Raw genomic sequence first — 72089 nt, 5'->3', positions numbered from 1 at the left:
AATCAAGATTATTAATTAACTAAGCTAATTACCCATACCCGGATTTTTACCAATGTTAACGCTTGACTACCCTCACGAGGGATTGCCTACGGAATAGTCTACAAGCTTGTTTCTAAGGCTTCGAGTTTGCCCTTTTTATGCTACTTGTCATGCTTAAAATTTCTGAACCTTAACTCCCATTGTAACGCCCTGCGTTTTCAAACATCCTACATTTAGAAACCTTACGTGAAATTCTATCTTTGGAAATCTTGTGTTCTTATAACCATTCTTTCATCGTAATCGTTGTAAAATACGGAACTTGCTTCGTAAATAAAACTTGTACATTACACTTTTTACCTAGTTAAATCATGTTTTATTTCATATTTCACCTTGTTACAAGTTAGGGGAAACATTGTTGCATATTATTACACAACTTAACTAACAAAATTACTCATTATAATGTTTTAAAAAAATAAAAAAATAAAGAAATATGGCAGCCCAAATTCAGCCAAATTCAGCCCCATATAGTTGGGTTTTGTGGGGCTAGTTTCAAGGTGTAACCCCTTCTAAACACTTCCAAAGCCCAACCCATTGAAACCCTAATCCTTCCCCCTATAAATACCACTTATAACCAGCCTCCCTACCACTTTTGCAACCCTAAAAACTCACAAAACATCCACCAAACCGTAGCTGAAAGCAAGGGTTCGAGTAGATTGACACCCCTTCACGAAAATGAGCATAACTCACTCAATTCTTATCCGATTCACTCGATTCTTTTTCCTACTTGCTTGTATAATCATGGGGTTCGATTCCTAGACTTCTCCTTGGAGAAATCAGACCTGGAAATGCCCCGAAATAGTCCATAAACTTTCTGTTTGTTTTTATGTTCATCAAAAACTTGTTTAAACCTATGTAACTTGTGTTCAACACATCTCATACCTATGTCCTAATGCTTACAACTTATCCCATGGTTGGTTAAGCTTAAAAACAAGGTTGAGACATTTAAAATCAGAGGATTAAACCTCATAAACTTGGTGTTTTGTTTAGGGTTTTTAACCCACAAGTCATGTCAAACTTTGTCTTTGATACATGAGTGATTATGGAACAACTTGGGTTGTCCAAACATACAATCCTCACATGATTTGATGATTTCTCTTAGTTAGTGTGTATATTTCTTATTCTTTATTGTATGTTCATGACCCTCCTTGGTTGTTTTTTTTACATCAAGTGTAGTGGTGAACACATAGAGGTGCCTAAATGGAAGACTTGATCTTCCTACCTCCTACATGACTTCTATGACATTTAGAGGTACCAAAATGAAGATTTTAATCTTCTACCTCATGCTTGAACTATTGGACATATATTATATAACCTAAATATATTATTCGAATAATCGAATCTTTGATGATGAACTAGTGTTCATATGTCGGGGTACTAGATTACATCATCCTAGACTATGATAACTTGTCACGATTCTAATGGAACCTTGTTCCATGAAAACATCTAAACTCCTTCGAGTTTCCTAGTGTCAAGAACAAGCATCATATGTACTAAATGATTATTTTCCATGTTATTCTCATATCTTATTTTATGTTGTTTTAAACACCGAATCTCGACTCTAAACATACTTGAACCTTAACCCTTATACATTCGGACTCTAAATCTCTACTCGTCAACAATTGGATAATCGGAAAACATATGCAAACTTTGTGAGTATACTCGTACTTTTCCCCTTTTTACTTTTACTACTTTTGGGGTGTAACATGTTTACCTATTGAAACTTACACATGAACTTTTGTCTAAACACATGAACATTCCTATAACATGCTTGTATATGTGATGACTTGATACTTTAAATTTGGGTGATTCTTATGTGTTGAATTTATCATTAACTTCGTACGAGCCAAACCTTGACATATGTAGCGCTATAGGATTAACGACCCGCCTCTACTGAAACTTTGGTTATGTCATGAGCAAGTTGCGTTTTCTTGGTTTGATATGTTAGACACATGCCATATTTAATGTTTATCTTGAATCGCATGCTTGCTATGAGGGATTGTTCACACTTTTATCTTATGCTATGTATGTACCAAACTTGTATACTCGCCTTTGCTTTTGCATTGAATAGTATTTTTAAACATGTTACAGGTTGATGATGATGAAATGAAAGAGGTAGCACGATGCCTAGATACACACTTTAGACGTTAGATTTAAATATGTTGTATCGAATTTTGGTTATGTTGGTTTGTTATTTTGATTAAACTTGTTGTTATTTGGGATCTTGTATTGATGACTACTTGAAGTTTGGAAATGAAATTTGGATTATTAAATTATTGTCACAAATAGCGTTATGATGTCTCGAGCAATCTTCACACTTCGTCTCATCCCGATGTTTCCGCCATTGGTTGGGGTGTGACAGATTGGTATCAGAGCCATAACTATAGGGAATTAGGAAAAGTAGGAATGCTTTAGCCTAGTCTATAGTTTTAGAACCTTATTCGTATGCTTTGCTTGGACTACTACATGATACTTTATTTGTTACTTATTTAAGCTCTTTTAAACATGTATGTTACTCATGTGTAATATTCGACATGTTATTCTTACGCATTAATGCTTGTTTTATTATGTGTTAACACTTGTTTCGTTGTTCGATTCTTTATGTGTTATTCTTGACATATTTCTCTATGTGTTAATACTTGTTTTATTTCATTATTTAAGTATCATCCTTGATATGCTTTCTTATGTGTTTATACTTGTTTGTGTATCTCCTTCGACATACACTTCCCTCATGCATTTTACTCGATTATTCTAAATCCGACAACACTCATATTGTACAAATGAGACGAATTCACCAAAATAGGCGTGAAACCCACAATTTAGTGAACGACTCTCAATCTATCTATTCTTCTTTTTACACGAGATATCGCCATTGAGCTAGGAGTGAAATCCACATCTAAATGGCAAATCTCAAATTTCAAATTCTAGTGGACCCTCGTCAACATGTCGAAATTTAAATTTTGACCCGACGAGTACCAACCACACTTAGGATACGAAATCGTCAAGATAGGGGTGAAACCCGCACCTTGTCGACTAGTTCCACTCCTTGATTTTTTTCATAAATCCCGCCAAGTCTCGAAATTTCGATTGATTTGGGACATGTAGTAACCGGAAGGGTAAATACCGTTAACCGACTTGTCGGCGAGAGTATTTTACCTATTAGGCCAAAGCATGCTCCTCAAATTCAAAAGACTTTTCGACCACTTTGGTTAGTCAAAGTTCCGTTTGGAACACTCCAAACTTTGGTCAAACATGTGTTTCTATTGTTCATTTTATACGATGCAATCTTTCAACCTCGAGTTTACCTTTGATTTCTCTTTTCACACGCACAACCTATCGAACCTTTTCGATACATTTATATATGCATGATTTTCATATAATTTAAATTCATATTCCTTGTAACAACTAGTGGAGAGGTATCATCGAGATTGGAGTGACTTCCTTACCTTGACGATTGACTCCACCCCTCTTCCCTTAAAACGACCTCACCAACGAGTTAGGGGTGATTCCCTTACTTAGGTGACCGTTACCCAAAACTTCTCTTTCAAAATATTTTATTATGCAAACCCGATCATGTTTTATACCTAAATCATTTATCATTATTCAAAATACCTACTTATACCGATTTCAAAATACATTGTTTATCAAACGTACTTCTTATTCTACCATCCATTTTCACTCAAATCATATACACGAGATTCTTAATCATGTCTTTACCGTTTTACTACACGAATTTCCAAACCTTACGAAATGCTACCTATTAATTTAATCGGTCTAATGAATCTCTTGCCCATGAACTTCACATCTGATTTATTAACTGAAACACGTTCACATTATATCATCATACTAGAGACTTCCACTCTTAATCGAAATCAAACTAACCTTTCTCAATTACTTATAAGACCTCATAGATGTTATATGACCGTTTACCAAATACTCTTTCCAACATCAATAAATCCTTTGTTAAAATTATTTTTAAACAATCACTAAGTTCTTTTACTAAATTTCTTTTCTAAGGGTCGACGTTTTCACAAGAACTTTCAAAGTCCAAAATTTTCATGTTTTGATGCAAATGAAACAAACCCGTTATTAAAAAAAAAAAAAAAAAAAAAAACCTTCTCTACAACGCTTAACTCGTCATCCAAATTTCAAAACACGTGGGCTAGAAGACTTTATGGGGACCGACAGCATGACCAATGAGTACTTTATGTTCCTTTACATATACAAACTATATTCTACCTTTCAAACCAAGCTCAATCTAATTTTGATTCGACAAACTCAACGTTTTGTTTAAACAACTATACATGCACATCATCATACACATTTTAGTCGATATCTCGCGATAACATCATTTATATCGTTCGTATCTACATACTTAACCTTTTTTTTTCTCCGCAATGTCTCAACGTACACCATATACGCAATGTTTATTTTTCATACCTACACCTATGTTCATACGTTTTATGCTTGTACTCATACACATACTACTTATACGTTTTACGCTTTTGCTTGTACACATACTACTTACACGTTTTATGTTTATGCTCATACATACATGCGTATTCATACTTAAACTTATGCTCATACTTTCATCCTTACTCATGATTCGTACATTCGTACCTATACGCGAGCGTAATCCGCGGGATTCGCTTACGTGGGTCCCATACATGCTTAAACGTAAACATGCTTACATACGACATTCTTCTATGTACACATTCTTATTTTCAAATTCATGTATACCTTGATTCATACATAACTAGTACAAGCTATGTGGATCATGCGACAATCAGTATAATCGCGGGTGCACACGGGATTATAGTGATAGGCGTATGAGAACCATAGAGTGTACTACTGTGTATGGTAAGACACGGAACGTAACATGACCCCGAGTAACGAAACGGACGTAATGTGGTTAAAACATGGTGGATACGCCGCTGGTACTTCCTATATATAAGTGTTTTCACCATGTTACCAAACTTTCGTAAAACGTGCCATGAGAAATTCAGTGTGTTGCAGACCTTTTGGACCTAATACAACTTCACGCAACTCACAAACGCATTATATCCGATTATTCATGACGAGACTTCATCCTTAACACACTACGTTCATCTATCCAACACTTATGCTATTCACATACTTGTACTCTTTAAGAGTCATTCGTTCATTCTATACTCGTATTATTTTATACAAAACTCGTTCGCAATCCAGCTTGTTTAAACATTTGAGTCCTAACTTACCTCGTTACCTATAAAATAGCCTCCCTATTCTTGATTCTTGTGTAACTATACTTAGTATCTCTCTATTGCTTTATTTAAAGTAACAAACCTTTTCGTCCCTCTCAATAAACAGGTTTTACGAAAGTATGATTTTTTTATACTATCCTTAAAAACTTCCCCTTGCAAATCTACCTTGATGTTCTCCAAAATTTGGTACTTTTCAAAACTTTCAAACTTCCCAAGTTTCAATTCTTAATGATCACCTTTATGCCAAAAACTCTTTCAAGCCTTCCTCTTGAATAAATTTCGGGACGAAATTTCCTAAAGGAGGGGAGACTGTAACGCCCTGCGTTTTCAAACATCCTACATTTAGAAACCTTACGTGAAATTCTATCTTTGGAAATCTTGTGTTCTTATAACCATTCTTTCATCGTAATCGTTGTAAAATACGGAACTTGCTTCGTAAATAAAACTTGTACATTACACTTTTTACCTAGTTAAATCATGTTTTATTTCATATTTCACCTTGTTACAAGTTAGGGGAAACATTGTTGCATATTATTACACAACTTAACTAACAAAATTACTCATTATAATGTTTTAAAAAAATAAAAAAATAAAGAAATATGGCAGCCCAAATTCAGCCAAATTCAGCCCCATATAGTTGGGTTTTGTGGGCTAGTTTCAAGGTGTAACCCCTTCTAAACACTTCCAAAGCCCAACCCATTGAAACCCTAATCCTTCCCCCTATAAATACCACTTATAACCAGCCTCCCTACCACTTTTGCAACCCTAAAAACTCACAAAACATCCACCAAACCGTAGCTGAAAGCAAGGGTTCGAGTAGATTGACACCCCTTCACGAAAATGAGCATAACTCACTCAATTCTTATCCGATTCACTCGATTCTTTTTCCTACTTGCTTGTATAATCATGGGGTTCGATTCCTAGACTTCTCCTTGGAGAAATCAGACCTGGAAATGCCCCGAAATAGTCCATAAACTTTCTGTTTGTTTTTATGTTCATCAAAAACTTGTTTAAACCTATGTAACTTGTGTTCAACACATCTCATACCTATGTCCTAATGCTTACAACTTATCCCATGGTTGGTTAAGCTTAAAAACAAGGTTGAGACATTTAAAATCAGAGGATTAAACCTCATAAACTTGGTGTTTTGTTTAGGGTTTTTAACCCACAAGTCATGTCAAACTTTGTCTTTGATACATGAGTGATTATGGAACAACTTGGGTTGTCCAAACATACAATCCTCACATGATTTGATGATTTCTCTTAGTTAGTGTGTATATTTCTTATTCTTTATTGTATGTTCATGACCCTCCTTGGTTGTTTTTTTTACATCAAGTGTAGTGGTGAACACATAGAGGTGCCTAAATGGAAGACTTGATCTTCCTACCTCCTACATGACTTCTATGACATTTAGAGGTACCAAAATGAAGATTTTAATCTTCTACCTCATGCTTGAACTATTGGACATATATTATATAACCTAAATATATTATTCGAATAATCGAATCTTTGATGATGAACTAGTGTTCATATGTCGGGGTACTAGATTACATCATCCTAGACTATGATAACTTGTCACGATTCTAATGGAACCTTGTTCCATGAAAACATCTAAACTCCTTCGAGTTTCCTAGTGTCAAGAACAAGCATCATATGTACTAAATGATTATTTTCCATGTTATTCTCATATCTTATTTTATGTTGTTTTAAACACCGAATCTCGACTCTAAACATACTTGAACCTTAACCCTTATACATTCGGACTCTAAATCTCTACTCGTCAACAATTGGATAATCGGAAAACATATGCAAACTTTGTGAGTATACTCGTACTTTTCCCCTTTTTACTTTTACTACTTTTGGGGTGTAACATGTTTACCTATTGAAACTTACACATGAACTTTTGTCTAAACACATGAACATTCCTATAACATGCTTGTATATGTGATGACTTGATACTTTAAATTTGGGTGATTCTTATGTGTTGAATTTATCATTAACTTCGTACGAGCCAAACCTTGACATATGTAGCGCTATAGGATTAACGACCCGCCTCTACTGAAACTTTGGTTATGTCATGAGCAAGTTGCGTTTTCTTGGTTTGATATGTTAGACACATGCCATATTTAATGTTTATCTTGAATCGCATGCTTGCTATGAGGGATTGTTCACACTTTTATCTTATGCTATGTATGTACCAAACTTGTATACTCGCCTTTGCTTTTGCATTGAATAGTATTTTTAAACATGTTACAGGTTGATGATGATGAAATGAAAGAGGTAGCACGATGCCTAGATACACACTTTAGACGTTAGATTTAAATATGTTGTATCGAATTTTGGTTATGTTGGTTTGTTATTTTGATTAAACTTGTTGTTATTTGGGATCTTGTATTGATGACTACTTGAAGTTTGGAAATGAAATTTGGATTATTAAATTATTGTCACAAATAGCGTTATGATGTCTCGAGCAATCTTCACACTTCGTCTCATCCCGATGTTTCCGCCATTGGTTGGGGTGTGACACCCATATTAAGAGTTAAGTTTCTCAACTAGCTTAGCGTGTCCGCTACACGGCTTACGCTTGGCTTATAACCATTCATCATATTTACTCTTAACTTGTTTTGACCCGTTTGGATGCCGGAATTTAGGCACCAATCAAGGTATTTCAAGAATCCATTTTCTATCACTTGTTTTGACCCGTTTTTACTTGTTTAAGACGCAAAGTCACTTTCGTGACGTATTGGTCTATCTTGTTTACCATGTTTCAAAATTACCACATAAAACTAATAAATAATCTTAATGTAACGAAACGGTAATTTCGTACCTTTAGAGCACACTTTTCCCACGCGTATTCCCTCCGGCTTGTCCGCTTGACGATCCGGACTCCTTGCCTAGAGATTTCAAATTTATAATTTGTTTAGAACTCTTTTCATGAGTATTAACGCATCATTATGAACAATAATCAAATCTGCGTTTTCATCCTATTTTTAACATCTAAATCCGCACTTAGGCATTTCAACAAACACCTAGCGGGTCAGATTTTCTCGTAACTATTACCAAGTTCGTGACTTGTAATTATCATCTAATTTCACTTCAATTAATCAACTTTGCACATATCTTAGCATCAATATTTCAGAAATTACTTCCTATGATCAAAATATACTAGAATTATCATTCCAAACCCTAGTGTTCATCATCATCTTGTAAAACCCATAACCTACCTTCAATGGGTTCATGGAATTTCCTGAATTTGGACATGAATTCACATGTAGTTGTCTAGGTTTTACTCCTAGACACTATATCATCACTAATCTAACCAAATCACAAACATGCATCAACAAATTTCAGATTTCCTAAATTCATGAGAATTTCAAGTAGAGAATTCTCATCAAATTTTACATACCTTTTAATCCTCTTGCGATGAGGATCACAATTCTAAGCTCGGATTTCGTTTTGGGCCAGATTTGCACATTCAATTTATGAGATTTATGGATGTTAGGGTTTGAGAGTGGGGGTGTCGCCCCTGCTTGTTCTTGATCGACCAAAACCCCAAATGGGGTGTTTGGTTTTTGTTTTTGTTTTTGTTTTTGTTACATCTAGTAACTTAAGTTTCAATTTTGACATTATTGGCCCCTCCACTTTTGTTTAACATATAGTTTTAGTTATTTAACCCTATTTCAAGTTATTTTTAGACTTGTAATTAACTAGGTTATAATTTTCCTAGTTAGTAAGTTCTTGTTTATTTACGCTTTATAATTCTAATATAAATTTTTATATTTTCAGGGTGTTACACGAATCCACATGGCAACTTAGTTTATACAAGATAAACCTAACATGGCATGCAATATTTCTAGCCAATCCTCTGTTTACGCAAGAAAGTTTAGTTAATTCGACATGACCACAAGTTTAAGGGGGGGGGGGGGCGGTGCATTACTCCTATAGCGCTATACATGTCAAATGGAGGCTCGTGAAAGCTAATGACTAAAACATATCACATAAGTATGGTCCACGTAAGCATCAAGTATCACAACATAGTATTCATCTATAAGGATTGTTTTTGTGCATTGCATAAAGAATAAGTTTAAGTGTGTTTTAATAAGGTAACATGTTACACCCCAAAAAGTGGTAAACATAAAAAGGGGGTTGCGAGTATACTCACAAAATTTGTATATGCTTTCCGATTATCCAATGTGACGAAGTTGATGAGGTTAGAAGGTTAAATATGTTCGTGTAGGGATTTAGGAAGTTAAAACACAAGAATATAGGTATTCGAAAGTAATCATCCTTTAACACCAAGTACTTGTTCTTGACACTATGAAACCTCAAGGGTTGATGTTTTTATGAGTAATATACGCATTAGAATCGTAACAAGTTTATGTCTTAGATGATGTTATTCTAATATCTTGACGAATGAACACGAGTCCATCATCAAGGGTTCGAATAGTATATATATGTATAAGTATTATATGTATTATTTAGTCCATTAGTCAAGCATGAGGTAGAAGATAAATCTTCATTTAGGAACCTCTTTAGTGTCATAGAAGTCATGTAGGAGGTAGGAAGAACAAGTCTACCATTTAGGTACCTCTAGGTGTTCACCACTACACTTTATGTTATGAACATTCAATAAGAAAGGAAATAAGACAACTAATCTATAGAAAAACATCAAGCAATGTGTGGATTCTCAAGTAGGATAGCCCAAGCTAATCCTAAATCACACAATCATCAAACTCTAGGCTTGAACATCACTTGTGGGTTAAACCCTTGAACAAAACAGAAAGTTTGTGAGGTTTACACCTCTGATTTTACATGTCTCAACCTTGTTTTTAAGCCTAACTAACCATAGATGTGGTTATAAGCATAAGGACATGGGTTTGAGATGAGTTTCCTCAAGTTTAATCAAGTTTATCAATGTTTAAATCAAGAACAGAAAAATCAGTCAACTTTGGAGCCCTTTTGGCGACGTTCCAGGCTCTGATTTTCCAGGGAAAACCCATGGAAACGTAGCTAAGGTCAATACAAAGAAGTAGGAAAAAGAATCGAGTGAATCGGATAAGAATTGAGTGAGTTATGCTCATTTTCGTAAGAGGTGCTGAATCTGCTCGAACTCTTGCTTTCAGCTACGGTTTAGAGGATGTTTTGAGAGTTTTTAGTGTTGCAAAAGTGGTAGGGAGGCTAGTTATAAGTGGTATTTATAGGGGGAAGGATTAGGGTTAAGTTGGGTGAGCATTTAATACAATTAGGTGAGAGTTTAAGCAATAAAAAAAAGAATAATTCAGCCATAGTTGGCTGATTGCAAGGGCTGTTTGGTAGCTTTTATTATTATTTTTTTTGTTGTTTAAATGATGTAAAATGTATAAATAAGAGGTATTATATATGATTAAGATGCTACATAAAGCCTAATGTGCATTTAACATGTTATCAAGGCCTAAAAGGGATTAAGAGACATGTTTTAATTACACCAACTTGCGATATATTAAGTGTGTCATATGAAACAAGTATGAATGATTTACATTTAGATATTAATCAAGCGAAAAGCATATAACTTAATTTTATAATCGAATAACCAAGTGTTCGAACGTACGAAAGATTTAAGAATTGCGAATACATGATCATTGTTTATGAATTAAACATACGTTTATGCGAATTACGAACCATGTATCAAACGGGTGCACGCATCAATGTATAAGCATGTATAAACGATGTATAAAAGATTCGTCTCATTACGATCAAAGTCTCGGATTTTATAACGATACAACGAAATATGATTACAAGGAATACAAGATTTCTAAAAAAAAATAGAATTTCAAGCAATGGTTTCTAAATATGGAAAGTATGAAAACGCAGGGCGTTACAGTCTCCCCTCCTTTAGGAAATTTCGTCCCGAAATTTATTCAAGTGGAAGACTTGAAAAAAAAGTTTTGGCAAAAATTGATATTTGGAAATTTTGAAGCAGTTTGAAAAGTACGAAACTTTGGAGAACGACAAGGTAAATTTGCAAGGGAGTTCGTTGTCTAAAATAATTTGAGGTACCAAACATAGTTGAAAACGTGTAGGTGCGTATATAGGTAAGGTGAGTCTAAACAAGTTTGGATAACTTAAATTGGAGATGTATTAAAAATGGGACGTATTAAGAAGGAAGATTTTGACAAACGGTTTGTATTTTGTTGGAAAGTGGGATAGTTTACAGGGGAAGTTTTAAGGATAGTATAAAAATCACACTTTCGTAAAAATTGTTTATTGAGAGTAACGAAAAGGTTTGGTACTTTGAATAAAGTGTTAAAGGTATACTAAGTACATTTACATAAGAATAAAGAATAGGAAGACGGTTTTAAAGGTAATTGTAACACCCCGAAAATATAAATCCTTATATTGGAAAATTCGAAGAGTTAATAAACAAGAATTTACAAACTAGGAACTTAACCTAGTTAAGTTCAAGTCTTGAAATAATTCACAATAGGGTAAAAACACATAAACTTAAGAATGAAACAAAATTAAGGGACTAAACTTGCCAAAGAAGGAAAGTTAAATGCTGAATTGTGACAAAACTCACCAAACACACCATTCTTAGTGTGTCTGGTCGATCAGGAGCAAGAAAGGGGCGACCCCCATCCCTCAAACCCTAGAATCTTCACAAAATTCACAAATTAAGGCTGCAAATCTGCTTCAAATCAAGTTCTAAACACGAATTAACGATCACCTAATCATAGTGATCAACAGGTATGTAGAAATTTGGTGTTTTTGCTACATTTTGAATTCTAGATTAAGTGTGAAAAACAAGAAATTCAACTTGATTGCTGATGCATGGCTGAAATTAGAAGGGTTATGAGGTTTAGGATCAAACCCTAGATGATTTCTTGACATAACCTTGTATAATACTTGTAGGGTTACATAATCACCATTGTAGGTGAGTAGTGAACTCTAAGAAACTTGATAAATGCAGAATTTAAAACTCTTGTTCTAGCACAATCTGAAATTTGGAAGTGATTTCTAAAATGTTAATGATAAGATATGTGCTAAGTTGTTTAATTAAAGTGAAATTCGATGAAAATTACAAGATATGAACTTGGTAATGAATGTAGGAAAATCTGACCCGTTAGGTGTTTGTTGAAATGCCTAAGTGAGGATTTAAATGTAAAATGTTGATAAAAACGTAGATTTGATAATGGTCCATAATGATGTGATTGTGGTCATAAAAAGAGTTCTAAACATGTTGTAAACTGAAATTTCTAGGCAAAGAGTCCGGATCGTCAAGCGGACAAACCGAAGGGAATCCACGGGGAAAGGGCGTGCTCTAAAGGTACGAAGATACTGCTTCGTTACATTAAATTTCTTATTGTTTTTATGTCGTAATATAAAGCATGGTAAACAAGATAGACCAATATGTCACGAAAGTGACTTTGCGCCTTAAACAAGCGAACGGGTCAAAACAAGTGATAAGCATGAAACCTTGTATGTCCTGAATGGAGTGTAATTCAGCACCCAAACGGGTCAAACAAGTCTTGTAGTAAGCATGAAGCTAGATACTATTACATAATGCATGATTTTATAGGATGCGTAAACTGTGTAGCGAACACAGTAAGCAAGTTGAGAAACTTTACCCTAAATATAGGAGTTAAAGTTTAGAAATTTAATGCATGACAAGTAGCATAAGTAACTAAACATGAAGCCTTGGAATCAAGCTTGTAAGCTACTCCGTAGATATACCCTCATGAGAATAGTCGAGTATTAGCACAAGTAGAATATGGGTATGGAAAAATTACTTCGTCGCTTAACAACTTATGTGAAAGTAAGCTGTTTTGATGCATGGAAAATAATCAGCAAAACTGCAAATAAAACAAGGAAGTTTAGTACAGCGTTCACCGTAAATTACGGTGATACCGTAATTTACGGCGGCCAGAAAATTTTTACAGTGGGACTCTACTGATTTACGGTAGGCCTCAAAATGTCCAGAAGCCACCGTAACTTACGGTGTCACCGTAAGTTACGGTGGAGCCCAGCTTGATGAAATTTTTTATTTCATTTTCTCGAATAAGTTTTTCGGACCTGATTCGATTACGTGAATTTCCAAGAATAATAACACTAATGCTTGTTTAAAATGTTAGTTTTCAGGTATTCAAGAAAAAGGATGATGATCAAGCATAACTATCCGAACCGAACACTCTAGCAAACGCTTCCGCATATGATCTTTTGTTCTAAAAACTATGTAAACAATTGTAGTTATCATCTTGATTATGTTTTCGTAAGAACTATACATGTATGTTGTGTTTAGTTTTGGTTTAAAATATTGAAAGTTTTTGTTAAGTCGTCAATTTGGCGTTAAATGCAAGGTTCTATGTGTTAAATCTAGTAATATAATCTGGGTCTTACAGTAATGAGATAAGTTAGGATTTGAATGTTTAAACAATCTTGATTGTGAACGGGGTTCGTATGAAAGAAAGGATACTGGAGAATAATAGGAGTATGGGGCGAACGATTGACTCTAAATTAATGCAAGTATATGAATGATATAAGTATTAGATAGACGAAAGTAGCGTGTTAAAGATGAAGTCTCGTCATGGATAATCGGATATAATGCGTTTGTGAGTTGTTTAAAGTTTGTATTAGGTCAAAAGGTTTGCAAAACACTGAATTTCTCATGGCACGTTTTATGAAAGTTTGGTAACATGGTGAAAACACTTATATATAGGAAGTACCAGCGGCGTATCCACCATGTTTTGACCATGTTATGTCCATCTCGTTATTTGGTGTCATGTTACGTTCCGTGTCTTACCATACACAATAGTACGCTCTATGGTTTTCATACGCCTATCCCTATAATCCCGTGTGCACCCGCGATTATTTTGATCATCGCATGATCCGCATAGCTTGTACTAGTTGTGTATGAATCAGGGTATACATAATTTAAAAATAAGGATGTGTACGTATAAGAATATAGTATATAAGCAAGTCCATGCTTAAGTATGTTACATAATAAAATTAATAACACACAAGAGTTTTAATAGAATTAATAACAGTTTTAAAAGAATGAAAAGATGAAAACTTTTAACATATGATAGTAGTAAAACTAAACCAACCTGGCTTTACAACTCGTCTTAACAGTTTTAATAGAATTAGTAGCACACGAGAGTTTTAATAGAATTAATAACAGTTTTAAAAGAATGACCTACATCTTTTATATAGAACATAATCATACCAAAACATGAGGGAAAACGATTTTAGCAACTACTTATGAATCATACCCAACCAAACAAAAAACAAAGGAAAAAAGCAGGCCTAGAACAAAGATAAAGTAATAAATCAATAAACATATATTGGACAGGAATAGCAACTAATTGGCCAATCCAACATGACAGAATCACTGGCGGCCACCTGTAACATTTCCAACAACAACATTTGATACAATCCAGTTATGTATGATATTTTCGTCATAGCCAAATTTGGTGAATATCAAAACACTAATACCATTCAAACGATTGATTATGTAACAAAACAAACTCTATAACCTCAAAAGTCCAAATATTTGATTATCCAAACACTAATACCATTCAAACGATTTAATAATTTATACATAACTGACTATTTAAAATCATACCTTCATTCTGACAACACGCCTTACACCCTAAAACATAACTACAACAATGGCTGCTTCACACAGATCTACAAAATCAAGGTAAAAAAATACTGTAAAAACTGGTGTAAAAGTTCCAAAATAGATCTCACATTTCAGGTCAATAACTATGTGCCTTTTATCTAAGCATTTGATAATTCAAAAAATAAGGAGAGACATGAACTCACAAAGCATTTGATGATTCAAAGGGCTCAGACACCATCATGGCTGCAACACTGGTTGCATCTCACAGGATTCCGGGTTGCCCCGCCAATATACGGGCCAGATCTAACCCTTAGACTGATTATGATAGAAGAAAGAATAAAGAGAGAAGAAAGAAAAAATCGCCTGTATGAAGATCGGAGAAGATCGGAGAAAATCGCCTGCATGAAGCTCCCGCCATTCGTGTGGAAACTTTGTACCACAAAACCCTAGAACTCGCCTGTATGAAGATCGGAGAAGAAAGAGAGAAGAAAGAAAAAATGTGGCTGGAAGTTTCAACCGAGAAGAGAGAAGAAAGAAAGATTGATATGATTTCTGATGTGCATTAAATGGCTAACAACTCCCTATGTATTTTCAAATTTTACCTCCTAAAAAAACAGATTAATGATTAATAATAATATATACTATATAATAAAAGAAACCTGTTTTGGGACACTTGTCATTCTCTCATTTAATTGATTAAAATTATTAATAATACTAATAATACTAATATTTAATCTAATCTAATACAAATAATAATAATATTTAATCTAATCTAATACAAATTCTTATTATTAATTCAATAACCTATTGTTAAACTAAAACTTCAATAGAATCTTAAATCCTAGCTAAACAAGTTTCGAAATTCATAATAATATTAATGTGTTAGACTAAATATATTATTGATATATATATATATATAAAATATATTATTGATATATATACATAAAATTATTATCAATAATATTAATAATAGGTTTAGAATCAAATACAAGGATTCAAAAAATAAGAAGTCGTACAAAGGGTATCAAGTAGACTCTGATTGACCTCATTCAACCGACATTAGAGCCGTCTTATCGAACTCTACGACATTAATTAATATGTACGAGTTGATGGGTTACGTTTATATTAACTCATTTATGTCAATATGGTATGTAAATGTCTCTGTCTTTGTTTTGCATTTACAGGAAATATCTATACTATATAGTTTAAATTGTTCAACCCGTGTAACACACGGGAAACTAACCTAGTGTAAATATAAATCAAAATTATGATGTCAACGAAGCCAATGTGGCATACCTAAGGATTTGACACGTAAGCAAAGTGAGGTCATCAACTAAGCTCCTTTAATATAGAGTATAGATTTATATAAAGCAACTTCGCGTTTGAGAAAAAAAATATTATTTTAATGGATATCATGTGAGATCCATTAGGTGCGGTCCCCTTCCATCAGTTACAACAAAACACTATTAATGACATTGGTTTTGTAAAATCTTTTTATACTAATAAATGAAATCTTTTTTGACACGTGTCACTTTCTGAAGCTTTCTCACCTTATTTTCCTATTTATCTCTTATATTAAATAATAATAATAATTTTAAACAAAAATTCGATAAGAATAAATATTAGTTTTTCTATAAATAATTTTAAACAAATATTCAGATAAAGATAAACGTTTGTTTTATATTTAGTTATAAAGTTATATCCCGATTATTATGAGTAGATATATATACTTTGGAGTTTGATTGTTGAAATTATGGTAAATTATGAATCAAAGGTTCACGTTTGATATATATACTTAGAGTAGGAGTTCTACAGAAAGTGTGTTTTCCCTATAAAGTCTAGGAAGCGATCTGGGCCCTCCGATTGGTGTTTTTTATGGCTTAGATCAAATGGATGGCATTTTCGTAATATCTGAGTTATATAATTAGAGACTTTTAATATAGTGAGGGTATTTTGGTAATTGGAAGTGTTTTAAATCAGTCAAGAAACTGCCATATCAATAACCAATCCCTAAAATCATGGGATTCCCCCCCCCCCTCTCTCTCTCCCTAACCGAACCAAAGAAGAACACTATCTACGCAAGATATTCAAACTGGCTGTCCTAATATTAACCGAAAGACTGTTAATTCAGGGAAACATTTGAGAGCACATTTACAGCTAGATGAAGGAGACGTAAGTTATTTTCATACACCACTTTTTTCGTATTAAATTAGTTTACACATTAAAAAAACATGTATTTGATTTTGGTTTATCTATATTTTTGAGTGTAGGTATGTGGTACATGTGTTTTCCAAGGATCATGTGACAGGGCCTTGTTGTTAAAACACAGCGTCAAGAAATCTGCTTGCTGTTAAAACACACTGTCAAGGAAATCTGCTTGCTGTTAAAACACAATGTCAAGAAATCTGCTTGTTGTTAAAACACAGTGTCAAGAATCCTCCAGCAATCTGCTTGCTGTTAAAACACAGTGTCAAGAATCCTCCAGCAATCTGCTTGCTGTTAAAACATAGCGTCAAGAAATCTGCTTGCTGTTAAAACACAGCGTCAAGAAATCTGCTTGTTGTTAAAACACATTGTCAAGAAATCTGCTTGCTGTTAAAACACAATGTCAAGAATCCTCCAGCAATCTGCCTGCTGTTAAAACACAGTGTCAAGAATCCTCCAGCAATCTGTTTGTTGTTAAAACACAGCGTCAAGAAATCTGCTTGCTGTTAAAACACATTGTCAAGAAACACAGCGTCTTGTACGATTTAAATTGAAAATTTCAGTTTGATTTAAATGGAATATTTAGTTTCCATAATTTTCTGGTTAGTTAGTTATCCTAATAAAATAATCCATAATTAAAATAATATTCAAATTACACAATTGTCATTTTAGTTAAAATCTTTCAATGCCACATGTCGCGTTCTTATTGCTTCCTAGATTTTCTAGGAAAAACACACTTTCCCCAGGAACCCTACTCTATATACTTAATAATTATACTTTTGTTTTTTCACTAGAATAAATAATTATTCTAGATCCAGGGCATATGCTTCTATCAAATTATACGTGTTTTTAAATGCATCGCTATAATGGTTTTAACTCACCATTATAGTTGCACAATTCTTTCAAATGTCAATTCTAGACAACTTAGTTTCACATTTGTAATGTTAAGCGTACTGCTATAATTGGTTTAAACCCATCATATATCGCACATTGCATCAACATCTAGAAAAAACACATTTTTAAATATAACAATTCTATACTCCATTCAAAGTGAATTTAATTCTTGATTTTACGTTATACTTCACAAAAAATGATGAAATATATAAAAACGCGGGGATCAATCTCCACCTTTTTGTACCGTAAGCTTTCTTGAATACAATTTTGAGACGAGTGTTTTATGAATGAAATAAACAAATGAGCATGAAGGTGCATAAAACTAACTAAAATCATTGTATCTTATAATTTGAATGTATCATAAAACGGGATTCAACTCCATGTAATACATGTGTTTTTTCCTAATAATAAATAAAAAAATAAACTAAAAGTATAATAAGTAAATAGTATATCAAAATTCATTTTTAAAAGATAAATTTTGACGACAGTATGTGTTAACATATGATATTATATTTTATTCAACACGTGCAATACATGAGTTTTTTTTAAAGATATATCTCTTTTTACCATTTATTATATAAAATTACCTTTATGCACCCCGTGTAATACACGGGGTTCAAACATAGTATAAATACAAATATAAATAATATATAATGGATTAACTGTGGACCATCCATGAAGTAAAAAAGGACAACGAAATCATAACAAATCGACACGTTTACCCGAAACAAGAATATATTATACTAAACGAGTTTTAATTTACAATATCAACCATTATAAAATTTTAAAACAATGAGATGTCTTTTGTTGTCCATTCAAGAATAAAAATTGTGTTGTGTAGTGTTTCACCTTTATTCAACTCACATATATATACTTGTCACCTCCACAATTGAGATTGAGATGCTTTACCTTACAACGTTTGTGGTTTTCATCAACAAAATAATGATACGTATCTATAAAATTCTTCCTCTCATAATTAGAAGGATAATTATGTACAGATTAAGGTTGAAAAAAAAACATTTAGTGACATAATATTTGTATACAAGGTTTCATTTTTAGTGGATGATGTGACCCTAGTTTTAAGCCGACATTAAAACTCCGTTCTGTTCGGGTTTCGCTAATCGCTTGTGTCTATATCCGTCACCTATATACGAGAGGTGATCAATCTCAGGGGCGGACCTAGGTAGAGGGTTGGGTGGACGAACGCACCATTTGAATTCTTTTTAGTGTATTTTATAGGGCAGAATCTTGATCGCACCATTTGAAAATTTAGTTTAACCCCTCCTTCATACATTTTAAAAATAATTTATGAGTCTGTGATCAACCTTTCGAGACAAGGTATATTCCTTCTCCTAGCGACTTTACATCTCTGCTTTAATCTTTATTGACTATTGTTTCATATGCACCCCACACGTGTATGTGCATCATCATATATAGTGTTTTTTTTTTTGAAAGGAGAACTTCATTCAAACAACTAACCCGAAGACCGGGCCAGCCACCAAACAACGAAACACCAACTACATATTTACAAATCTAAACCAATCATTCCAATCTAACAACCCTTTTTTACGTCTATATTTAAACCACACAAAACTGACCGAACGAACTTCACAAAATAGATCTTCGATACTTCTTTTCTTGTTCGAGAACCGGACGTCGTTCCTTGCTTTCCACAATAACCAACAAGCAGTGAAAATAACCCCCTGAATGGCCTTCTTCTCCGACTCCGATCTCGGCCCAACGTTGTGAACTTCCATTAGATCTCTGAACGAAAAAACGATAAATCTATTGAGCCGGCACCAAAGAGAGATTTTCTCCCAGAGCTGCATGGCAAAAGGGCAAGACGTGAACAAGTGGGAAACCGAATCCGACCCATCCTCACAAAAGCTGCAGCCATGGTTCTCCACCAACACCCCCCTCCTAGAAAGAGCTTCCACCGTCGGGATGCGATCTAATTCCGCCCGCCACATAAATATATTGCACTTTATCGGAACCCACGGACACCACTCCATCACATAGCGGCTGCTGACATCTTTCGATCCGTCAATGAGCTTTTTAACAGCGGCAACCGAAAAAGTCTCCGAGCCAGAACCCAACCAAGCCCACCTATCCGGCCTGGACGAACACGAGACCGACCCCAAAGCTGTTGATAACTCAGCCCATTCTTTTTTCTCAGAATCCGTATCCACATCATGCTTCCACAACCATAACCCATTCCCGCTTATTCTGTCGCTAACACTACAGTTCTTCACTATTTCCAGCCGGAACAAGTCAGGAAATTTATCTTTGAGCGGGATGTCAAACAACCACGGATCCAACCAAAAAAGAATACTCTCGCCCGAACCCACAATACCCCGCAAGAAATTACGAAAAGGAACGTTCTCCACTAACGGTTTATTCAGCAACGAAACGATTTTACCCCACACCCCTCCCCCTAGAGAATTCCTCCTAGGAAGGAAGTCCCAAGCCGAACCACCCGAATGGATAGCTCCGACCACTTTAACCCACAGGTTGTCTTTTTCCGTTTTGAACCTCCATCCCCACTTAGCTAAAAGAGCCAAATTAACCTCCTTGAGCTTATGCAGGCCAAGCCCTCCCATTTTCTTAGGCGATGCGACTCTATCCCAAGCAACCCAATAGAGTTTCTTCATACCATTCGATCCCCCCCACAAGAATTTTCTGATAATTCCTTCCAAATCCTCCAAGACTTTGACGGGAGCCTTATAAAGAGACAAAAAATAACACGGTAAACTTTCGAGGACAGACCGAATTAACGTAACTCTGCCCCCTATCGAGAGCAAAGAAGCTTTCCACAGAGACAGACGCTTCTCGAAGATATCATACAGAGGTCTCCAATTGTTGATCCTGTTCATATTTGCCCCGACCGATAAACCCAAATATTTAAAAGGGAATTTATCGGCCCTACAGCCAATCAAGCGAGCCATCTCTTCTATAGTGTCGTCATTCACACCAAGCCCATAGATACTCGATTTCCCATAATTGATTTGCAGCCCTGAACACGCATGAAAACACCTCAATATTCTCACCACATTCAGAATATTATCCTTGTCCCACTCCCCAATCATGATAGCATCGTCCGCAAAAAACAAATGAGATAACATTGGACCACCGTTAGGAAGAACCACTCCCTTTAGAACCCCCGAGCCACAAGCCCTAGATATCAAAAACGATAATGCTTCCATCACGATCACGAAGAGAAAGGGGGATATAGGGTCCCCTTGTCTCATCCCTTTGCAACATTTAAACTCAAAGGTGGGTGCACCATTAACCAAAACCGAAGCTCTAGCCGAGGAGATAATGCCTCTAATCCACTTGCACCACCTACTCGAGAACCCCATTTGATCCAAAATATCCACCACAAAATATAGTGTTAAAACATATCTTTACAAATTTTACGGATTTGATAGTTTATGAAGCTAATACATTAGATCACCGCTTTAGCTGACCCAAGACATGATTTGTCAGAATTTATAATTAGATTCGAATAAACTTAATTTTCACAAATTGGCCGATAACATTCATAACTTTTGATTTGTATCACATAATTCTCAACTTTCAACTTATTGGCTGATAGCACTTTCAAACTAACTGAACCCTAACCTAGTTAGTTTTTTGCTGATGTGACACTTGTGTGTTGACGTGGCATCTGACGTGATTTTTTTTGATGATGTGACAACTGAGGTAGCAGCTAGCTTGGCTTTTTGATGATGTTACAGCTGACGTGGCAGCTGAGTCAGCTGATATAACATTAGTTTAGTGACATATTAGTTGATGTCAGCAAATTGAGTTAGTATTGGATTAGTTTGAAAGTGCTATCACCTAATAAGTTGAAAGTTAAAAATGATATGGTATAAATCAGAAGTTGAAACTACCATCAACCTTAAAATTATTTAAATCTAATATCCTTTTTCATCCCTCGAAATATGACCCAAGGAAGCCTCATTTTGAATATTGAAACTTGAGCATGTGAACACGTAGCAATAATGTTATTGGTATTATTCTTTCTCAAAGTCTTGTATTCTTTTCTTAGCAATCATGTTTGTTCTGTCCAAATTACTTTAAATAGTCTAGATGTTATGAAAGTTAAAAAGATTTTTTTTTAACGAACAACTAAATTACCGGATAAGCATCTTAGTATGCATTCAATTGAATGAATGCAATTGAATGCATCCCCTTCTTCATAACGGTCAGAGTTGGATGCATACCCGAGCCATCAGTTTCGGGAAAAACCAGTTGTGCTTGCAGTGACGGAGCTTGACCAAAAGTTCCGCGCGCGGGGGGGGGGGGAGTCATGGGACCAATTTTTTTTCTTATCGCTATGTTTCGGATTATATGTACGGGTCAGATATTCGATTCAGGTCGGGTAAAAACAATAATAACTCCAAATAAAACTATATACACATAAAAAAACGCTAAATATTGTTTAACAAAAATAAAGACCAAATATTTATAAGATAAATGTTAAGTACCTTGACAAAGAATTACAATTCAGCCCAACGATCTTTAAGATAAATGGTAAGTACGTTTAAGATGAAAAAGAACTCTCAACTTTGATTTATATATAAAGTAAATTTACATAAAGTTTATCTATCTATTATACTAAAAGAATACATCTTAGCCACATGGCATATTCTTAGCCAATCATTTTGTTGATTTGGACACCCTCTTAGGCCAGAGAATTCCTCATGGGCGCCAAACTCTTTTACTCTATTTTCCTTTCACGCGGCTTCTTAGACACTCTTTTCATCGTATCATTCAAAAACCCTAATTATCATATAGGTAGTGATTCTCTGGCGATTTCATACATCTGCGATTTTATTCGAAACACTTAATCTGTAGCAGGGCGATTCTCATCAAAGTGATTATTGGAAACCCTAAATTGTAACCAGTGGAATTGAATCCAGGTATGTTTATTGTTTTTTACATCAATTATTCAAGCTTTTAATCTTACAATCCTATGAAACTTGTGATGTTGGTTACTCTCCTTCCTTTCAGCCGTCCATTGAGAAACCTTAAAATCTTCAGAAAAGTTTGAAGCTTGAGAGAGAGAGAGAGAGAGAGAGAGAGAGAGAGAGAATGGAAACAAGTGGTGGTTGGAGCCATCCATCCATGTTTTATCTTCTTTCCATCAGTCATCAAATGGTAAGTTGTAGGTGTTTTGATTCATCTGAATTTCAATCGAATGTTTCTTTTTTGAACGAACCCTAACATGCTTGGCAAGGATTTCGTTCACTGGTATACCCTAAATCTACTGATTCAATTTTTATAGGGTTTTTATTGTGAAGAGGTTTTGTTGATGAGGATGTTAGATAGTCAAAGCCATGGGATTTCAATCCTTTTTGATCAATGTGATTATCAGAAAATCCCAAATCTTAAATCTGGTGTTAAACAAATGGTTATATGTTTTGTAACAGAAATGGTCTTGAAAATTGTTTGGATTGTATTGAATTGAATTAAGTTGAGTTAATTAAGGTTAGGGTTTATGTGAATAGTTTTTAATAGTGTTTGGATTGAATAGAACTGAATTGAATTAAGTAAGGTTATGGGTTTATGTTGGGTTTATTATTATTATTATTATTATTATTATTATTATTATTATTATTATTATTATTTTAGGTTCAAGGGTTTATGTGTTTTGGAACAGAAATGAGAAAATTTACTGGAAAAAAAATATTTCTGTTTAATATATTGTTAACTATTTGGATTAAATTGAATTTAATTGAGTTGAGTTAAGTTAAGTTAATTAAGGTTAGTGTTTATGTGTTATTTTTTTAGGTAAAGGGTTTATGTGTTTTGGAACAGAAATGGTTTTGAAAATTGTTTGGATTGAATTGAGTTGAGTTAATTAAGGTTAGGGGTTAATCATATATGTGTTTTATTATTATTATTATTATTTTGGTTAAAGGGGTTATGTGTTTTGGACCACGAATGGAGAAACCAACTGGAAAGAAGAAGTTACAAACTGGAGTTGAAAAAGCAACCAAACAGAACAAAAAAACATCATCTGAGAGAGCTTTAAAGCTTATTGATGAAGATACTGTTGTGCTCATTCAAATGGCTCAAGAACTATAGGAAGAAGGTATTAAAATATTTCAAAAGCATGACAGTGAAGGTATAATGCTAAAGTATGAAAAAGGAGTGAATCTGTTACCAAAAAATCACATAGACGTTACGTATTTACGTAGCAAAATGGCGGTTTGTTATATGCAATTGGGACTTAAGGAGTACCCTAGAGCTATTGAGAAGTGTAATAAAGCTCTTGAAGTTGCTCTGAAATACAGTCCGACGTTGGTTAAACGAGCGAAGTGTTATTCCGTGCAAAATAAGTTTAATTCGACTTTGAGTGATGTTACGACCGTGTTGAACATGGAGCCGAACAATGTGGCTGCATTGGAGATAGAGAGTTCGGTTAAGAAGGCAATGGGTGGGGACGAGTTGAACAAAGATGTTGGTGTTGTTGAAAATGTCGAAGATAAAGCGATAGCATCGAAAAAGAAAGCGAAAAAGAAGAAAGACGATGAGAAGGTGAGTGAGGTGAATGAGTCCAAAGGTAAAGATATTCGCATAGTTGAGTACATCGATGAAAAAGAGAAAATATCAAAAGCGGAAGTGAAAAAGGAGAACGACGATGAGAAGGTGGTTCACGTAGATAAAACAAGCATAAAAGACGAAAAACTGGTGACGAAAACCGTGAAGATGGTTCTCGGAGACGATATAAGGTGGGCCGAGCTTCCGGTTAATTGTAGCATCGGTTTGGTTCGGGAGATAATTCAGGACCGGTTTCCGGGCCTAAACGATGTTCTTATAAAGTATAAAGATCCATAAGGCGATTTGATCACAGTTTTAACTGCCGATGAGTTAAGATTAGCCGAAAAGTCAAGTGATCCTCAAGGCTCTTTTAGGCTTTGTTTAACACAAGTTAGTCCATATAAAGAACCATTATACGAAGGGTTGATGTTGACTGGTCAACGACTTCCTAACTCCGAACCCGTACAATCTAGCGTGTCCGAGAATGTTAGTTCGGAAAAACCGGAGGGAGTCGAAGAATGGATCGTTCAATTCACAAGGCTATTTAAGAACCATGTGGGTTTAGATACGAATCTTTATTTAGATCTTCACGAGATTGGAATGGAATTGTATTCCGAAGCGATGGAAGACGGTATCTTAAACAAAAACGCTCCAAATCTGTTTAATATCGCTGGTGAAAAGTTTTAAGAAACGTCCGGGTATCACCAACGGGTTCAATGGGTATGTGAGTTTTTGTTCTTAGTAGGATGCGTATATATTTTTTCTACAGTTTCTGTAATAACTATGGGGCGGGGTATAGTGGGTAAATCTGTCTTGGTGCTTCGGTGGCAGGCATATAGTCTCAGGCCTGTTTGTCTTCGAGGATGAAAATTGCTTTGGGCATGCATCTATCTAAGTGGGTGAAAATAAGAAGTTGGGGGCATCTGTTTTAGCAAATGATGACGTTTCTACTAATTCTACACTACCTAAAGTTGACGTAGTTCCAAGATTACCTGGGTCCAAAAAAAAAGGTGCCATTTCTCCTGGTAGTTATGTTGTTATTAACCAAAAAATAGGTTTTAACTTCTTTGCCTCAACTTCGTTGAGTAGCGGTACTCAGTCATCTGTGCTTTCTTAACCAACTTCCGTAGTTGATACAGTTACCCTTCAAAATAAACCTACAATGTTCCCAACTTTTGAAACAGATAAAGCAAATGTTAGTGCTACAAACGCAGTTGGCCCAACCAGGTAATAAGGTATTCGTTGTAAATGCAGTTATTTATTTCTTGAATCTTACGCATGTTTTTTTCTCATGCTATGCAGCTTGATTCGGATCATCAACCTCTGCTAACTTGACAACTGCATCAGCAAGTGGTGTATTTTCATTTGGTGGCTCAACAAATAATTATGGTATTATTAATGGGACTTCTTCGGGTCCATCAATTTTGCTTCCTCATCTTCTTTTTAATCTTCTGGAACCAACACAAACAAGATTTTCAGTAGTAGCTCTTCCACTGTTCTCTCTTCTATCACTTCAGCTGCCAGCGGTGCTTTTTCTACATCTGGTGTTGTGTACGCATTTTAATTTTAGGTTTGCAACTGCATCATCTACTACAGCCTCAGTAGCACAGACCTTACTTTTTTTCCAGCACATCATCCACCGCATCGAGCAATGGTGGTAGCATATTTAGATTCAGTTCTCCATCAGCTACATTAAACACCAACGGGTCTTAGGCAAATACACAGGCTGCATCTACTGTAGTTACACAGGCGGTCCCATTCAAGTTTGCAGCAACAATACTTGAAGAGGTCACCAGCGGAGGTAACGGTTCTGAGCTCCTGAAATGAATCGACATCTACATATCTTTGATCTGGTCAGATCTTCAACGTTTAAGAATAGTCTGATGTTTAGGTATGTTTGATTTGTATTTTTGTCAATGCGGCGTACATAAATATTATAGTCTAGGTGGTGTGCTTTCCAAAAGTACACGGATGGTCCCTGTGGTTTGCACTTTGTAACACATTTAGTCCCCACCTTTTTCTAAAAGTACATGGATGGTCTTTGTGATTTGCACTTTTATGCATTTAGTCCCTAACTTGAACATGCTAAAAACTTTAGATTTGTTGGCTAGGGACTAAATGCGTTACAAAGTGCAAACCACACCACAGGGACCATCTGTGTACTTTTAGAAAGCTAGAGACCAAATCCAAAGTTTTGGTAAACGATAGGGACCGTCCATGTACTTTACTATTAATTTTAGGAAAACGTATGTTTAATATTGTTATTTATGGTGATGTAACTAACTATACATTTTACATAGGAACCTTGAAGCAAATAACTTTTCGGGAACTGTTCCATCTGATTTGGGGAGATTAATAAATTTACACACATTGTAAGGCTGTTTGGCTCTCGGTTTGTTTGTTCTTCGATTACTCACATATTTTAACTTATTCTGTTCTTTGATACTTTACTCTAGGATTTTGTCCTCAAACCGGTTGACGGGAACGTTGCCAGCATCCCTTGCTGAATTGAGCAATTTAAAAGATTTGTAAACATTTTTACATTGCTATTGAAAGTTAATGATTTTTTTGTTTCATTGATGTTTGAGGTGTAAGTTAACTGTTTTTTTTTTTTTTTTATTTTACAGCAGGATAATTGACAACAATCTTAGTGGGTCCATACCTAATTTCATAGAAAATTGGAGACAACTCAATAAACTGTAAGTTCAGTTTGTAAATCATATGCACTTGTGCTGTATATTTATTTCCGTTCACTTTTTTGTATTGTCATTTTGAAGAGAACTAATTGGGACGGGGCTTTCGGGACCGATTCCTTCATCCATTTCCTTTCTGAACTTAACTGACGTGTGAGTGTAGATAACGTTAACTTCATACGAACCTTTTTCATTCTCTCTTTTTTATCTTTTTTTTCTATTTCGTGTAATGGGAAATTACTATTACTATGTAGGAGAATTTGTGAACTAAGTGGACCAACTCAGAGATTCCTTCCGTTAGATAATGCTGTTGGTTTACTAACACTGTATGTAGAAGGTTTTGTATTTCAAATTGTCGTTGTAATCTAATATATATTCGTTTGTGTTTTAACGTGTATAAAATCATAATATTTACGTCAATGCTGATAATGAAGATATTTTCTTTTAACAACCCGCGAAGTTCGCGGGTTCTTAAACTAGTAAACAACTATAAAACTTACTAATAACCCGTTCTTCACATTTTTTTAACTCAATACGAAAATATGTATAAGTATTTTTGACAATAAACTTGGTAGGAGCAGGGATTTTTAGGCCAAATAATTGGCTAATTGGCGGGTGCAAACCTATATAATTTTAAAATTTTCAGACAAAAAATCGGAAATATTACACTGGCCCCTAGTTGCAACAGCGAGGGCCCGAGCAGCGCTGCAATAATTGTATGAGACTTGAGTCGAAAAGAGACGAACAACACAAACAAGTTGTGAGGGGGGACTATTTAGGTTTCAAGGAGTTGATGTGAACATTAAATCATAAGTGGTCACTTCTCATTTCAAAGTGAAGAAGCCTAGTCCACTTGAATACTTGGCCCAAAGCCTATAACCTAGAAAGTAGAAACCCAAATAAAATGTAATTCGAATATTAATAAATTTTGAAAATTTGTATGCATAAGAATAAAATTAAAAAGAAATATCTAATTCAAACTCATTTTTCAGTCGGGTATGAAATTGACAGATTTGTAACCTAACTCAAAATCTAAAATCTAAATAAGAAACTATCTCTAACCATTCTGGTATGAAATTGACAAATTTGTAACTTGACACAAAATACGAAACTCTCTAACCAATCTGGCATAAAGTTGACAAATATGTAACTTGACTCAAAATCCAAAATTTAAATATGATACTATCTCTAACCATTCTGGTATGATATTGACAAATTTGTAACTTGACACAAAATCCAAAATCTAAATACAAAACTCTCTAACCAATCCGGCTATCTCTAACCAATCTGGATTTGAGTTTGTACATGTTAAACTTGAGTATTCTGAACATGATTCAAGAATTAAACACCTAAAAACTTTTTTATTTGAATGGCTAATGTTACTCTATACCATGAATTGAACCCGAAAATATATTTCTAAAAGACAAAAGCCTCTACCACTTAGCTAAAGCCGAAATAACGGTTGAACACCCAAATACCTGCATCATTATAACATAATAATAATCTATGAAGTTTAAACTTATATAAAGTAACACAATCTATATACTCCATTAATTCAATAAATAAATAAAGGAAAAATTACAAAAATAACCATTGATCAAAATCACTTTCAGATTTGGCCACCTCATGCGTCCTTGGAGCGACACATCATACACGGGATACGTTTAGAAGTGCACGTGATGCATCTTTAGAAATCCCTTCATTTATGCGTCTGGAAGGGCATGAGATGTGTCTGGAAGTGCATGGGACGCATCTGGGCCCACCTGCAACATTTGAAACGCCACGTTGCCATTTTTTGTTGGGTGCTTGAGAGGTCTGTATATGGACGCTTCAGGTGCTTGAAAAATCACTCCAAAGACGTATGACGTGGCCTTTTTCATAAGTCATGGTGGCCAACGACTATTTTTGTAATTTTCCGTAAATAAATATACAAAACTTTACAATGGTCCATACATGACCCACTCTACACTCCAATACATTCAAAACACAATTGGCCATATTTGAAATTACACCTACTTACAAATATGCAGTCATGCAGAATCAATCTTCAGTTGCCAGAGCCTTGAGGGCACTTCTCTCTTTGAATGCATGACTACCCTACCCTACCCTTCTTGTTCATATTCATTTATTCATACATGTCTCTTCTACAATTCAGCAACTTAAAGATTAGAGTAAAATGCACAAATAGTCCCTGTGGTTTGGTGAAATTTCATCTTTAGTCCCTAACTTTTCAGAATTACACTCTTAGTCCCTATGGTTTGACAAGTTGTTACTTGTATAGTCCCTAAAGCGGATGAAGGTTACTTGGATAGTCCCTGTGGTTTGACAAGCTGTTACTCAGATAGTCCTTGTTATTTCACACTCACTTAACCAGAAAAACTAACCTCCATCCGCTTTTGGAACTATCCGAGTAACAATTTGTCAAACCATAGGGACTAAAAGTTTAATTTTGAAAAGTTGAGGACTAAAGGTGAAATTTCACCAAACCACAGGGACTATCCGTACATTTTACTCAAAGATTATCAAATCTTTAATAAAAACAAAACTTTTGTCAAGTTGCATGTGGAAAACAAGACCCTTTACAAGTTATACATCCTTTAAGTTGAACTCAAAGTCTTAACCTTTCTTCATCTTTTTCAAAAACCCAATAAACACTGACCATTTTTCTTTAATCTTGACAATAGTACATGTAAAATTCGGTGTTTTTTGAACTGGGGTTTGCTTGTTTTTTGTGGGTTTAGACTTTAGAGCAAGAAGATTGATTGTGCATTAAAATGGAGGAGAAATATGAGCCATTGAAAGAGCTTGGTTCGGGGAACTTTGGAGTGGCGAGACTGGTTAGAGATAAGAAGACTAAGGAGTTGCTTGCAGTCAAATACATTGAAAGAGGATCAAAGGTATATTGTTTGATTTATTTTTTTATTTTATTTTATTTTATTTTATATTTTTTTTACAAAAATTCGATTTATTGAGTCGATTTGATGAATTCTTTTAGTATATGAATGGATACACTATGCAGTGCTTTGAGCATATTTTTTTATTATCGAGTTAATTACTGTTTTCGTCCCTGTGGTTTGTCAAAAATCACTTTTCAGTCCATTAGTTTAAAATTTGCGATTTCAGTCCCTGTGGTTTCATTTTCGTAATTATTTCAGTCCTTGTGGTTTCACTTTCGTAACCATTTTAATCCATTTATTCTGTTAGTACAGGGACTAAAATGGTTACGAGGTGGACTGAAATGGTTACGAAAGTGAAACCACAGGGACTGAAATCGCAATTTTTTTAACTAATGGACTGAAATAGTGATTTTTGACAAAACAGTAATTAACAATTATCAATCAACTTTTGGTTTAGATAGGCGCTCTACGGATAACAAATTAACAATGATCAAGAACACCACAAAATGACTTTGATTCTTACTAAAACAAACAAAAGCGCCGGCTAAGACGGCTAAAATTCTGTGCACGCTTTACATGTGGTCCTTTTTTTTGAGAAAAACTCAGCCAAGACTGAAATTTAGCATGCGCTTTTATCCGTCGACTAAAATTTAGTCTTCGTTTTCTTTAGATGGCGGCTAAAAAGGGTAGGCTAATTAGCCACCGGCTTAATTTAGCCTATTTGTTACACGTGTATTATTTTAATTAATTTTTCGTGAACTCTGTTGTACTTTTCAAGGTCTTTTGTGCAGGCTAAAATTTAGCCCGCGCTTTACCGTATTAGCCGACGGTGCTTATTTGTCCTCTCCTAGTTTTTTTTTTTTTTTTTTGGAAAAATTATAAGTTTTGTCCTTTATCTTTATACCACTTTTCAGGCGGTGTCATTTTTAACGAATGTTGAGGTGTCCTTTACTAGGCATTTTGTTGCAAGTTTAGTCGTCCTTTACACCCAACCCAGTTAAAAAACCCTGTTAATTGTTGACAGGCGGTGTCCTTTACTGGGTATTTTGTTGCAAGTTTAGTCCTTTACATAGGTATTTTGTTGCAAGTTTAGTCCTTTACACCCAACAATTAACTGGGTTTTTTTTAACTGGATTGGGTGTAAAGGACTAAACTTGCAACAAAATACCTAGTAAAGGACACCGCCTGTCAACATTCGTTAAAAATGACACCGCCTGAAAAGTGGTATAAAGATAAAGGACAAAACTTGTAATTTTTCCTTTTTTTTTTTTGATAAGTCTATTATTGCAAAGGCTAAAATTTCATGTTTATTTTGGTAATTTTTCCGTTAACATGTTTATTTTGGTGATCTTTCATATTTGGTTCTTTAATTATGATGATCAAAAACACATATCTTAGTTTAACAATGAGAAATCATTACTTATCGGCTATTACATCCACTAAGTTACATATACTTGACCCATGTATAGTTGAATGATATCTTTGACATTGTGTGAGTAAATAATTCAGATGATAACTTCATGTTCTTGTTTCAGATTGATGAAAATGTTCAAAGGGAAATCATCAATCACAGACTACTTAGGCATCCAAACATCATTAGATTCAAGGAGGTTAGTTTGAGCTTCTACACATTTATTTTCACTCATTTCGAATGACTCAACATCGATATTGGCAGTCAGTTTGACTAGGGTCCAAAAGGTTGTCCACAGCAGTTGCTCATCAACAGGGGGGCAGGGGTTTGTCTTTAATAGGCTAGGGTTTGCTATTCAGAAAGGGTAGCGGCGCAGCTTGTTGCTTGCTTACCTGCGATATTGATGTAACTCGGCCAATATTTTATATTAAAATTAGTATAAAAAATGATTTGTTGTATAATATAATCATTTGTTTTTAAATTAAATTTAATCTTAACAAAGAAAACTACTCCTTAGCAAAGGTTTCATGTGTAATAAATTTCCATCATTACTTTTTTTAAGAGACAACACTGCAACAAAATTTCCACTCATTTTTATGACAGAAGAATATGATATCAGTGAGCAATTGGCACAAAAATAATCCAAAGATGAACAATAAATCTGTATACAAAACTATGCGTTAGCAACAGTTTAACGTGCAAAAAGTTTCCGCCTTTTTGTTTTTAGAGTAAAGTACACGGATGGTCCTTGTGGCTTACCAAAATTTTGGATCCAGTCCCTAGTTTTCCAAAAGTACACGGATAGTTCCTGTGGTTGCACTTTGTAACGCAGTTAGTCCCCAACTTTGCCAAAAGTACATGGATGGTCCCTATGGTTTGCATTTCGTAACGCATTTAGCCTCTAACTTGGACCTACTGAAACCTTTAGATTTGTTGGTTGGCCGTTGGGGACTAACTGCGTCACAAAGTGCAAACCACAGGGACCATCCGTGTACTTTTGAAAAGCTAGGAGCCAAATCCAAAATTTCGGTAAACCATAGGGACCATCCGTGTACTTTACTCTTGTTTTTAAGTGACAACCCGCAAACAAAAATTTTGCTTGTATAATGTGCAAAAAGTTTCCGCGTTTTTGTTTTTTAAGAGACAACCCGCAAACGCAATTTTTTCTTTTATATTAGTTCTATGTTGTCAAAAGCGCGCGCCTAGGCGCAAAAAAGGTCTGACGCCCAGGTTTTTCGGAGCTGCATTCGTGTCTGCAGGTGCGGGCACGCATGAGTTCAACCAAATTCCAGCTCCATGATCTTAAATGGCATATATAAGAGCTTTTTTTTTTTTTTTAATTTTATATGTGGAATCTTATTTATTTTCAAAGCACAACATATTTTTTATATTTTTTTTTCTTTATGTGCGCTTTTCTTAAAAAAGCCCACGCTTTTTTTGCGCCTTACGCCTAGGCTCCAGGCGAGGCCGATGCGCCTCGCCTGCGCTTTGCGTCTTTGACAACAAAGTATTAGTTCATGGTTTACGCGACCCTTGTTTCAGAAAACAAATCATGTGCAGGTTTTATTAACTCCAACACATCTAGCTATAGTGATGGAATATGCAGCTGGTGGTGAACTCTTTTTAAAGATATGCAGTGCTGGCAGATTTAGCGAAGACGAGGTTCATACGCTTCATCGCTATATCCCTTTGTACCACCATTAAAAAGTAGTACTTACATATGATCTTTGTGACAACAGGCTCGGTTTTTCTTCCAACAACTTATATCGGGGGTCAGCTACTGTCATTCAATGGTAAAGATCTATAAAAAATGAAGCTTTTTAGCATTTTATGATTCATTCAATGGTAAAGATTTATAAAAAATGATGCTTTTTAGCATTTTATGATTCATTCAATGGTAAAGATTTATAAAAAATGATGCTTTTTAGCAATTTGTGATGTTTTCGCTTCATAAACATTGTTTCGTTTGTACTTTAGGAAATTTGTCACAGAGATCTGAAGCTTGAGAACACTCTCTTAGATGGAAGCCGAACCCCGCGTGTCAAGATTTGTGATTTTGGTTATTCAAAGGTTTAAAATTATTTTTGTTTAGTTAGAATAAATTTAACCTTTTTATGCAAAGTTATTACTTCTTGACAATGTACTTTTTTTGTCATATTTTTAGTCTGGTTTATTGCACTCTCAACCAAAATCGACAGTGGGAACACCGGCATACATTGCCCCTGAGGTTCTATCTTGTAAAGAATATGACGGCAAGGTACTTTTTTTTCATCTTTTGCGGTTGCAATATGGGTGGGTCAGACGGGTTGGTAGTGTTATGGGACGCGTTTGGTTGACATGAAACACTTATAATCAAATTTATTGAACTTTCGAGAAATCGTTAGTGTGTCAAATATGATGACATTTAATTTTGTGGTCCCGATGTTAATATAATTATTTAAAAATATGATTTTGGATGTTTTATACGTTATAATACAGTTTGGGCAACTTTCAACCGTTTAATAATATCCCTTTAATCAAATTTTCCTTTTTGACCATGATTAAAAAATAGACATGCCTAAAATGACCAATTTATAAGTAAATGGGTCGAAATCACCGTGTCTACAAAATACGATAGTTTTGTCTGATTATCTGTTGTGTGTTAGATCGCAGATGTTTGGTCTTGTGGGGTGACTCTTTATGTCATGCTTGTCGGAGCTTACCCTTTTGAGGATTCCCGAGACCCTCGAAATTTTCGTAACACTATTGGGGTAAGATATGTCAAAGAAACTATTTCACTCAAACTAGAAGAATTTCTTTAAGATTGAAGTTGGAAATTGGTTTGTTGACCTTATAAGAGTGTTTGGACCGGATATGACAATCGGTTGTTTTGTTATATGCAGAGAATCATGAGCGCTCAGTACTCGATACCTGATTACGTACGCATTTCCAAAGATTGTAGACACCTCCTTTCTCATATCTTTGTTGCTAACCCGTCTAAGGTACCATTTCTTTCTAAATAAAGGTGGTGGGACCCTGAATTGAGCGGGTCCCACCACCTTCATCAACAATTTACATCTTTGACTATGCATTGTAGAATAAAAATCTCACTCAATAACTAGCGAAAAGTGTTGCCAACCCAACGCCACGTAGGTAGAAGGGCAATAACCAAACCATCCAATAACTGGGTGTTGTGGAATAAATAAAACTTAAATTGAAGAAAAATTAAAAAAGAAAAAATAATCTGATTAGTTTATGAGTTAATGGACCCCACAACAATTTCTTTAACACCCGTTAATGGGGTGGCGAGGGCTTCGTTGGCTCCCCTCAACGGCGGGACGGCATGGTGTTTAACGCCCTCCATGCTGATCTGGCATGGGGGCGTTAATGGACAACACATGGCCTTATATAGCACTAAAATGTTCCCTTTGTTTTAAAATAAACAGAAAATTGAACTAACTTTTATATGAAGAGAAAAACATGAAACTAAAGTTATTGTTGTAATTATTTGTGAAGAGGATTCCCATAGCAGAAATCAAGAAACACCCATGGTTTAGAAAAAGCATGCCAAAGGAGCTTGTGGAAGGCGAGAAAACAAATTACGAGAATACAAGCCGCGATCAATCGCTTCAAAGTGTTGGTGAGATCAATAGGATTATTCAAGAGGCTAAAACGCGAGGAGAAGGGTCCACCGCGAATGGAGAAACTGTCATCGGCGACGGGTCATTAGATCGAGAGAATGATTTGGAGGATAAGGATGAATTTAGTGGAGATTATGCAGGCCAAGTTTGATGGTTTAGTATGTTATGATTTGTGTTATTTTAGTTGTGTTATGGGGTTTGCTAATGTTATGTTTCTTGTTGTATTAATGGTTTAAATGTTTTTTTCACATAATTTACCTAGTTTGTATGGAGTGAATTTTAGTTTAAGATCTTTTTGACGCGTAATTTCAAGTTTGAAATTTGTGATAAAACAGATATTATTGTCCTATATATATATATATTAAAATTCTCCTACATATTAAGAGCATTCTCATCCAATCCATTAAAACTTGTGAGGGCGAGTTTTTATATTGTAAAGGGTATAAAAAGTGGTTGTGAGTGGAGGAGAGAGAAAATGTTACTGTTCATCTGTATATTTAGGGGACACTGTTCACCCAGTATAATTTTTTTAATATATATTAAAAGTGGTTGTGAGTAAAGGAAAGAGAAAAATGTGATGATAATATTATTTAATTGAAAAGGAGAGAGAAAAAGTATTTGTTTTTAGTGGAAATATATTGATATAGGAGTTGTTTTTTAGTGGAATGTATGTATAATTTGATGGATTGGATGAGAATGCTCTAATAAACGTATGAAATGAACAGTACTCCAAATGAACAGTACAAGGGTTATTTTTGTAAATTATACAATCCCACCATATAAAACCCTCAGCCACCGTTGAAGGAGAGATGACGTGAGGTGGTTACCCGCGCCCACACATGTCGCCGCCCTAGGTATAGAAAGAGGGCCCCGACCACAGAAAAGGGAACTCCGGGGAAGTTCCGCCGACTGTGTTGGCGCGTCAACCGTGAAGCTCATGGCGACGATCGTTTATCTGATTACAAGGCGGTGGTGGTGCAATTGAGACCTCAGACAGTCGGCGGCTAGGGTTCGTGACCTGAAGGTGATGACGGAGACGATGTAGATTAAGTTTCAGGCGATCAATGGTGTCAAACAATGGTCGTTCTAAACAAATGCACGGTCAGCGTCGACGGTCAAAACAGGGAACACGTTCTGGTCACCTATGGTTTAGGGTTTTGAAAGTACCGACGATTAGGAAGGCGATATGTTTGGTAAGATTTAATCCTTCGATTCTGTTTTGCCTCTTCGCTTTAATCCTAGGGTTTTTTGCCTCCGGTTTTCTTTTTTCAGTACAAGACACGTCTTTCTTTTACACTACTGTTACTAACACAATTTTAATATGAATCATTGTTGTACCTGTGAAGTTTGCATAGTGTTGGTTGCTTCAAGTGTCATCTGTTAATATTAGTTGTCAAATGCATGACATTGTCTAATTTTGATGGAAGCCGCTGGGTACTTCTTTTGTCTTGAATACAGGGCTTTACTATGCAGAAAATGTCATGTTGCCATAGACACAGTTGTCAACTCTGTATGTATGGATTCTTACTTATATTGATTACAAAGGATGTTTGATTTGCTATTAGTGATTTCTATCAGCATGGCGTAGTCAGTAGTGTGTTTGTGTTTCGTGTAGGTGTGTCAATGCATAAACGACACAAGCGATTACTATGAAAACTGTTATTTGGATTTTTTTGTGTTGTCTTACTGTTCCCTTTGTTAATGATTGAATGTTGTGTTTGTTGCTTTGTGTAGGGTGCATATTAAATTTGTTGGTTTCTCTTCTACTTCTTGAGACATTCATAAAAGAGAGAAGAAAAAAGAAACAGTGACACTTCTCTCTCATCTTCATTTCCAAAATACTACACACATAGTAAAGGTGAGAAAGAGGCAAGATGGCAGTGGTCATTTCAGTGTGCTTCAGGTCTGGTGAAGCATGAAGGCGGTGGTCGTTTCGGGGTGCTTCAGGTCCGCTGAGAAGGAGAGGTGCAACAGTGGCTACGGTTTCGAGCAGGGGTTCACTTACCGCCACAGGTTCAGCTCGGCCAGATTTCCGAGGAGGACTTGAATGCTTACAGCGGCAATGATCCTCAAAGGCCTCTTCTTATGGCCATCAAAGGCCAGATCTATGAGACTATGATGTCTCGCAAAACAGGTCATCTATCATCAATTTCGAGGGTTTGATTTAGTATTACTTTCAGCTCATCGGCGCCATTCTTAGAGCCGATTCTCATACCAGCACAGGTATATTTGTCTCAATTCTTCTTTTAATCTACAAACTGATGGAAACTGATTGAATTGCATTTGAAATTTGGATTTAGGATTGTATGTGGCGAATAGAGCTTCCGGGATGTAAAAAGACATATTTGTTCTAAAACCGATAACTGAGGTTGATAGCAATATCAATATTTATGGACTGAGCTACCCGCTATTGTATGATCTCATTTCAGTTTCTAAGAAAGAAATGGTTTAATTACTCATTAGATGACTGAATTTTGTTCATAACTTACTTTTAAAGACAACTATACAAGTATACATTATTGCCTTGATACTGTCAAAGGGGCTAAAGTATTATCGATAAATGAATAACCTTGCTAAGTGGATTTTTTTTTCTGGTTAAGGGTATTCGTTTATCGAGGTTTTCTTCAGATTACTACATAAAAGTGAGTAATAGTATTATTTTGGACATTTTATGGATTGCAGCTTACGAAGAAGAGAAGCTGCAGACTGACCATGAAAGGAAAGAAAAAGAAAAAAGAATCAGCTATTCGAGTTTCAACAGAGAACGAGATATCTACCCTAAAGGCTGAGATTTCATCATTGAGCAAAAAAGGAGGTTCAGTATCAAAAAGTACGAGTCAAGAACCCGTACTTCTTAAAGGACGTGTTTTTGACAAGGAAAAGGAGATAAACTGCCTACAAGAAGAAAAGAAACGAGCCAATGCGGAGAAAAGCAAGATCGAGCACGAATTAAGTAATCTTAAAACTCAGTTGCTTAACGTACAAACCGAAAAGAAAAAGCTAACGCAGGATCTTCAAAAAGAGAGAGCTAGAGCGGAATCGGAGAAAAAACGAGCTGATGAAATGTCGAAAACTTTAAAAACTAAACAGGCGGAAGTTGAAGTTCTTAAGTCCGAGAAAAAGAATAACGCAGAAATCCGAGCATCAGAATTTGGAAATAGAAATTGGGCGGCTCAAAGAGCTTTATGTAAACGAGAGAAAAGGAGCTGATTGTGAGGCAAAAAAAGCCGAAACCGAGAAGAGAAACACTCACAAAGTGAAAGAAATGTTGAAGGCTGAGCAGTGGGGTGGGTCAATAACCAAAATGCATCGCCCGAGGAATTTGCCGCGAAACGCGCCGGCCATGAAACCACTAGTTAAAAATAAAAATCGAATGTTTTGAACAGTACCAAATGAACAGTACAAAACTAGAAAAAGTTAAAATAATATATATATGGTTTTTTTATACTATGGGGTATAGGGCGGAGGTCGGGGCGTGGGTTAGAGAGAAACGCCCAAGTCACCACCCCGGGTGGGCTTGGGTTTGGGCGTGGCCCCTTGGGCAGGAGTTTAAGGCCGGGCGTGGGGCTTGCTAGCGATCCTATGTGGCTTGTTGGCTAGGGCATAGCGGGCCATGTTTAACTTTTAAAATAGCCACGCCTCAAACCCCCGCCCCACCATACCGTCTTCAATGTGGGTCAGCCCAGCGAAGCCCACCCAAGCCACGTGTCAACCCATGCCCCAAACCCCCACCCCACCATACCCCACGGTCTTAATAGTTTTATTATCTTCTTTACTTTTTAAGTTAGATAAGCTTTTGTCAACCGGTACTGGTATCGAAAATACCAGTACGGTTATCGGTTCATAAAGATAAAAATCGACACCAGCCTGGTACAGAAAACACCAAAAGTCGGTATCGAATTGACCTATATATTAAAAACAGAAGGGATTGAACAGTAACAATAAATAAATATTAAAAAGAGTCATTAATGAAAAGTAATAAAAATAGAAATGAATGAATAGTATTGGGTACCGGTATCAAATTTACTAAACTGAGTGTATTTTCGGTATTCGTTCGGCACCGGTATTCATCGGGTTTTACCCTTAAATACCGGTGCCATACCAGTACCGACCGTATAAAGCCGTACTGTACCAGGTATATTCGGTACCGGTACTCATTTTTGGGGATTTCGATAACGGTATTTTCGGTACCGGTTGGAACCGAGCTCATCAAATCCTGTAGCAATGTAGCAATGCATGTAATTGCACAGTTTAGATTACTTTTCATACACACAGTAAGTAAACTGTATTTCGTTTGAATGAGGTTTTATATACACAACAACTTATTTTGCTTTATTTTTTGTCTTTTTACGTAATGAATGAACTGTAGCATGTAAAATTAAGTTGGATATTTAGATTATTGATGAGAAAATCGTATCAAATCCTATAATCAAACCGGTATCGTATCGGTACCAAATTTACTATACCAAATCATTTTCGGTACCAATTTGGTACCCACCTTTTGGTGTTTTCAGAATCGTTACTTTCGGTTCGACACTGGTCTAGCACCATACCTATATTTATTGATTTTTACCTTCAAATACCATACCGTATTGTACCGAGCATTTTCGGTGTCGTTACCTAATTTCGATGATTTTCCGGATCGGTACTTTCGTCGCCGTTACAGGTCCCGAGCTCATCCATATTTTAACGTGTTAGCACCGTAACAACTGAACTGAAAACAACCGAATTTCCAATGTGTAGGACGTGTGGGTCCTATTATTATATATTAGGTTATTTAAAATCGCTTTTTTAGGACGGATTGACTATCCTTTTCACGACACACGTTTTGCAGTCATTGGGTCCCCGCCGCAACGCGCGGACGGAAATTTAACTAGTTTGTTTAAAATATGTATTTGGCATTCATTCATGATCAGTATGCACCATTAGGCATCAGGTGGCGACTGCTATATAGGCCCTCACATTTATAAAAACTTTTTTTTGGCCCATTACTTTATAGTCTAATGCATTTAAGAGGTTGTTTGTTTACCTCTTAATTAGGCACTTAATGGTTCAGACCTCTTGCTGGTTCAACACTTAGGAGCTGTTTGACAACATCTGAATGGTTAAGTGCTGAACCAGTAAGAGGTCTAAACCTGTATAATGCTTAACCGTTCAGAGGCAAATTTCTTACCAATTCAGATTAGAGGTCTTAACCATTCAAACTATGTATAAAAATCTTAACCATTCAGAGGCAAATGTCTGAACCATTCAGACATCTGCTCGTGAAACAAACAGTGTGAACCATTAAGAGGTAAACAAACAGCCCCGTAGTGGTTCAGATTGTTTGTTTCACGAACAAATGTCTGAATGCTTTAGACATTTGCCTCTAAATGATTAAGATTTATACAGAGTCTGAATGGTTAAGACTTCTAATCTGAATTGGTCAGACATTTGTCTCTGAACGGTTAAGCATTATACAGGCACTTAGGGGTTGTTTGGTAGCCTCTGAATGATCATTAAGAATTTTACCAATGAGAAGGTAGAAGAATGTGACATGTGATGATTTACCATTCAGATGTTACCTCTTAACCATTCAGACTTGAGGTTACCTCTTATTCATTCAGATGTTTTAAACCATTAAGAGGTAGCATCTGAATGGTCATTAAGAGACTACCAAACAACCCCTTAATGGTCCAGACCTCTTACTGGTTCAGCACTTAATGGTTCAGACCTCTTACTGGTTCAGCACTTAACCACAGATGTTGCCAAACAGCCCCTTAGTGATAGGATAAGGCTTTGAGACCAATAGGTTCTGGGTTCGATTCCCATATGAGGGTTTTTTTCCATATTTATTGAGTTTCCTCCTGAATTGGCGTATAGGCATTATGCCTAGTGGAGATGGATATGATCGGGTGGTTCCGTTGGTGACACGATGTGGTCCGTCATAGATCCAAATTTGCCGCTAAAAAAAATAGCACCTATTTTACATCTTCAACGTGTAATTTGTGAATCAAGAGATTTTTGGGCCTAAAGCAAAGAGGGCGATCAATATGTTCCATCTCCACCATGAAGCCAAAGATAATAACATTTGTCATTTGTAAGTATGTGCGAATCAAGTTCTATCTGTATATTTTTTTTTTCTCAATTCTCAATTGAACCGGCATGGCCGTCCATGAGGCTTTGGGTGTCCTGTGTGACTAAAAAAATAAGCCCCTAAAATGTGTGCTCGATAATACAATCAACAATCATTCTTCGGCCTTTGGCCTTTTACCTTCGGACGGACGGCCCAAGAAGGATTTTGTTATTTAAGTGGGTGTAAAATTTTAAGTTTTTAATAATTGAGTTACACAGATTTAGTCGGGTTAAATAAAAAATGGGTTTAAATGGGCCAAAACTAAATAGGTTAATGGGTTTATAAATCATATTTGGTCATATAAAAGAACTTTAAAATTTGGGCTCCCGGAAAGTGGGTTGTGCTTTGCCTTGGTGGCCTCCCATGGAAATGAGAAATGATATAGCAACCAAAAGTAGTTAAATCATACTATGATTATAATTTGAAACATTGTTAATTATCGTGTATTTGAAATAAAAACCCCATTCATGCCTAGGTTATGCCGCACATCGGCACCGAGGCAGAATTTCACGCCCAAAGAGGCTTAGGTGGGCAAGGGGCGTCATCTCATGTCTCATTACTGATAGCCAAATTTATTTTAGATATCCATGGGATGTTGAATATCAGACATATATAGTAAGACCATCAACATAAGTGGGGGTGGAAGGGTATTCATCCCATCCCATGCCTATGGTGACCAGCCAATCTATCAATCAATCGACGCCCTCTCTTCTCGTTTCACGGTCTCACGGACACACAATCTTTTTCTCTCTATGTCCTCTCCTAAAACTCAAAGGGCGTATATCCTTTTTTCCTCCATCTCTCTTTTCTTCTTTCCCCTCTCCATAGGCCATGGGGTGTGGGAGACGGCAAGGGTCGGGGATAGCCGAGTTGATGTCGGCGCCCAAGGGGAACACCGAACACCGCCCCCCTCCATTCGGTTTCGGTGACTTTGGGGACTTCTCCCCTATCTCCCCAACTGCACACATGTCTATCTCCCTCTCGTTTCTCTCTTGATTTGTGGAAGGGGATGAAGGGGATTAAGGTGATTTCAGGGCGGATCTAGTAAGGGGGTGGGTGAGCAGGCGCACCCTTTGAAAAAAAAAATAGTGTATTTTATAGGGCAAAATCTCACGCGTACCTCTTAAAAATATTTCCTAAGTCCGCCATTAGATGAGTTAGAGATAATGTGGAGGATGGTTGAATGGGTTTCACGGGCAACCATACCCACCATCCTTAGTTGATTCTCCAAGGGCGACTGTGATCATGGGCGGATCTTAGTGGAGCTGTGGCAGGGCCACGGCCCTGGCAAGTTTTTCGGCCGTAGTGCTTATTTTCCGCATTTCGATCGAAATTTTGTATATATACTATGTTCGGCCCTAGCAAGTTTTTCGGCCGTAGTGCTAATTTTAGTGTCCGTGTCTTTCGGCCCTGGCAGGTTCAACGGGCAAGATCCGCCACTGACTGTGATGTCGGTAGTCTAAGACAAAGTTGAATACTTGAATTATAGGATTTAAAGTCATCGAAAGTTGACCACAAAACTATAATTATTGTTCAGTTATGAGCCACAGTTAACTTTAGGACCAGATATTGACTTTTTTACTATTACGAAAACCACAAGCATATTACCAATTATAAATTTGTAACATGTTTCTGCTTCATGGAATGTACTTTAAACATAGGGAAGTTTCAAAAAAAAAAAAAAAAAAAAAAAAATAGTAACATGTTTGTGCTTAATGAAATGTACTCCAAGCATCTAACTCAAATGTTTTCATTTTTTGTATTTTAATCTCTTTGTTTTTTTACTTTTAACCCAAAACTTTTCATCTTTTACAATTTAACCCAAACACATTTATATTTTCAACTTTTACAAATTTTTCGTTTTACGTTTCGTTGTAATTTTGCGAGTGAACACACCATAATGTACGTGTGAGTTTCAACGTTTTGTCGACTATTTCCTCCTGTTTGACAGGACCGTCACAACGCGTATATTTTTCCCTGTTTGACAGGTTCGTCGCAACACGCTTGGTCTCAGATCGACTTAGTTATTCTTTTCTATTTTTACATTTAATCTAATTTCTTCGCATTAACATGCAACAACGGGCATGCGTGGTTCAACGATTTTACGTATGATTTTCGTTCGGTATTATTTTTTTCTTTTTATTTATTTTGTTTTTATGAGCTTTTCCGGTGTTGCTGGTAGTTATTTTCGAGTTAATAAGAAAAGAGTCAAACAAGTTGTTCAATCGTGTGGCTAATCGCTTACCCACCCACTAAACCGTCCCGTTTGATTTTTTGTTTCCCGAAACATAGTTTGTAGGTTAGTCCAAAATTTGTAATAAACCAACGAACTGGAAAAGGAACTCAACTAATTCAAACCAATTTAGTTAATGCATCGTTTGTTTTAAAAAAGATTGTGGAAGTGTGAATGGAAATAGTAATAGGATCGATTTTTCAAAGTCGTACCACCTACTCAAAAGTCAACGCAATAATATCACCCAACTCCTCTATAAATATAAATTACTTTCAACTAGAATAAATCCAAACCAAAGAAAGTAGAAAAAATCTATAATACTTAAAACTTATTGGAATGAAATATTGTTGGAGAATGGTTATAGTTGTAACTTTTATGATGTTTTTGGCTATTGCTAGTTCGGCACCAAGTGCGGCCCAGTGCAAGAAAGAGAGAAGGCTTGCCATAAACGCATGTAAAAGTGTGTTGTATGGTCGGCTTCCATCACCATCTTGTTGTCAACGAATTCGGGTTAGCCATATTAAGTGTATATGTTCCGTCATTACCCCTAAGTTGGCCGCTCTTATTGATGTTAATCGCTTTATTAAGCTTATTGAAGGTTGTGGACGTAGAGTCCCTCATCACTTCAAATGTGGAAGTAAATCTCTTTTATCTATCTATAGTGTTCTTGCACGCGTGCACACACATATATATAGTTAAAAAATTTTGAATCTTTTATCTATAGTGATGTTTAACGTTTGTTTTTGGCTTTTGTAGGTCTTACAATACCGTAATGATGATGATGCTCAAAGGGGATTTTACTCAGCGTCATAGATATTTATATGTTATTTATGTTTATGCCATTCGAAATAAGAGCATGATAATATGTTACTCCATTATTTTTACTTTTACACAAGTTGTATGAAACATTAACTCTATAATATCGGTGAATTGTGAACTTGAAAACTCACTACACAAAAAAAACCTAAACACCCAACACCACCAAAAACCTAAAGCCCCCACCCCCACCCATCGGCCATCACCCACCAAAAAAAAAAAAAAAACTGTCAAGAGGGGTGGGGTTAGGTTTTTGGATGGTGGTGGTGAGTGTTTAGATTTTGGATGGTAGTATAGTGCGTTTAGGTTTTTGGTTATTAAACATTTGTCACTCTATAAATTCTTCTTACAATTCTTACAACTAGGACTATTTATATAATAACTTAACCCTATTATTAAATCCATAACATCCTTTAGAAATAGTATTGTTTTTGGTTTCTTGATTTGACCACTATGCTTTTAAAGTTTTAAAACTTTCCCACTTTGACCCATATTTGAACAATTAAACAAATAATCACTATCTTATTTATCTAAGCAATGGTTCTTTTTGTTTTCTTTTTTCTTATTTTTGTTTATTTCTTTCTTTTAACTTTTTTTTTTAGTTAAACAACATATTTTCTTCAAGTTATATAATTACTAAGTGCTTGATTTTTTTACGTTTTTTTATACATTTTTTGGGTTTTCACTTACGTTTGTTATACCGAGTGTATCAAATCGTCCGAGATCCAGCCCGATGATAATTTTTTTTTGTTATATACCGTATCAAAACAAATATATATCGTTCGTACAACTCCGGTAGTGGTACAAGTATAAGTTTCTAGTATAAACTTTATCCAAAACGGAATTGTATTCACAACAGGGTAGCTTTTCTTTTTTATTTTTGTTCCAAACATAACATTGTCACATAAAACACGTGTCAATATCTTTGTTACATATTGATTATAGCAAATGTTTGTATCATAATGAACTGAATTGCTACCGACCAAACTCTCACCACGAAGCTGGAGAATCCCACTAATTCATATAACTTATTTATGAATAGTCACTATAAATTTGTCGCATGCTGAAAAAGAAGTCTATGTGGGTCAACGAGACAATTTTCAAACTTTACTGCCCGACCCGAATGACAACGACTCGACTCAAAATTATAGTATAGACTTGCTTATTTTGGGTATTACCTTATCAAAAGGGTTCTTTGTTAATTGTTACGAAAAAAAAATGTGTGGTCATCTTCTATTGCTAGCAACCCCCTATATCCATGACCCCTTTATAAAAAGCACAAAAGTCACCAAAACATTAACAAATACTAAAGAGTAAAGAGATGGGTGGTGGTGGTGGTGTTACTAACATAATGGTGGTAGTGGCGGTGGTACTAGCCGTATCATCATGGTTGGTCCCGACAAGAGCAGGGCTAAGTGCCGCCGAGTGCCATGAAGAGAGACGACTAGCAGTAAATGCTTGCAAGTCGGTGTTGCATGTGGGGGTCCCGAGCCCACAATGTTGCCAACGTGTGAGGGTTAGCCACGCGGAGTGTATATGTCCTGATGTGACGCCTGAGGTGGTTGCGATCATTGGGGACATCAATCGAGCCATTAGGCTAGTCGAAAGATGTGGTAGAAGAGTTCCTCATCATTTCAAGTGTGGAAGTAAGTATTAAAAAAGTAATTGTATTTTATCCATTTTGAGCCAATGAGGTAGTGGTGGAGTGGTTGAGGAAAGACTTGGTGTTTCTTGTGACCCAGGTTGCCGTTCAAAATTTTTTTTATCCATTTTGATTTGTACTAATGCTGTCTTTGTTTGTGTTTCAATTATTGCAGGTATCACTACATGAAAATTTGATCGTGGAATGTATGTACTTGATTGGCTATAATGGTGCAGCTGAAAATAATGGAGTCAAATTACGTTAAGTTGGTCAAAAAGAAAATATATGTAACAATTATTAATTATGTACTTGAGTTTGCACCTAAGCTTCTATTAAAATGAACATAGTATTTTTATTTTTGTTTTTGTTTTTGATAGAATTGGATTTGCTATTTAAATAAAGGTTAGCGACGCAGTTTGTTGTCCGTTTACCTGCTATTGTTATGTAATTTTTCTAACTTAAAAAAAATCTAATGATCATAATCATAATCAGTTTAATATAAACACAACTACTTGCCGCAAGCGAACAAAACAACAACAACAACAACCGAACCCAGTAAATCCCACTAGTACCAAGCCTATTATTAGGATCTTTAAAAATGAATGCATGTTAAGATTGTTATTTATAAATTTCTAGTTGAGAACATAACAGTTGGTTTCTTGTTCTAGTTTATTTTAATTCATCATTGATTAAAAAAACGCATGTAATTTTTAGCAGAGAATAAGAGTTGGTGAATAACGACTGAGCATTGATCTTCAAAAATGCATGTGTGTGTGATTATTTGGTAAAGAATATAAAATATTGTTAACGACATTGTTGAGTAAGTTGCCTTACCGAATATCAAACTTGTACGCAACCAAAAACATTCTTCAACTACGATGATCAGCATAAACCATTTTCTTCAATCAACCGAACTGCACCAAAGGGTTTCGATTTGGAACACCACCATCTCATTTCTCTCTCCTCTATCCCGTACTATAGAGCGGACAATTTCAAACACGGACGTGTTAGCATAACACAAAACGACACGTTCTTAATAAGTTTCGTGTTTAGACTTAACAGGTTTCGTATCTTAAACAGGTCGACACGTTAATGACCTATAAAATTCGTGTCTAGACAGGTTAATGACTTGTTAACATGTCACCGACTCTTAGTGATATGTTTATATTTGTAATGAACGATATTATTCCTATCAATATTGACACAAAGATGCAAGTAGCGGATCTTTTCACAAAGGGGTTAGGAGCACCACAGCTACAATTCCTACTTGACAAGTAGGGTGTTATGAACTTACACACTCCCTGTGGGAGAGTATTGGAATTTGACCCACAACCCATATGCTCTAGAGGGCAGAGTATGTTATGTTATGGAATAGAGCATAGCATATTTTTTTGCTTTTATTTGGGTTTGATTTTATTTCCTTTTCATTCATGTTGTTCTTGTTAGACTATGGGGTGTGGAACATGGGTTGGGGCGGTTACACCACCCCGCCTCGGCGTTGGCCGTTGGGCTTGACGTGGAAGTTCTGCCTGACGTGGGACGGGGGTTGGATGACATGGCGAGCTATGGTTGGCTGGTTCAAAGTAGTCGTTGACAAACGACTAGTTTAAAAAAATTATTTACATATTATGCCCACCATTTTTTTACAATTTTTACCACTTCTCTACTTCTTCTACCATATCTCTTTATTTTTTATAAAATCAACCCACAACATTCTACAATGCATCCTTATAACCGTGGCTACGACCCAAACAACCCCTTTGGATACCAAGAAAACCCGAACCCTAGCCCGCTATCAAACCGTCCAACGCATCATCAACAATACCCATTACACACGGCCATTCACAACAACCACAACACGGTATGGTATACTCACCGTGTCCTGATCTAACTGGAATCGCATCGTATATAGGAAACCGTGTATACTTTCCATATAACCTATTTAATGTTTACAATATTATTGTTTTAAGTTTTATTATAATGTCTATAATATTATTTGTGTTTTTGGAATAGGGAATTCACGACACAAAAAATATTTTTGGTATTCGATCAAGAAAACATTTCATGCGCAAATGCAAAGGGGGAGGTGTATCATGAAAATGATCCTCTCGTCGAAGTGGGGGGATATGAATACACAAGTCACCGCGTTCAACGCTTGTTTTCATAAGGCGAAGAACGCGCCAAGAAGCGGTGAAACCGAGGTTGACATTGTCAAGAACGTGTTGCTATCATACAAAGAGAACAAGAAGAACGAGTTCAAGTACATATATTGTTGGGATGTATGTAGGTACGCTTTGAAATGGCCGAGAGTTCCTCCTGCTAGCGAGTCAACCTCATCAAAAAGTGCAAGAACACCCACGTCCCAAGCTCATTCTGATGCTCGTGATCAAGAGTTTGATCTTAATTTGGATGATTTTGATGATTCTCCTACCTTCCCACCCGGTAGAGACACGTAAAGAAAACGGCTTCAAAGATCGAGATCGGGTTCGGCCCCGGTTCGGCCTCGGGTAAAGGGTTGTACACCGAGCAGTTGGAAGATCTTAATACCAAAATTGATACATTTAATTTTCTCCAACAACAAAGGATCGAGATCAGGAAAAATATCCAAGCGTCGTTCGATAAAAAGATATCTCTAAAAGAAAAATGCGAAGATATGAAATTTCTCGCTATGCCCGTCGATCACCTTACCGGCCCATAATAGCAATAACGTTGGATATAAAAGAAGAAATAATAAAAAAATATAACATGGATATATAGTTTTTAATTTTAGGTTATCTTTTAAATTATATGTAGTTTTTTTTTTCTTTGTAGTTTTTTTAATTAGTGTGTTATTTTTATTATATGAAATTCTAAATAGTTTAAAAATTGAATATTGGAATTTATAACACAAATAAATAAATACTAGTATTTATATTTGAAAAAAAAAAAGAAATATAAATATTTGTGTGGGGCTCACGCTTTCCCCTTAATTGATATATCTTATTAAATTCGTGCTTTTCTTGGCATCTCCCATATTTTATTTCTGCCTCTATGACTTGATGTAGATCTGATTTCATGAGTTCAGATACTACATAAAACCTGTGTAGGTGATGGTAACATGGTTCGTATAGATGTTTCAACAATTTCAGGATACCAGACCTTTTTCGAATTAAATTAAACACATCATTCATGTTACCACCAGGCGTGAACTCATGGAGTCTGATCTTCATCAAGCCATGAAGGCCAATGATCATGACTTGACATATAATAAACATCATGGTTTTTTTCTTTCTTTATCAAATGCTACAAGTTTTGAAGTTGTTTTCTCTTATTTATTATATTGCAGAATTATGCTACAAAAGTGGTTGAAGTTTTCATTGAAAAACTAATGTAATCTGATCTTCATCTACCTATACAAGACTTGAGATATGAACATCACCGTTTTTCCTCTACAAAATGCTACGAACTTTGAAGTTTATGCATGATATCCGATGATTTCAAACATAAAATAATAACAAAAAATTTAAAGTTTTGAATATATTTTATAAATTATTCCAAATTAATGGATATTCCATACAAATTTGAATTTGAACGTGAATCTAAAGTTCTTTTTTGTTAAATAAATAATTGTTTAAAATTTGAAATAATTGGATACCTGGATTAACTGTTCCAATTTGAAATAATTTGACAAATATGCACCATCTTGTTTATTTTTAATTAGTAATGAGTTGACGCTACCCCATATGTTGCGGCGGGGTGTTTATTATGAAAGTATTTAAAACTCCTAATATATTACTCATGCTACGCTGCAGGGTTTCTGTTAGTACTGGTCCAGTTTGTTATTGCATCGGTGCACTATATAGCGAGCGACCAATAGAAAAATGTTAGATACGATATCGACACACATTTAAAATCGATCGAAACATTAAAAATTATATCAGTCGGCATCACTTTGGCGGGTTAACCACGGAATTATACATCAATATAAATAAGTATTTGTGTTTAAATTTAAATCGATCGATAACATTAAAAGTATATTATCAATTGGCATTGCTTTGGCGGGTTTACCGCGAAATTATACATTAATATAACTAATTATTTGTGTTTAAAGTTATACCATAATGAACTCTTTTTTTTTTGTAAATAATAAGTTTTTTTTTTATTATGATGGGAGTAAAGTTGTAATCTAGTAAGATGTTTCATATTAAAAATTATATCACTCATCTATGTTAGGTTTGTCATGATACCTTCGTGTGTTATCAACTTTCAACCATCAATTAAAACCATAACCATAAAACGTAACAACAATTATAGTTCACGATACCAGAGATAGGGGTTAATTGATTAACGGCATCGCTGACCGTTTAAGGTAAGGGACCTTAACAGGCTTCAGTTTTTAATCTGCTACAGTGACCATTGCAGCGAGTGATCTCACAGCACTGATGTCAGTGGCTTCACTTTATTCGGTGGTGTGTGAACAAATTTTAAGGCCTTTCCAGTATGTGTAAGCAAATATTATTCGCAAAGCCACCATTCATATAGAATGGTTAGAATCAGTAAACACAAAAAGGGAAGTTAATAGTCTATAAAGACGGGTCTTAAGTTTATGGCTTACGGCTTAGCCATACGCCACTTAAAAAACCATTAACCCATGGTTTAACTAACATAAAAACATAACACACAAATAAATACTCATTCCAGAAGAGCAAACCACTTTCCGATGAAAAAGATGTCAAACCACGACAAAGCAGCTTAACAACCGGTAGTCAACTACAAAAATTTCATATAGGCGTTCAAGGCGTAATGTTGACGCTAACTTCTATAGAAAAAAACAACACCCGAGATTGTTTCAAGTCCATGAAATTAATAAAAGTAAAAGATAGAAAACAAGTAATGAACCCTCATTTAAGCACCAATAACTTCAGTCGCTTCAGGAGCAACTTCTTCCGCAGGCCTGTCCAACTTCACACCAACATCTTCAGAGTAATCTCCATGAACCTACAAATTAATACAAGTACATAAACAACAATCCTGTCAGTAATAATCAAATTACTCTATATCTTAAAATGCATGGTCGGTGGACCATGCATTTTAAGATTCACCTCCAATTTTAGATATTTTACACATTTAACCCTTATCTTTTGGTAAGTTACACCTTGACTCTTTAACTTTTTGATAATTGACAACTTTAACCCCCCCCCCCCCCCAATTTTTTCTACTTAATAACCTGACGTCTCATTTTCTCCAACATGTCAATTCTTTTTGTTAAAATTAGTTTTACGACTTCACACCACAACGTGTGAGACATTAAATTCTTCTTTTATCTAAGCCTAACCATGTTAATGTCACGAACGTAACGTGTGTGACAAAGTAAAAAACGAGTCACGTCACACGCGAGCATCACGCGTTAATGTCATAATCGTAACGTGTGTAACGAAGTCGAAACACAAGGATGCCGCTGCAACGCACGACACGGGTCAAAAATCTAGTTGAATAACTTAAAATGTCATAAACAAAATTTAGCGTTTTACCTCCATCAGTTTCCCGATGTCAAACTTGGGTGCCTTCAAGATCTTGACTTTGCGGATGAAAACGTTCTGCAACGGGTAGATGCTAGATGTTGCTTTCTCAATTTCTCTACCAATTGATTCAGGAATGAACTTTTGAACCAACTCCTTTAGATCACAAGTTTGAGCTTGTGTCACCATGATCTCCCTCATCTTCCTACGGATCTATAACAATATGAAACAATCAGATTAGCCATGACAAACTGCCTCATTGTTGTCATACGCAAACCGGACGAGCGTCATACCTGCTTGATTTGGCTAGATTGTGCGTAGCAGGTCCTTTTCACCTGATTAGCACGCTTCTTAGTGAAACCAATGCAAAACATTCTCAATGTGAAGTTGTCGGTTGTCTTAACATCGACATGTGCTTCGATCAAAGACTGCCATTTCTTCACAAGCGACCTGAGCTTATCTGTGGTAAAATCCATACCCTGGAAACAAAAAATGCAAAGGTTAACATTTAAACGCCGTTCATTATATTAAATGTAGGAAAAAATAACGTAAATATTGTATCATACCCAGAAATTGGTCAAAACATTCTTCCCTTGAACATCTTCAGCTCTCAAGCGGATCTTTCTGTAGGAATGATCTTCATCATTCTGGAGATCAGCCAAAGACACCTCAAACACCCGATGTTTCAATCCCTCGGAAGCAATCTGATATTAGATAACAACATTTAGTTATCAATTTCTAAAGACAGATATTAAGAATCATATAATAATCCAAATAATAGTTCCGTATGTAATACAGCTAACAATGCATACAAATCTACATAAATTCAATTTGAAACCTACTTAATTACAAATGACAGTAACAAACATTCAAAACAACAACGGATATAAATTTAAGCTTGCCTTAGCAAAAGCATCCACTATCAATTTAAAAAATATATATAAAAAATCATATAATAATCTAAATTAAGAAGCAAACTACAGCTAACAATAAATCAGAACCTATATAGATTCAAATGAAAACCTAATTACAAACATGTAAAATGGTGCTGAATAACAAACTGAAGCTTACATCAGTACCCCGAGTACGTGCGAAAAAATTCCGGCAAACTATACACATCAAAACTACAGCAAGCTATATACATTAAAAGAGAGCAAGCTACAGCAAACTATATACATCAAAATCAACACAAAATCAGTTGAAAAGACTATAAGCCAAATTCAAACCTAATTAGTTGCTATGCAGTTATAGCGGTCCAAAATCAAATAGCGGTCAAGGTCCGCTATATGATATTTAGGTTATAGCGGTGGTATAGCGGTAATTTTTATACCATGCATAATTTATGTGTGTATATATATATATATATATATCTTTGAAAAATATTAATAGTAATATCAAAATACATAGTAATATCATTCCATTATCAAAAACCTGTTGCAAATCTAACATAATTTAAGAATTAACACAATCAAACACCTACTTGCGTTACTGTGTTGCCTCATTCTACTTCGTTACTGCTATAACCGCTATATAGGTTTTCAAATAGCGCCAAATAGCGGTATTTAGCGGTATATAGCGCCGCTAATAGCGGAACCGCCATAGGCCACCGCTATTTGGACCGCTACACACCCTGAGGTCCGCTGACTGCTATAGCACCACTATCGACTGCTTAGAGTAGTTGCAAGTCACACTAACACATGAACAAATGAACAAAGCTAAAGCTAACGACATACCAAAATCTACACACAAAAAATCATTTGAAAAAACTATAAATCAAATTTAAACCTAATTACACTAACACAATATATCAAAATCCACATAAAATCAATTATCGAATAACTATACATCAAATTAAACCTAATTAATTACAAGTGACAGTAATAAACAAATAAAACAACAAAAATTAATAAAATAACGAATTAAACTTTACCTTAGTACCCTGAGTACGGGTAACAAGTGTTTTACCAACATTTCTGGTGTTAAACAGCGATGGAGCCTTGATATCGTACCAATCCTTCTTGGAAAACGGATCAGCTCTGTTACAAACATTATTCAATCAAATCAATAACCATAACGTTAACAGATCCATATCATCGATTAAAATAAACAAACAGGAATTGGAATATGAAGTTATGAACTTACGCTTTCTTCTTTCCTCCCTTCTTGCCCTTGGAAATTCTCTTATTCTTCCTGTTCAATCAAAAAATTAAGTTTGAAATATGTATCGTGTATATGTGTGTAGAGGAAAGTAGGTGAGAGATGCAGTACCCTACGGCCATTGTTGCGGTTTGAGCTCCGTGAAGGTGAACGCCGGCTGTGAGACAAACCCTACCTTTCGATCGCTAGAGAAAACCCTAAGACGGATGTAAGGTTTGATATATACGCTAAGAAAGTTACAACTACAGTCCCTCATATTTCAAGTGATGCTTGATTTGTTCTCTAAAGTGTAGTTAAGTTGTATATTTCACTCGTTCATTGTCTAATAAGTTAGAAAAATAATGTGGAATTTATTTTAGGGATATTGGGTTTAAATAATTCTAATTTTCACCAATTGGCTGATAGCACTTTTAACTTTTGTTTTGTACTACACCACCCTCAACTTTCAACTTATTGGCCGATATCACTTTCAAACCAACTGAACCCTAACCCGGTTAGTTTTTTGTTGATGTGGCGTCTGACGTGAAGTTTTTTGATAATGTGGCATCTGACTTGGTTTTTCGATGATGTTGCATCCGACTTGACTTTTTGATGACGTGGCAGTTGATGCGGTCCTTATAGGAAGGGCGTTGGATTTCTTAACTCTTTGTAACATATATATTTTGAAACAGGTTCTGGAGAGAACGGTAAAAAGTGTGAGAACGGTGAGAACGGATCCTGGCCCAACACGTGGCAGGGGCCCTAATTGTTATGCGGGGGTACGATTGTCCCTTTATACGTTCCCTCCTTATTCGCGTTATAAATCTCTTTCAAATTAAAACTCCAAAGATTTATTGTTAGTTGTTACCTCCTTTGCAACCTTTCTCAGATCTATGGCGTTTAACGTGGATTATATTCGACAAAGTAAAATTCGTTAGCGTTTTCTATTTTTCGTTCCAGCAAATCATGCAACAGATATGGCGTTTTGTTCTTTTATCATTGTTCTATGGCGTTTTTTTGTATTATTATTTTTATAATGAGTTGTATGATTTTCAATAGCGTTATTTCAATTATGCAATTTAATCGCGTTTTAATTGATATTTAATCTATTATTAAGAACTGCAATTAGAGTTTTCAGTATTAATTTTAATTGTCGTTTACGTTCTAGTGTATTTCTTATGTTTTTACGATCATTGGCGTTTTTCATCTATTTGATTAGTTTTGAATTTTATTTAGTAGTATTTGTGAATATCAGTTATTACTATTTTGTTAATTTGTGTAAACATTAGTTTTATTAATTTTGGCGTTTTCATTATGATGTTATATTTTGTTAATTATTTATGTTGTTAAGTGTTTTTAATTATTCATCTCATTGCTTTTTATCATGTCGTTTTTAAATTATGTGTTTATTATGTCTTGTTTATTATTCAATTAATGGCGTTTTAATGTATAATGTTATTACGAGACATCACTCTGTTTTTCTGATTTTTCTGTTCCTCCCTGTGTTTTCTCAGACGAAGTCTCTTCCTCGAGTCAAAGTCATTGCCCCAAAACTGGATTACCATTTATCATTCCTGACGTCAGTGAAGAATTAAAGCCCAGAAAGGACATGGTATTCTCAAGCCTTGATGATTGTTATTCAATGTATGTTAAGTATGCCAAGGAGTGTGGGTTTTCAGTCAATAAATGGACTACAAAGACAAACTCTAAAGGTGTCTTACATATTAAGTATTTCTTGTGTACGAGAGCTGGGGTATATAAGGACAAGAAGGTTGATACGTTGGACCCCAATCAAAAGGAGCGAGTAGTGCGATCTAACTTTTCAAAGAGGACTGATTGTGGTGCACTGTTATGTGTACTTTTTGAGGATGGATCTTGGAAGGCGTATAAGTTTGTCGAGGAGCACAATCATGAACTTGTTGAACGTCCTGATAAGCATTTTCTTCCAACTGAACGACACCTCACTCAGCTCCAGAAGCATGTTATACACAGCATGTCTAAGCTGAATTTGGGTCCTGTCAAGGCGTTTAATGTTACGAAGACTTGTTTTGGCGGTTTTGAAGACGTGGGCGCAAGCAAAGTTGAATTTAAGGACTATAAGAGGCAAATTAACTTGTTCATAGGGGAATATAATGCCGATATGGTTGTGAAACATTTGAATGAAAAAAAAAACATTCCCAGCCTAATTTCTCGTATGATTACATCACAGACGAAGAGAATCGTTTGAAGGGTCTTTTTTGGTGTGACGATCAAGCCAAACGTAATTACCACGTGTTTGGTGACGTGATTTCGTTTGACGCCACGTATCGTTCCAACAAGTAATATTTTATAATTCAACTTCTTTGTTTTTGGCGTTTTATTAGCTTACATGCAATGGCGTTTTTATATTTTACATGCAATGGCATTTTATTAGCTTACATGCAATGGCGTTTTATTATTGTTTCATTTCTCATGGCGTTTTCATATGTAGATACTCTATGGTGTTTGTACCGTTCACTGGTATAGACAATCATCACTGCAATGTTACATTTGGTGCAGCATTGTTGGCGTCGGAAACTGCTGATACGTATATTTGGTTGTTAAGAGTTTTTCTAAAAGCTGTTGGTTCTCAACCAAAAGTTGTTGTCACTGACCAAGATCCAGCGATGAAGAAGGTTGTTTATGTTGTATTTGTTGACACGAGGCATCGGTTATGCATGTGGCATGTGATGCATAAACTTTCTCTGGAGGTTGTTGTGCTTTTTTTTATCTTTGGCGTTTTAGGATACACTGCGTTTTAAAATACACGGCGTTTTGTACCTTGTTACTGTTTTTTTAATTAAGTTTTGTCTTTTGTTTTTTTTATTTATGCATGGCGTTTTCGTGTTATTTATAGGTTGGTGTTAGGCTGAAACACCTCGAAATTTTGTGTCCAATAACGTATTGACACGTGTCTTAAGTTAACACGTGGCGTTTTATATTTAATAAAGGACTAATGTTGACAAACCTTGAAAGTATATAAATTCGAGGGTTATAAATGTCAAACAAGGGTAAATATACTGCACAGTAACCCTAACGATGCTCGTACCTTCAAACGAATAAATCATGGATCGTACGGAAGCGGAACGCGGAAGAAAGTGAGAGATTACAAGCTACAGGGGTTAACTGTGTCAACATGTTTAATTATACCTCTGAGTGACCCTTTGACGTACCCGAGGCTTTGTAACAGTAAAATACGCTCACTGGAATATACTGTATAAATTCCGTGAAGTTCCGTTTTAGGACGAGAAAGTTATGATCAAATTCGTACGAGAGGGGTTAAAAGCGTCAACAATATAAATTAAAGCTTTTCGGATAATACTCGAACTAACCGGGGGGCTTAACTGTACGAATAAAAGACCCGAGGCCTTAATTGTAATTAACCGAGGGCCAAATCGCAAAGTTACCCCTTCAAACCCAAAAGGTCAGGTTATTAATTACCAAAGATTTTATTAATCATTTCAAAAGATTTAAAAAGATTTAAAAACCAACCCTTACGGACCGCAAAGGTCCTGCCTTACGGACCGTAAGGGGGTGAATGATTAAATTAGATCCGCCACTGGCTTACGGACCGCAAGGCCCAAGCCATACGGTCCGTAAGCGATGCCCAGCGACAGAAAATTGGCTGTTGGTTGTTTAAAGCGGTAAAACAATTAAGTATGGGTTTCTCAGAGTTATGGGCGCCCCCTACTCGACCCATAGCACCTTAGGACACCTGCCATTGATCCATACTCAATTGTAGGGTGTGTTGTAATGATCTAAAGGCTCCTTATGAACTATAAAAGGCCATGTATAGTCACAATTAAGAACACACCTCAAAACACACTCTCTGATCATTTCTGAAGCTCCCAAGTGTTCTTCTCTAGTTCTAAGTCTTACATCAAGTCTCTGTAAGTATGCCAAACCTTCTATGGCTTTGTTTTTGCTTAGTTTAGCCAAAAAGTCAATCCGTCGTAACTAACGATTGACTTTGCGATAAATCACGAATGGTCCAGTGAATTCTCGAATCAAAAGTAGTTATGTGTTGGTATTCAGGAGGGTAATAAACCTCTGAAAGGGTTCCCCCTGATCACCACTCTAACTAGTTCAAATATCGAGTCAAACGTATGCTTAAAAAGTCAACAGAAAGCCGTTTGCGATTTAGTACATAATATGTAATGTATATGCTATGAAACCTGTTTGAACACTCATAAAACATGATATTAAGTATATTAACTTGTCTAAGCTCGTTTGATTCGGTCATTTGCCATATTGACCCGGTTCGGAGCCGAAAGTCGCAAAAGTTTGACTTTTGCTTTGACTTCAGTTCTGACCCGTTTTACTACAATGTAGATATGCCTTAGGACTCTCTTAGGACCAGGTCACGTGATGGTATCACCTTCTGTGACCGGTTCGTTGTTTGTCCGAGTCTTTTACGCATTTCCGTTAATTACTTAAAAGTTGACCGTAACGCCCTTTTTAAAATAAAACGAGTATTTCGGACACGTGAAGGGACCATAACCTTGCTTACTAAATTCTAAGCATGTCCCTAAAGTTTCACGCCAATCCGAGGTCTAGAATGGGAGTTATGCTAAATAGCGCATTTATAAGAAACTTTTGTAATAAACGGCGCGATTAGCATAACGCCTACCTAAACCAAGATTTCGTCACCAAAACTTTTACCCACTGTAGTAAAATAATATTTTGGGATTTTTAAAGATTTTTAATTAATTTTAACCTGCTCATAACCTGCGGTTATGGCTACGGTTCGGTAAATACCAAATATGCCCTTTTCGGCCAAAACTTGAGTTCTACAAGGTCTTTTGACCCGATTACAATTGCTACTGATTTTAAATAATAAATAAGATATTTTAGACTTATTAAACTGATCGGTAAACACAGATTTCCTGTAGAACTCAGAAATCCCTTTTAAAACTCTTTAAAATGACCGGAAAACCCCTACGGGGCGTATAATGAACTAAAACTCGTTACGGGCATTATGGAAGGTATCCTACTGATACCACAACCTATTTAAAGTATATTGACTTAGGAAAACAGTGTAGGACTCCTACGGTTACCCGTTGCGCCTATTGCGCGCACGGTTCGGCTTATGTAACTAGTTTACATAAATTAGCCGATACGGGTCAAACCATATCATTTTGACCCCAAGATTCAGAGTGTGAATATTAAACCCGTATAAAACAAGTCTCTGAACTTGTTGGGTCAGAATCACATTCCATTCTCGGTTTTCGCCTTTCACGCGATTAAACCGTATCTATCACTCGAAACTAACCGGTCTAGGCTACGGCTAATATAAAGACCCGTTAGGATTCTAATAGGTTATTTTAAAACCTTCGTTCCAGAATAGGAGCCCCAGTTAAAGATATCTGTGATTTAACTGACTAAGGACAATACTTGCAAAGGTAAATACTTTTAACTTATTTTCCCTTATACGGGCTTGGGTTACGGTATATAAAATACCGCTTGATTGAGCATCAAATCTTCCATCGCTTAGGTGGTTAATTGAATAATTTGATCGGCTCATTTAAACAGTCTTGTTACTTAAAAGCCTTTGGGGGGTTAATGACCATGTCCCAGATATCCTTGGCATCATTTTACGAAATGGCCACGACCTCGACACCCGGGTGTAGGCGTACACCCGGTTGATGTCTATACTATTAAAAGACGTAGCCGATGGTTTACCCGCCTCGGTTTTACGCAAATCTGGTGTGTCTATTGATCTTTAACCCGGACAGGATCCGGGCTACTGAACGCATAGAAGGAACATGTAATTCGTTCACAAGATTATAATTTTAAATAATTCTCCCAAGTTATAAAAGAATTTGTGCCTCGTGCATTCAAATCAATTTTATTAAACATTTTTCAAAAGTGTCGGTTGAATGTATTTACCAGTGTAAACTGACGTATTTTCCCAAAAAGATTAAGTGCAGGTACTACATGAAATCGGCTGGCAATAGCTCCTTAGCATCTTAAGAAGTCTCGCAAGCTTGATGTCTTATCTGTTGAACAACATTTATATTTATTTTGATCCCTCCTGTGGATACTATTCAACTACTTGTGATACATTTGATATTACAGTAAATGGTTGAATTATATTTATCTTTAAGCTTCCGCTGTGCATTTATATATTGTGGTTTGACTATATTGTTGCCAACTACGTCACGGTAATCCCCCACCGGGCCCACCGGTGATACACGTGGAAATCGGGGTGTGACAGGTTGGTATCAGAGCCAACATTGAGTGAATTAAACACTACCCTAATGTGTTTAATCTCAGTGACACAATTGCACATACTTGAGTCTAGACAAGAACATAGGACAAATTCGAGTTGTTATTCCAAGTTGTCTTTTTCTTTTATTATTTTTATTTAAAGTTTTGAAAGCAGGAAATATGCCGCCAGTGATTTTCCGAGGAAGAGGAAGGGGAAGAAGAGGCAGAGGAGAGATCGTTACTCATCACGATCACGAAGCCGGACCTTCAAATACGCGAGCTCCTTCGACCACAAGTAGTGAAGAACCGCAAAGGCGAAGAAACCTTTATGAACCTGCGAGGCATTCCACCTCGCATAGTTCAACGCCTTCATACCGACACTCATTCGGGCCAAACTCCGAAAATGATGCCAACAACCCGCAACCCTCCTTCATACCTCTACAGCGTTGGGTATCACACCGAAATTTTGACGACCCTACCCCATACTTCAGAGGTCAGTTTAATCCAGCTGACTACATCCAGGAACCTTCAGGCTTTGTTCCGTTAGGGCCACAAGATCACTTCTCCGAAGATCATATGGACGAGGATACTGATCCGACAGAACCTGCTCGTGGTACGCCCACGCATCCAATAGAAATCTCTGATGGGTCATCCTTTCATGGTGCACCCTATCAGGGACCAGATAGCTTCATGGCGTTGTTTAATCAACACGAGTGGTACCACATGCCCCAGACATCACAACAGCCGCAACATCCGCGAGATCCCTCTGAGGATCCACGTTTCGTGGCAGTTACGCCACCACCTCCGCCACCGGTACAGCCAGTAATACCTGATCCGCCAAGGCGTAGGAGGACAAATGCTCGTATGTCCACCCGAGGAGGGGAATTTCACTTCAGCACCCCTCGACACTCTAGTAGTAGCAACTACCCGCCACTACAAGAAGAAGGACCTTCAAGTCCTGTACAGGAGGCGAACTCCGCACCAGCTGCACCAACTTCGCCACCATTTGGGTATGACCACCCAATACCTGCATACACAGGTCCGTCGGCTTACAACCCGTTCGAACCATCATCACAAGCCCACTACATTACAACTATGAGCGCGACCCATATGTGGTAGGGGCTAGGTACAATGCCCGCTATCTAGACGGGGCATATGGAAACATGGGAATACCGGACTACTCAGCTCATGGGTATCCAGCACCTCCCAGACCTCCAGTTCCGCAACAGGCGCCACAACCACGTTTCTCTCCTCCTGAACAAGAAGAAATACTCCACCGTTTGAGCCGTGTGGAAAGAGAATTCGAGGAAGAACGTAAGAGCCACCGAGGATTCCTCAAGGGCTTAGCAAACCTACTGAAGGGCAAGAAGAAGAAACGTGACCATTAGTCCTTATGTATGTTCTAATGTAATGTTTATTTTAAATAAGTCCCTACGTGGACGTTTATCGTATTTTAGTCCCTACGAGGACTTATCTTTTAGTCCCTGCGTGGACACTTATCTTGTATTAGTCCCTGCGTGGACTTGTTTCTTATTTACCTCTATGTAGGTGTGTACTGTTTAAAAAGACCCGTTTAGGGCGATGTGTAATCGTATTAAAAAATATATATATATATTTTATGGAATGTTATATTATGAATTTCATTTTGTTATTACTATATATGAAATAAATCAAAATCATTCCTTTTAATTTGATCTGCCTAAATAAAGAATCTTCAGAGTGAAACCTAGCCAGGTGTCTTTTAAGATCCAGCCAAGACGGTAAGACCTAATTAAAAGATTCAGATCCCCTGTTAACCTCTGTAAGCATGTTAACAATCATGGCAGATGTGATTCGTTAAAATTACACACGCCATTCTTATACAATAATCCTTAAAGGATTCCAAAGCCCAAATTAATGATATAATAAATCATGGGTTAAATCATCAATAAAGATGATCACTTGTTAAACATCCATAAGCGATGTAGTGCCTACGGGCCATACATATTGGCATAATAAGGCAAAAGACAGTGGTGGTTTAGGACTCCCTGTCAGAAGGAGTAAAAGGACTACGGTTCAAACCTTCATACCTTGATTCTCTGTAATCTCGGCTAATATTATAATAACGTCCTCGTGACTAGGCTTTCATGCCACTAGCAATATTAATTGTGATTAGGATAAGTATGTTCAAATCCTAAATATAAAGTGAGTAACAAATTAACCAGATATGGTCTTCGATATCATGGTTAATGAATTGCCATAAAAGATAATTCAACGATAAACTCCTAAATAGAATTTTCATTATCTTCTGCAGCAGATACAAGCTACTATGGCGAATCCAAATGGAGGAAGTAGTCATACAAATGAAGATGATTATGATAATGCCCAAATAAATTTAACGGGCGCTCAACTCAAGGCTCTTGTCGACAACGCTGTGCAAGCAGCTCTAGATCGACAATATACAGAATCTCGAAGCAGAACAGTTTCCAAACCACCATCAAAGCCAAAGACACACTCAAAAACCCACAGCAAACCACTATCCAAACCCAAGAAGGACGACGATAACCACTCGTCCAAGCCCAAAAAGGACGACGACAATAACTCGTCGAATGAAAATAGTGTTCGTCGCGAAAGGGAGTACACTGATGCTTCCTGAGCCAGGGGCTGCACATACAAGTACTTCGTATCTTGTAAACCCCGAGACTTTACGGGGGAGAAGGGTGCCGTCGAATGTATGACTTGGTTGGATGAGATGGACACAGTGGTGGACATCAGTGGCTGCGCTGAAAGGGATGTAGTGAAGTTTGTGTCGCAGTCGTTTAAGGGCGAGGCCCTAGCTTGGTGGAGGGCGCTGGTTCAGGCCTCGGGAAAAGCTATGCTTTACAGCATGACGTGGGAGGAATTCGTTTCTCTCATCAAGGAAAATTACTGCCCTCAGCATGAGGTGGAGAAGATAGAGTCCGATTTTGTGTCATTGGTGATGACAAATCTGGATTGCCAGGCCTACTTGACGAGCTTCAATACGATGTCTCGCTTGGTTCCTTATCTAGTCACCCCGGAACCAAGGAGGATTGCTCGTTTTATCGGGGGGTTAGAACCCGCGATAAAGGCTAGTGTAAAGGCCTCTCGGCCAACGACCTTCAGGTCTGTGACTGACCTCTCTTTGTCCCTCACGATGGACGCGGTCCGACTGAGATCGCAGAGGAACAAAGAGGCCGAAAAGAGGAAGCGTGAGGATGATACCTCGCGAAGGTCGGGAAAGAAGCACCGTGGGAACAGTGATGGCAAGAGAGGAACAGAGGCGAGAAAAGAAGGGCAACAAACCGGAGAGAAGCCCAAGTGCAAGAACTGCCAAAAATTTCACTTTGGGAAGTGCAGGTTTGGGCCGAACTCACAGTCCCAGTCAAAGACGCATACTTGTGGACTGTGCAAGTCCAAAGACCACAAGACTGTGGACTGTAAGAAGATTAAAGACGCAACCTGCTACAACTGTAGTGAGAAGGGGCACATCAGGAGCAACTGCCCCAAGCTCGCCAAGAAGACTGAGCAAACCAAAAAGAATAATGCTAGAGTCTTCAAAATGGATGTGAAGGAAGCGTTGCAGGACGGCAACGTAATAACAGGTACTTTTCTCGTGAATAATATATTTGCAAGAGTACTTTTCGATTCAGGCGCTGACAAATCCTTCGTAGACCAAAAATTTTGCAAACTGTTGAACATGCCTATCAAAACCCTAAATGTGAAATACGAAGTAGAGCTAGCAGACGGCACTGTAGAAACCGTCTCCACTATATTAGAGGGATGTATGATATCTATTAAGAACCATTCTTTTCCTTTGTCTCTACTTCCCTTTAATCTAGCTGGTTTTGACATCGTTCTGGGCATGGACTGTTTATCACATAACCAGGCCCGGATCGTTTGCAATAGAAATCAAATTGTGCTAAAGACCCCGACTGGTGAATCGCTCACCATTCGAGGGGATACGCAGTATGGATTGCCCGAGAACGTATCTATGCTGAAAGCTTCGAGGTGTTTAAAAAGAGGCTGTGTCATCTACATGGCACAAGTGATTATTGAAGAGCCCAAATCAAGGATAGAAGACATTCCTGTCATTACGGAGTATCCAGAAGTTTTCCCCGAAGATCTACCTGGGTTGCCACCAGATAGGCAGGTGGAATTCAGAATAGATATCATCCCTGGAGCAGCTCCTATTGCTAGAGCACCCTACAGGCTAGCACCGACTGAAATGAAGGAATTGAGGACCCAGCTGGATGAACTGTTAGCAAAAGGGTTCATCAAGCCTAGTTCGTCTCCCTGGGGAGCACCTGTCCTGTTTGTAAAGAAAAAGGACGGATCGATGCGTCTGTGCATCGATTATCGTGAACTCAATAAAGTCACGATAAAGAATAGGTACCCATTGCCAAGGATCGACGATTTGTTTGATCAATTGCAAGGGGCTAGCTATTTCTCAAAGATCGACTTGAGGTCGGGCTACCATCAGTTGAAGGTCAGAGATGAAGACGTACACAAAACAGCATTTAGAACTCGCTACGGTCACTACGAGTTCCTAGTGATGCCTTTTGGGCTCACAAATGCACCGGCTGCGTTCATGGCTCTCATGAATCGCGTCTGTAAGCCGTACTTAGACAAATTTGTCATCGTATTCATCGACGACATCCTTATCTATTCAAGAAATAAAGCCGACCATGAGAAACACCTACGATGTATTCTCGAATTGCTGCATCGCGAGAAACTCTATGCCAAATTCTCTAAATGTGAATTCTGGCTACGAGAAGTCCAATTTCTTGGACATGTCGTAAGTGAGAATGGTATCCAGGTGGATCCCGCTAAGGTAGAGGTGGTCATGAATTGGCAAGAGCCAAAGACGCCCACAGAGATCCGTAGTTTCCTGGGATTGGCAGGATACTACAGAAGATTCATTGAGAATTTCTCAAGGATTGCTGCGCCCTTAACTTCTCTAACCAAGAAGAAGGAAAAGTTTATTTGGGGCCCTAAGCAGCAAGAATCCTTTGATATTTAAAAAAAAGGCTGAGCAACGCTCCTGTGTTGACGCTACCGGAAGGTACTGAAGAGTTCGTAGTTTACTGCGACGCGTCACACACTGGCATGGGGTGTGTGCTCATGCAGAAAGGCAAGGTGATTGCCTATGCTTCAAGACAGTTAAAGGTGCACGAAAAGAATTACACCACCTATGACTTGGAGCTGGGTGCCGTTGTATTCGCACTAAAACTGTGGTGGCATTATCTATACGGGATCAAGTTTGTGATCTATTCAGATCACAAGAGCCTTCAACATTTATTCAATCAGAAGGAGCTAAACATGAGGCAACGCCGTTGGATGGAAACCTTGAATGATTATGACTGTGAGATCAAATACCATCCCGGCAAAGCAAATGTAGTCGCTGATGCCCTGAGCCGGAAAGAAATGATGAAACCCATCCGAATTAATGCTAGGAGGATGGAGGTAAAGAATAACTTGATTGAAAGGATATTAGCTGCACAGCGAGAGGCTGTGTTGGAAGCTAATTATCCTAAGGAAAAGTTAGGAGTAACTGAGGAGCAGATAACTCTACACAAGGATGGACTTTTGAGAATGAATGGGCAAATATGGGTTCCTATTTATGGAGGACTACGAGACGTTATCCTCCAGGAAGCCCATAATTCCAAATATTTTGTCCATCCCGGAGCAAATAAAATGTATCAGGATTTAAAGGCAAACTATTGGTGGATAGGCTTGAAAAAGTCTGTAGCCGCTTATGTAGCCAAATGCTTAACTTGTGCGCAAGTCAAGGCTGAGCATCAAAAGCCATCTGGCTTGCTACAACAGCCTGAACTTCCTGAATGGAAATGGGAGTGCGTAACTATGGATTTTATCACCAAGTTACCAAAAACGAGCAAAGGAAACGACACAATATGGGTTATAGTCGATCGACTGACTAAGTCAGCTCATTTCTTACCCATCAAGGAGACTTATAGCTCCGATACTTTGGCCCAGTTATATGTTGATAAGATTGTCGCCTTACATGGTATACCTGTGTCTATTATCTCTGATCGAGATACTAGATACACGTCACATTTCTGGAAGAGTTTCCAACAATCTTTGGGCACGCGTTTGAACTTTAGTACGCCTTACCATCCCCAGACAGACGGCCAGAGTGAGCGTACTATTCAAACGTTAGAAGACATGATGCGGGCATGTGCTATCGATTTAGGTGGTAGTTGGGATAAGAACCTACCCCTAATCGAATTCTCCTACAACAATAGCTACCATACCAGCATAAAGGCTGCGCCTTTCGAGGCATTATACGGTAGGAAGTGTAGATCGCCTGTTTGTTGGGCGGAAGTAGGAGAGGTCCAATTATCAGGACCAGAGATAGTTTTCGAGACAACGGACAAGATTGTCCAGATCCGGGAACGTCTCAAAGCTGCCCGTGATAAGCAGAAAAGTTACGCTGATCCGAAGCGTAAAGATTTTTACTTCGAGGTAGGTGAAAAAGTGCTATTAAAGGTATCTCCCTGGAAGGGGGTGATGCGTTTTGGTAAGAAGGGTAAACTGAGCCCGGGATACACAGGACCTTTTGAGGTTATCGAACGTGTCGGGTCGGTTGCCTATAAATTAAACTTACCAGAAGAGCTCAATGGAATTCATAATGTGTTCCACATCTGCAATCTTTAGAAGTGCTTCGCTGATGAATCATTGGTGATCCCACACACAGATGCGCATATAGATGAGAGCTTGAAATTTGTGGAGAAGCCTTTGTCGATTGAAGACCGACAGGTGAAAAAGCTCCGAAGAAAACATGTGCCGATAGTTAAGGTTAAATGGGATGCCCGGAGAGGTCCCGAATTCACGTGGGAAGTTGAATCCACGATGAAAGAGAAATATCCCTATTTATTTGAGTAAATCTCGGGTCGAGATTTATTTTAAGGGGGTGAGGATGAAACACCTCGAAATTTTGTGTCCAATAACGTATTGACACGTGTCTTAAGTTAACACGTGGCGTTTTATATTTAATAAAGGACTAATGTTGACAAACCTTGAAAGTATATAAATTCGAGGGTTATAAATGTCAAACAAGGGTAAATATACTGCACAGTAACCCTAACGATGCTCGTACCTTCAAACGAATAAATCATGGATCGTACGGAAGCGGAACGCGGAAGAAAGTGAGAGATTACAAGCTACAGGGGTTAACTGTGTCAACATGTTTAATTATACCTCTGAGTGACCCTTTGACGTACCCGAGGCTTTGTAACAGTAAAATACGCTCACTAGAATATACTGTATAAATTCCGTGAAGTTCCGTTTTAGGACGAGAAAGTTATGATCAAATTCGTACGAGAGGGGTTAAAAGCGTCAACAATATAAATTAAAGCTTTTCGGATAATACTCGAACTAACCGGGGGGCTTAACTGTACGAATAAAAGACCCGAGGCCTTAATTGTAATTAACCGAGGGCCAAATCGCAAAGTTACCCCTTCAAACCCGAAAGGTCAGGTTATTAATTACCAAAGATTTTATTAATCATTTCAAAAGATTTAAAAACCAACCCTTACGGACCGCAAAGGTCCTGCCTTACGGACCGTAAGGGGGTGAATGATTAAATTAGATCCGCCACTGGCTTACGGACCGCAAGGCCCAAGCCATACGATCCGTAAGCGATGCCCAACGACAGAAAATTGGCTGTTGGCTGTTTAAAGCGGTAAAACAATTAAGTATGGGTTTCTCAGAGTTATGGGCGCCCCCTACTCGACCCATAGCACCTTAGGACACCTGCCATTGATCCATACTCAATCGTAGGGTGTGTTGTAATGATCTAAAGGCTCCTTATGCACTATAAAAGGCCATGTATAGTCACAATTAAGAACACACCTCAAAACACACTCTCTGATCATTTCTGAAGCTCCCAAGTGTTCTTCTCTAGTTCTAAGTCTTACATCAAGTCTCTGTAAGTATGCCAAACCTTCTATGGCTTTGTTTTTGCTTAGTTTAGCCAAAAAGTCAATCCGTCGTAACTAACGATTGACTTTGCGATAAATCACGAATGGTCCAGTGAATTCTCGAATCAAAAGTAGTTATGTGTTGGTATTCAGGAGGGTAATAAACCTCTGAAAGGGTTCCCCCTGATCACCACTCTAACTAGTTCAAATATCGAGTCAAACGTATGCTTAAAAAGTCAACAGAAAGCCGTTTGCGATTTAGTACATAATATGTAATGTATATGCTATGAAACCTGTTTGAACACTCATAAAACATGATATTAAGTATATTAACTTGTCTAAGCTCGTTTGATTCGGTCATTTGCCATATTGACCCGGTTCGGAGCCGAAAGTCGCAAAAGTTTGACTTTTGCTTTGACTTCAGTTCTAACCCGTTTTACTACAATGTAGATATGCCTTAGGACTCTCTTAGGACCAGGTCACGTGATGGTATCACCCTCTGTGACCGGTTCGTTGTTTGTCCGAGTCTTTTACGCATTTCCGTTAGTTACTTAAAAGTTGACCGTAACGCCCTTTTTAAAATAAAACGAGTATAGCGCATTTATAAGAAACTTTTGTAATAAACGGCGCGATTAGCATAACGCCTACCTAAACCAAGATTTCGTCACCAAAACTTTTACCCACTGTAGTAAAATAATATTTTGGGATTTTTAAAGATTTTTAATTAATTTTAACCTGCTCATAACCTGCGGTTATGGCTACGGTTCGGTAAATACCAAATATGCCCTTTTCGGCCAAAACTTGAGTTCTACAAGGTCTTTTGACCCGATTCCAATTGCTACTGATTTTAAATAATAAATAAGATATTTTAGACTTATTAAACTGATCGGGAAACACAGATTTCCTGTAGAACTCAGAAATCCCTTTTAAAAGTCTTTAAAATGACCGGAAAACCCCTACGGGGCGTATAATGAACTAAAACTCGTTACGGGCATTATGGAAGGTATCCTACTGATACCACAACCTCTTTAAAGTATATTGACTTAGGAAAACAGTGTAGGACTCCTACGGTTACCCGTTGCGCCTATTGCGCGCACGGTTCGGCTTATGTAACTAGTTTACATAAATTAGCCGATACGGGTCAAACCATATCATTTTGACCCCAAGATTCAGAGTGTGAATATTAAACCCGTATAAAACAAGTCTCCGAACTTGTTGGGTCAGAATCACATTCCATTCTCGGTTTTCGCCTTTCACGCGATTAAACCGTATCTATCCCTCGAAACTAACCGGTCTAGGCTACGGCTAATATAAAGACCCTTTAGGATTCTAATAGGTTATTTTAAAACCTTCGTTCCAGAATAGGAGCCCCAGTAAAAGATATCTGTGATTTAACTGATTAAGGACAATACTTGCAAAGGTAAATACTTTTAACTTATTTTCCCTTATACGGGCTTGGGTTACGGTATATAAAATACCGCTTGATTGAGCATCAAATCTTCCATCGCTTAGGTGGTTAATTGAATATTTTGATCGGCTCATTTAAACAGTCTTGTTACTTAAAAGCCTTTGGGGGGTTAATGACCATGTCCTAGATATCCTTGGCATCATTTTACGAAATGGCCACGACCTCGACACCCGGGTGTAGGCGTACACCCGGTTGATGTCTATACTATTAAAAGACGTAGCCGATGGTTTACCCGCCTCGGTTTTACGCAAATGTGGTGTGTCTATTGATCTTTAACCCGGACAGGATCCGGGCTACTGAACGCATAGAAGGAACATGTAATTCGTTCACAAGATTATAATTTTAAATAATTCTCCCAAGTTATAAAAGAATTTGTGCCTCGTGCATTCAAATCAATTTTATTAAACATTTTTCAAAAGTGTCGGTTGAATGTATTTACCAGTGTAAACTGACGTATTTTCCCAAAAAGATTAAGTGCAGGTACTACATGAAATCGGCTGGCAATAGCTCCTTAGCATCTTAAGAAGTCTCGCAAGCTTGATGTCTTATCTGTTGAACAACATTTATATTTATTTTGATCCCTCCTGTGGATACTATTCAACTACTTGTGATACATTTGATATTACAGTAAATGGTTGAATTATATTTATCTTTAAGCTTCCGCTGTGCATTTATATATTGTGGTTTGACTATATTGTTGCCAACTACGTCACGGTAATCCCCCACCGGGCCCACCGGTGATACACGTGGAAATCGGGGTGTGACATAGGCTATGCAATTCCACCAATTTTAAAGAACGTATTTGTGGTGTTGTGTGGACGGATATTCTCACACATGAAGAGTTTGAATCAGAATGGGAAGCGGTTATCGCAGAATTCAATTTAGAAGATAATGACTGGCTATCTGATATTTTTGCACTTAGGGAATCTTGGATCCCTGCATACTATAGAATGGAGCATATGTTTGTTCTTATGCGAACGACATCCGGGTCGGAGAGTGAGAATCATTTTTTTAGTCAAGTGTGCAATTCAAAAGCTACTCTTGTTTAGTTCATGACGCATTAAGAGACTGCAATAGAAGCACAACGTCACACACATCGTAAAATAATCATGAATCTCGATACAAAAGACCCCGGTTGAAGAGTAGTTACAAACTGATGAAGGGAAGCTTTTGATATATACACAAAAAGTATTTTTGTGACGTTCAAGCTGAGCTTATTGGAGTTGCGGATTGCATAAATCAACGTTACCAAGATCAGACTGATGGGTTTGTTAAGTTTTACGTAAATGACTTCTAACAGCCTTGTACAACCTTATTTGAGGTAAATAATGGCGTTTTGGTTTTTATGGCGTTTTCTGTTAATGGCGTTTTATCATATGCAATGTGTTTTTTTTCTTTTTTAGACAAACATTCTATGCATGGCGTTATAGAGATATTGTTTTTGACGTTTTGCAGGTAATGTTCCGTAAATCTGATTGCACATGCAGTTGCTCATGCAGGCGTTTTGAACAGTTTGGTTTGCTATGTAGACATATATTCTATGTTTTGAGACTTATGGACATTAGGGAATTTCCAAAACAATACATTCTGAATAGATGGCGCAAAGAGGCCTCCCCAAACTGCTCTCCTGAATTCTCAATTAGTCGTGAATATATGACCGAGCTTGATCCTGATGTGCAAAATATGATGCGAGATATTATTTATTCAACCGAATACACTTTGAACCGTTTATCTGGTAATAGAGAGGAGCTTCTGTAGCTTATAAATCCGATAAGAGTTTCTGTAGCTTATAAATCCAAAGGTTTTTGTATGTTTTGGTGTTTATATTGAGGATATTGCTCATTAAATAGAGCGAAAGTTTATTGAGAAAATAGTGTATATCAAAGAAACATGGATTTGAATCTTTGATATTTTGGTTTTTTGGCGTTTATAAGATGAATGGTATAGAGGAAAATATAGGTTTTTGTGGTTTTTGTGTGGATTTTAGTAGTTCTGAGAGTTTGTTTATATAGGAAGTTTTTGGCGCGTATTTTAGGCGCGATTTTTATTACAGTAAATGCTAGTAATAAAGTTCCGTCGTTTTAGTACTGTTTGTTCAGCTTTATCGGTTAAAAACAAAGTTTGGCGTTTTATATCTATGACGTTATATTTGATGAAGTGTGCTATGTGTGTTGAGGCGGGATTTTAATAGCGTGAGTTTGGCGTTTTATGTTAAGTCAAAAGACCCTTTTACCCTTAATGAAGCGCGCCAGATTAATAAAAGTGATTTTATTTACGAAAATGCCACCGCGTCATCTGGTCCATAGATTGTTTTGATCTGACGATCCATAAGCGTTCTCTCCGTTCTCACACTTTTGAGCGTTTTCTCTAAATCCTGACCCTATATATTTTTATTGTCAGTTTAAATATTTAAGAGTTGTGCATAAGATATTTGAGTGGCTTCTCAAATATATTAACTTTCTCCGACTACAAAGACGTGATGGAGTTCCACAAATTACAAGATATATGGAGTAAATGGTTCGCTTCACTTGTTCGATGGGAGGGCCAATCGATTGGTTATGAACACAATGCTTGGATAAGGATTCTCGCCCCCCCCCCTCGCATCTTTAGGATAGATTTGTGATGGACGTTTATTGGCAACCATGTCGGTAAGGTGATTCAAGGTTCTTAGATTTCATGGGAAGAGGCGAACTGGTCGGAAGACTGTATTCGTGTTCTCGTGAGGGACGATTATCAAACTAAAGACAAGATCAAATGGATGGATAGTCCTTTTGGGTGTAGATAATTGAATAATTGGATGAGTGGCTTCTCGATTATCTTGATCAAATCCCGTAGTCTACGTCGTCAGTTTCTGATGGGCCTTCTAG

At 36.8% G+C, this 72089-nt stretch overlaps 4 protein-coding genes and 2 long non-coding RNA genes across 13 annotated transcripts; 5 read left to right on the top strand and 1 right to left on the bottom strand.

Annotated features, from left to right (window-relative positions):
- Positions 1 to 11893: 11893 nt before the first annotated feature.
- LOC110928316 lies at positions 11894 to 13594 on the top strand. Of its 2 annotated transcripts, none has more exons than XR_002586286.1 (3): positions 11894 to 12002; positions 12516 to 12582; positions 13395 to 13594. It is a non-coding gene; the product is annotated as an uncharacterized LOC110928316 (long non-coding RNA). The 2 variants fall into 2 exon arrangements; XR_004888937.1 differs by having other exon boundaries at positions 13388 to 13594.
- A 9062-nt stretch (positions 13595 to 22656) lies between these two features.
- Positions 22657 to 27638, top strand: LOC110930740 (probable LRR receptor-like serine/threonine-protein kinase RFK1). Of its 7 annotated transcripts, XR_002588062.2 has the most exons (10): positions 22673 to 22901; positions 22993 to 23139; positions 23903 to 25245; positions 25357 to 25752; positions 25828 to 26416; positions 26826 to 26897; positions 26982 to 27053; positions 27153 to 27224; positions 27303 to 27371; positions 27473 to 27638. XR_002588062.2 is itself a non-coding variant. In XM_022174108.2 (9 exons), the coding sequence occupies exons 4-9, from the start codon at positions 26349 to 26351 to the stop codon at positions 27585 to 27587; spliced, it is 465 nt and encodes a 154-aa protein (XP_022029800.1). In that variant the 5' UTR covers positions 22664 to 22901; positions 22993 to 23139; positions 23903 to 25752; positions 25828 to 26348; the 3' UTR covers positions 27588 to 27638. The 7 variants fall into 7 exon arrangements, 4 of the variants coding, with proteins under 4 accessions (XP_022029800.1, XP_035843642.1, XP_022029798.1 ...); XR_004888936.1 differs by having other exon boundaries at positions 22657 to 22901; positions 23267 to 25752; XM_022174108.2 differs by having other exon boundaries at positions 22664 to 22901; positions 23903 to 25752; positions 27156 to 27224.
- A 2117-nt stretch (positions 27639 to 29755) lies between these two features.
- LOC110930741 (serine/threonine-protein kinase SAPK3) lies at positions 29756 to 35452 on the top strand. The gene is made up of 9 exons (XM_022174109.2): positions 29756 to 30115; positions 31651 to 31725; positions 33087 to 33188; positions 33266 to 33319; positions 33504 to 33596; positions 33691 to 33783; positions 34172 to 34276; positions 34409 to 34507; positions 35022 to 35452. The coding sequence occupies exons 1-9, from the start codon at positions 29993 to 29995 to the stop codon at positions 35295 to 35297; spliced, it is 1020 nt and encodes a 339-aa protein (XP_022029801.1). The 5' UTR covers positions 29756 to 29992; the 3' UTR covers positions 35298 to 35452.
- A 476-nt stretch (positions 35453 to 35928) lies between these two features.
- LOC110930742 lies at positions 35929 to 38593 on the top strand. Its single transcript, XR_002588065.2, has 4 exons — positions 35929 to 36339; positions 36881 to 37369; positions 37447 to 37558; positions 37829 to 38593. It is a non-coding gene; the product is annotated as an uncharacterized LOC110930742 (long non-coding RNA).
- Positions 38594 to 45486: 6893 nt separating this feature from the next.
- Positions 45487 to 46311, top strand: LOC110928318. Its single transcript, XM_022171382.2, has 2 exons — positions 45487 to 45956; positions 46128 to 46311. Exons 1-2 carry the CDS (start codon positions 45632 to 45634, stop codon positions 46139 to 46141), a joined length of 339 nt encoding a protein of 112 aa, XP_022027074.1. The 5' UTR covers positions 45487 to 45631; the 3' UTR covers positions 46142 to 46311.
- A 4309-nt stretch (positions 46312 to 50620) lies between these two features.
- Positions 50621 to 53843, bottom strand: LOC110930743 (40S ribosomal protein S3a-like). The gene is made up of 7 exons (XM_022174111.2): positions 53719 to 53843; positions 53593 to 53640; positions 53381 to 53486; positions 52017 to 52154; positions 51744 to 51929; positions 51463 to 51663; positions 50621 to 50929 (listed from the first exon to the last, which is right to left on the bottom strand). Exons 1-7 carry the CDS (start codon positions 53727 to 53729, stop codon positions 50837 to 50839), a joined length of 783 nt encoding a protein of 260 aa, XP_022029803.1. The 5' UTR covers positions 53730 to 53843; the 3' UTR covers positions 50621 to 50836.
- Between the last annotated feature and the right edge of the window lie 18246 nt (positions 53844 to 72089).

The sequence above is a fragment of the Helianthus annuus genome, chromosome 3, assembly GCF_002127325.2.
Source record: "Helianthus annuus cultivar XRQ/B chromosome 3, HanXRQr2.0-SUNRISE, whole genome shotgun sequence".
NCBI classification, from domain to species: domain Eukaryota; kingdom Viridiplantae; phylum Streptophyta; class Magnoliopsida; order Asterales; family Asteraceae; genus Helianthus; species Helianthus annuus.
The sequence above is the reverse complement of the archived record's forward strand: the minus strand, read 5'-3'. Positions and strand labels throughout refer to the sequence as shown.

Bases quoted from the DNA above. Each gene is read 5' to 3' on its own strand.
- LOC110930740 (XM_022174107.2), top strand. From the start codon at position 26,349: ATGAATCGACATCTACATATCTTTGATCTGGTCAGATCTTCAACGTTT. The intron at 26,417-26,825 runs GTATGTTTGATT...CATTTTACATAG, and splicing joins AAGAATAGTCTGATGTTTAG to GAACCTTGAAGCAAATAACT. The intron at 27,372-27,472 runs GTGAGTGTAGAT...ATTACTATGTAG, and splicing joins TTTCTGAACTTAACTGACGT to GAGAATTTGTGAACTAAGTG.
- LOC110930741 (XM_022174109.2), top strand. From the start codon at position 29,993: ATGGAGGAGAAATATGAGCCATTGAAAGAGCTTGGTTCGGGGAACTTT. The intron at 30,116-31,650 runs GTATATTGTTTG...TTCTTGTTTCAG, and splicing joins ACATTGAAAGAGGATCAAAG to ATTGATGAAAATGTTCAAAG. The intron at 33,320-33,503 runs GTAAAGATCTAT...TTTGTACTTTAG, and splicing joins TCAGCTACTGTCATTCAATG to GAAATTTGTCACAGAGATCT.
- LOC110928318 (XM_022171382.2), top strand. From the start codon at position 45,632: ATGGGTGGTGGTGGTGGTGTTACTAACATAATGGTGGTAGTGGCGGTG.
- LOC110930743 (XM_022174111.2), bottom strand. The intron at 51,664-51,743 runs GTATGACGCTCG...ATATTGTTATAG, and splicing joins AATCTAGCCAAATCAAGCAG to ATCCGTAGGAAGATGAGGGA. The intron at 50,930-51,462 runs GTAAAACGCTAA...ATTAATTTGTAG, and splicing joins ACATCGGGAAACTGATGGAG to GTTCATGGAGATTACTCTGA.